The 71,032-nt window shown below is 43.8% G+C and overlaps 4 protein-coding genes across 7 annotated transcripts in view; 1 reads left to right on the top strand and 3 right to left on the bottom strand.

The window, feature by feature from the left end:
- Positions 1–18,620: 18,620 nt before the first annotated feature.
- Positions 18,621–36,016, bottom strand: trip10a (thyroid hormone receptor interactor 10a). 3 transcript variants are annotated; one of them, XM_012833776.3, is made up of 14 exons: positions 35,700–36,016; positions 31,785–31,900; positions 30,540–30,596; positions 29,671–29,818; positions 29,052–29,114; positions 28,273–28,377; positions 28,012–28,140; positions 27,594–27,740; positions 27,287–27,475; positions 22,166–22,275; positions 21,682–21,814; positions 21,471–21,559; positions 20,994–21,127; positions 18,621–20,760 (listed from the first exon to the last, which is right to left on the bottom strand). In XM_012833776.3, the coding sequence occupies exons 1-14, from the start codon at positions 35,721–35,723 to the stop codon at positions 20,609–20,611; spliced, it is 1,596 nt and encodes a 531-aa protein (XP_012689230.1). In that variant the 5' UTR covers positions 35,724–36,016; the 3' UTR covers positions 18,621–20,608. The 3 variants fall into 3 exon arrangements, 1 of the variants encoding a protein (XP_012689230.1); XR_004164576.2 differs by lacking the exon at positions 18,621–20,760 and having other exon boundaries at positions 21,038–21,127; positions 21,322–21,559; positions 35,700–36,015; XR_004164577.2 differs by lacking the exon at positions 18,621–20,760 and having other exon boundaries at positions 21,086–21,175; positions 21,322–21,559; positions 35,700–36,015.
- A 962-nt stretch (positions 36,017–36,978) lies between these two features.
- Positions 36,979–46,811, bottom strand: icam5 (intercellular adhesion molecule 5). Of its 2 annotated transcripts, XM_031575682.2 has the most exons (8): positions 46,536–46,811; positions 45,470–45,574; positions 43,935–44,039; positions 43,179–43,307; positions 39,920–40,255; positions 39,570–39,827; positions 39,145–39,465; positions 37,054–37,410 (listed from the first exon to the last, which is right to left on the bottom strand). In XM_031575682.2, exons 1-8 carry the CDS (start codon positions 46,585–46,587, stop codon positions 37,247–37,249), a joined length of 1,470 nt encoding a protein of 489 aa, XP_031431542.1. In that variant the 5' UTR covers positions 46,588–46,811; the 3' UTR covers positions 37,054–37,246. The 2 variants fall into 2 exon arrangements, with proteins under 2 accessions (XP_031431552.1, XP_031431542.1); XM_031575692.2 differs by lacking the exon at positions 43,935–44,039 and having other exon boundaries at positions 36,979–37,410.
- Positions 46,812–55,428: 8,617 nt separating this feature from the next.
- On the bottom strand, positions 55,429–61,219 carry angptl6 (angiopoietin-like 6). Its single transcript, XM_012833732.3, has 7 exons — positions 60,895–61,219; positions 59,673–60,178; positions 59,318–59,458; positions 59,019–59,223; positions 57,428–57,621; positions 56,832–57,102; positions 55,429–56,484 (listed from the first exon to the last, which is right to left on the bottom strand). The coding sequence occupies exons 2-7, from the start codon at positions 60,165–60,167 to the stop codon at positions 56,300–56,302; spliced, it is 1,491 nt and encodes a 496-aa protein (XP_012689186.2). The 5' UTR covers positions 60,168–60,178; positions 60,895–61,219; the 3' UTR covers positions 55,429–56,299.
- Positions 61,220–63,113: 1,894 nt separating this feature from the next.
- The window catches only part of LOC105905697 (suppressor of SWI4 1 homolog), an 8,389-nt gene continuing 470 nt past the window's right edge, over positions 63,114–71,032 (top strand). Inside the window, exons 1-13 of the mRNA XM_042708957.1 lie at positions 63,114–63,321; positions 63,792–63,962; positions 64,111–64,212; positions 64,426–64,476; positions 64,747–64,917; positions 65,105–65,181; positions 65,766–65,873; positions 66,022–66,145; positions 66,502–66,580; positions 66,689–66,818; positions 67,028–67,197; positions 67,316–67,734; positions 70,033–71,032. The exon at positions 70,033–71,032 is cut by the window's right edge and continues 470 nt beyond it. Coding sequence (XP_042564891.1) covers positions 63,307–63,321; positions 63,792–63,962; positions 64,111–64,212; positions 64,426–64,476; positions 64,747–64,917; positions 65,105–65,181; positions 65,766–65,873; positions 66,022–66,145; positions 66,502–66,580; positions 66,689–66,818; positions 67,028–67,197; positions 67,316–67,734; positions 70,033–70,953 — 2,538 coding nt within the window. The 5' untranslated portion in view covers positions 63,114–63,306 and the 3' untranslated portion in view covers positions 70,954–71,032. The remainder of the gene's footprint in view (positions 63,322–63,791; positions 63,963–64,110; positions 64,213–64,425; positions 64,477–64,746; positions 64,918–65,104; positions 65,182–65,765; positions 65,874–66,021; positions 66,146–66,501; positions 66,581–66,688; positions 66,819–67,027; positions 67,198–67,315; positions 67,735–70,032) is intronic.

Here is a 71,032-nt window from a genome sequence, read left to right as displayed (position 1 = left end):
AAGTACATAGTACACTGTTTATTTCTCGGTAACTTTTTAAAAAAATTACCAAAAAACGATTTCATCCGCCATCTTTTTTTTAATTTGTCTCTGGTTAGGGAATGGCGCAGAGAGTTATGGGTAATACCTGCCGCCATGAGACATCAAGGCAGCTCATATGCTCTCTTGAAAAATGACCGTTATGTGACGTATTTCAAGGTATCAAAGCGGAAGAGAAGGTTTAAGACATTTCGAACAGTCCCTGCTCTTTTAATGGGAAGGAAGGAAGGAGGCATTTTAAGACATTACGAACAAGGCCTATGTAATCATAACCCAGTGTGATTATAATCTGCCATCAAACACCCATTACCTAATCACTGACAGAATTTGCAATAGACAAAGCACAAGATTGCTTTCGTTTTGTCCGCATATATTAAGTTAGCTGCACTACACCACTTCAAGCGCACTGGACGAAACTAAATATTTATACCAAAATCATAACGATATCTTAGCATGTAGGGTAATTGTCTTGTGACTGGAGTTGGCGAGCAAACCATGTTAGCATTGCTAGCTAACAGTTAGCTAATTAGACCTGTTGCTGGCGCCAAAGTTGAGCTATATTTTACCACAAAGTTAATGTTACTCACTTTAGTGTCCATGCCATCTGACGCGGAAAAAAAATAAAGCAAGTTCGGTTTCCAAGAGCAATGGAGTCCCTTTTTGACTGGACTTTGGCCGCTTCCATTGGTGATAGTTGACATCGTGAGAGAGATGGCTCAGCTACATTCTGAGCTGTCTTGTGGTGTGAAATACATAGAGCAAAACTGTATCAGGGGCCTCCTTGACAGTGAGAGGTTTCGTTGCTGTGGGAAGTCCAACAATGGCACAAGGAATTTAACAACTTTTTCTGTGTATAACTAAAATTACATCATCAAACGTCTGGACCTGTGTTTGTGTGTGAAGGCAGGGTGATGGGCTACAGGGGGTGTAAATAAACATTTACTAGCCTGCCTGCGCTATCTGAACAAACACATGCACATTAAAATACCAACACACCGGAGCACATGGTCACGGGCCAGGTGTGAGCCATTCCTCTCCCGCAGAAATTACAGTGACTAATTACCTTCCCAGCTGGCTGATTCTCCACTCACACATCAGCATACGAACATAATAAAAACACACAAACACCCCACGCACGCACACACACACGCACACACACACACAAACGTACCCTCCTGATCTAAAGCACGAAGCTACCACACATGACAAGCACACAAATAATCTTTATGCCTCTCATATACTATTCCTCTCAGCTGCTGATAACGCATATAGTGAAATAAACTGTTCAAAACTGTAATAAATAAAAGCAGCATCCATCCTGGGCTTTCTCATTGTGGCCACCACCTCTCCCCAGCACCTTGCCATGAATCTTGTGCCATAAAAAAAGTACCTGAGAATTTTCTTTTTTTTTAAAGTAGAAAGGTGCGCATTCTTACTTTCAGACGAACAGGAACAAAGGGAAAAGAAAAACTGCCAGCATATGGAGGTATGGAGCATATGACAAAACACCAACATCAGAAGCTAAAGCAATCTCAGTGTGGACTATCAGGCCGTATAACCATTCTCCTCAATCACCAACCTGTTATTGATGGTCCCCATTTTTCTGTTTTATTTTGGGTTGCGTTTACAGTGTGCTTGCACACAGGCAAGTTACACTCTAATTACAGGAGGACATAAATTATGGATGGGTTCCTGCCGTTTAATGCTGCTAGTTTCTGTTTTGTATTTGAATGCAGTTAAAGTGTATGGAAAAGACGAGGCCATCAATAACAAAAAAGGAGCGCAGCAAATGTCTGCTTGTGAGAAAAAGGTAAACAGAGAGAGAGAGACAGAGATGGAGGACATGGGAATAGCATGGAAACGAGCGTCCTTGCAAATAAGGCTGTGCATTGTAAAGGCAAAAATGAATTTACCTCGGTGATGAGAATTCACTCATCCTGCCAAGTCATTTGGGTACATCATGAACAAAATGATTCGAGACCCCCCCCCCCCCCCCCAATGACAAAAGCATGTATGCTATAGACACCGTGCATGCACAGGAAGCCTGGGTTGAACATGCAGTTATTTCCCCTGAGTCTGCACAGCTCTCGTGGTATTTATAATGCATTACCTGTAACTACTTTCCACCTCTACCCACCACCTAAACGGAAATGGGAAATAGAGTTTAATCTGAGTGCCCTTGCAGGAGGAGAAAGAGGGAGCATTCATAAGGTAGACTGGAGGGACGACTGCATCGTCAGTGAATGGTGGTAATGATGTTGTGCAATTAAATGGTTTACAACTCTGTTTCTTGTCTCAAAAATGGCAACACTGTGCTGTTTATTGTCCTGCCAATACAACTCATTTGAACAGGAGAGGAAATAGGAAGGAGGGCAGGGGGGAGAGGGAGAAAGAGAGAGAGAGAGAGAGAGAAAGGTAGAGAGAGAGAGAGCAAGAGAAAAGGCACTGGCAAGCACAATCAGTCACAGATGAGAGTCATTTGTCTCAGTCTGCAAGGCACTCATTCAATTATTCTCTAACTGTTTACTTTGGTGAGAACAGGGACGTGCCAGCAAAAGTATTGATTTGGTTATTTTTATATCACGCCATTAAACAGGCACACTAAGACGAAATAGGATTGAATTAAGTGCTTTTACTCCAACTATTACCAAGGCGAGCATGGAATATAGCCTATTTTGTGTGTGTGTGTGTGTGTGTGTACAACCAGCAAAGCTGGTTTTGAGTAAACATGTAGGTGGATTATGGATGTACTATAAGGTGTGAGATCTCATCAATGCAGAAGGCTTCATGAATTTACCGTTCACAAATATTTCAAGGGGTTCCTCATTAAATATTATCATACATTTGGTTATAAAAAGTATTTAAACTGCTGTGCTTTTGGCTTGTCTTATTGCATGAATAGGTTGAACATGTGGGTTAGGTAAGTTTAACCATGGCATCTCAAAGATAAATACTACAACTGATCTCCCTGCCTTCAACTCATTACCCTTGGAACAGCAAAATACTAATCTGGAAGCATATTGGATGAGCTTAAAAGTCCTGTTTTTTGACAAATCGACATACTTTTGACTAAAATGCCCACAGGACCCTAACCCACATATACTCACTCCTTCAGCAAATCCCACTCACCTCTGCACTCAATTAAATATGCCCATGCCTACCCCAGTTATCGAGCCTGCATGTGTGTGGGTAGCAGTGTTGGGTGGTAAGGAAGCAAAAAGAGTTGTGAGAAAATAAGTGCTGACTCATGAAAAGCGCCGGAGCCCAATTACACCCTCGGAATGCCTGCCTGCCCGCCAAGAGACTGGGCCGCTGTGTGAACTCCTCACAGCAATTTGTCACATCAAGTGTTTTAAGAAATGTAGACAGACCCAGTGCAAACAGCATGGCAGAGACACAGAAATTAGTTTGGTGACGAGGCACATTTGCTGCCCAAATGAAGTCCTAGCTGGTGTTGCCAGAGCAGTGGGTGCCCTCACACTGCACATTTTTGGAGAAGTGTTATCAGTGTGATGAGGGACGTTTCTATACAATGGCATCACAGTGCAATTTAAATGTTGTCTTTAATTGTCAGGAAAGGCCATGAAAATATTTACATAAATCAAGGAACAGCTGTATGACAAAAAGTATAACAATATACAGCAAATTTAAATTCAACATACTTTAGATATGTCAGGACTATTATAGAATAATTTTAGCTTATGGCCAATTTTATGTCAGTATTTGCTGAACCTCAAAAAGAAATCATCCAAGGGATCGTACAGAGGCACAGGAGACATGCTGTGAGATGAAATAACTCGCCTCAGTCCGAGTCAGTGTGTGTGAGTGCTAAGGGTGTGAAAGATGGCTCAGTCCACCGCCTGAGCAGCAGGAGCAAGGAGTTATTTATTTGCCAACACTGATTACCTCTCCCGACAAGGCTGAACCCGAGGTAAAACACCAATTTCCAATTTACAGACGCCAAGCCGTGAATCTTGCAGCGAAATTGGGCTACACTGCGCGAGATGCTAGCAAGGATGTAGATAAGCGTGCAAAGGCGCAGTAATTCAAAAGCGAGGGCTGGCCTAATCTGTTGAATGTGACAAAGCCTTAACCCAAAACTCATTTCTGCTTCAGGGGCACTGTGCTTTGTCTGCAGAAAAGGAGATTTGTAGGAAGTTTTTCTTTTCCTTTTTTTTCTTTTTTTCAAAAACTTGAGGCACTAAAAGCCTGGCCCCACAAAAAGAAGCACGTTATAATTCACATCACACCAGATGGGCAGTCGATGCTTGTAATGGGACGAATACGTTTCCACTCGCTCGTCACGCCATTCTATCGCTCTTTCCCATCAGCCCCTGTGTGACTTCTTCGAGTCTGCACTTGGGCAGCAGAACCATGGAGGGGTGGGGGGGGGGGGGGGGGGTTGCAGGAGAGAGAGGCTGCGCCAGAACGCATCAGCAGACCTCATTAGCGGCCCACTCAAATTCACAAACAGGGCCTCGGCTCTAATTGGGTGGCGAACTGGGGACTGGAAATAGACAACAGCTTTCAAAACAAACATTAGTGCACCATCTAAGTCTCCTAAAGGCATGGCACAGACGCACGAGCACGAGTGTCCCTGTCAACTGCCTAGCCAGCAGCGAGGCCACAGAGGCTCTGCACGCTGCTTGCAGTTCAGAGGGGTTTCAAAATAGAGTGATATTGTGGACGGCTGCACTTGCATTCTTTTTCGTCTGGAGGTGCATTTAAATGCAACACCAGTATCCTATTCACAAGATCATATTTTGATAAGAAAGAGACCCATTTTGAGGGATCAAGCCTGAAGAAAAGGCTGGCTATTTTCATTAAATACCAGGTAATTCCCTGCTCTTTCTGTGACATTAATAATAATATTAATAATAATATATGGTATGTTTGCCCTCTTTCCCACCCAAGGGTATAGATGAAACCAAAGATTTCAATCAAGTGTGTGTGTGTGCATGTGTGGGAAAGAGCAGGTTTTGAGGCCATGAATGAGATGAAAAACTGAATAAAAAGCAGAGAATGGAAGCCTTAGGAGGGAGAGAGTCTTCTGATCACAAATGAGGAAACGATGGTCCAATCGTGGTTTGAATTATAAATGCCAAAAAGTCAAAGACATTTTCTTTTGAATTGTGATTAGTGCTAAAAATCTCTGCCATTATAGTACGTAAGGAAATGCAATATTCATGTTTTCCCTATGCATCTAATAAGAAGCATGCCACTAATTCATGTCTGTGTCATTTTGCTCTGCCTGCGCAAGTAATTACTTGCATCGGAGATTACCTCGTTAATCCAGCAGTTTTAGGATGAGGCGAAGGCATTCCAGAGGAGATTACGCTTCAACTGGAGTATGAGAGCACTGCAGAAGCCAGAGGACAAAAGATTCCAACTACCAGCACCTCAGTTAATACACACAAACTGCCTCTCCAATGCCCACATGTTGTAATTGAAACAGTGGCAATGCCATTACTAGCAGGGACAATATACCTTGTTTGCAGCATGCATGTGTGTGTGTGTGTGTGTGTGTGTGTGTGTGTGTGTGTGTGTGTGTGTGTGTGTGTGTGTGTGTGTGTGTGTGTGTGTGTGTGTGTGTGTGTGTGTGTGTGTGTGTGTGTGTGTGTGTGTGTGTGTGTGATTTCTGTTTTCATAACTGGTATCTCAAGTACAAAACCCCTTTTTCAGCAAGTCTTGTTTTTTTTACTGGCTATTCCACAGAAAGGCTGATTCATTTTATTGACTGATGGAGACAGGAAGTAAAGAGAGCTGAGGAATGGACAGGAAATGCTTATGCAAAGAGACAAACACAGCCTGAGTGTGTGTGCGTGTGTGTGTGTGAAGGTGCGTGTTTGTGTGTGTGAAGGTGCATGTGTGTGTGTGTGTGTGTGTGTACACGTCTTTCTGCACAGGCGTGCCCCTGCATGCATCTCTCCTCTCCAGCTCTCTCCGCTCAATATGTGATGGACCTCATTGGAAAGGCAAACTGACAGCCATGTTTAATTTCCCCGCAATAACAGAAAATTGAACACACCATGTGGATGGGAGGCGAAAAAAGGCTTTTCATCAAGCGCGAGAGCTCTCTAGACAAACACTGCAACTGTAGATCTATAATTCAACCGCCAGCCTCTGGCGCAAACAGCCTGCACACACTTTTTTGTCACAAATCATAACGAAAGAACAAATAACCTTGAATTTATACTCCACAAACTCTGGGCGTGAGTTAGAAATGACCAAACTCGGTAGATTACGTGAGCGAGCGAGAGAGAGAGAGAAAACACAAACCTGAATATGATCATGAACTCAGTCTCCTTTCCTGACCCCTAGTCCCTTTTTACACACACACACACACGCACACACACACCTTTCAAGGCACCTGTATACACTGAGGTCATTACACCACCACTGTTCTGCATAAAGTAGAACCATAGTGATACTCACAACTGTGCAGGCTCTCTTAGCATCTTTTCAATTTGACCAGAGCCAACACTCACGCACGCACACACATCCTCCAGCCCTTGGGGCAAGACCATGCCCTTGGCCATGGTTACATCATCACTGGAGACCCCGGTGATGAACATGTATATATGAGTCACGCCAGCAGGAGGGGGTAGCAACCCTATGGTAGTGTTCACACATTAATCACATTTCTGAGGCATAGCACCCAATCTGTGCCCTATACCCAACAGCGGCTAAGACTATTTTCTGAACATTTTTCCCGTTGCCGAGATGAAAGTGTTTGAGCGGAGATGAATATTCATACATGTTTATATATAACAGCACACATGGGACCCTTCTCTTCCACCAAGCTGATGGGAACTCAAGCTGCAACTATCAACCAATCCTTCTCCAGCGCCCTCATCCCAGGCCTGGGCAACAACCAACTCTGAGCCAGAAAACACAAAACATGCGCATTCCTCTTTCTCTCTCGACTTTTCCTCTGTCTGATGTTAGAGTTCCTCCAGTCTTCTTCAGTTGTGTCAGTCCATTCCAGACCAATTGCGGTCAACTATTTCTGAGGTGGTGCATTTCAGAGAAGCATTTCTTCACGATCTTCAGTATCTAAAACTAGTGCTAAGGCATCTTCCTGCCACTGCTCGTCCTCACAGAGAGTATTTTCACTGTAGAGGCTCCATATCTCAGATGGAGTTTGTCCCTGAGAGACAAAAGCACACTATGTCCAGCTCTGGCGAGGCCTCTCTTACTCTCCTACTCCAAAATGATAATGGTGTCACTATGCTACCCACTTCGTGATGCCCATAACCGCAGGCCCACCAATTTAATCCATTTCTGGCGATTGTGCACTAACGAGGGCTGCTGGGAGATTGAGAGAAATACTGAGACGGAGAGTGCACTGTCTGGTCACACTCTATGCTTGCTAGGAGGAAACTCCTCCAAAATTCTTCACTCTCTTCTTGCGGGGAAAAAAAGAAGACAAAGTGCTCTACATTAGGAAAAACATCATCACAACATTGAACTCACATTTAAAAATATTCCTTATATCCATTATCATATTCCATTATATGGACTTATGTTCATCGTAATATTTTATGAAACCATGCAACTCTCAACACTCTTGTGTCTATTAAGGGGTCCTTAATTTGGAATCTTTAATCTGCTGGTACATGGTAGCAATCACCGTAATTATCCTAGAATCCATGCACTTTATATTGCCTGTCATGGCATGTATACAATCCCAGTAGTTATTTTGTGTGCATATTATGCCGGTGTGCAATGAGGAACTAAAGCTGAAAAGCCCTCGTATGCATGCGTGGAATATGACTGATCCAGCCAATTTGTAGCAAGTAAATGAGCAGCCACAGCCATGTGTGAAAGTGAGGCTGTTAATACAGTGTGCCAAGCGTGGGCTCTTCTACGGTTCCTCTCTGTTCATTAAAAACATATCAATGGAAATGGTCCCATACGTTTTAAAACGCCAGCCCAACACTCCTACAGCGCTTTCCCCTTCAAACAGGAGAGAGCTGAGCAGCCCTTAATTCACTCAATGTCTCAATGTCAGACACACACACACACACACACACGGACTGACACTTACACACTTACACACATACACACTCTTCTCTCTTTCTCTCTCTCTCTCTCTCTCAGCACTCCAGTAATCATCCATCCTCTGCCTGGCCTCACCTTCCCCACTTTGCTGTGTGACACACTGACGGTCCCCTAGGTGAACGCTGGCCTGCCTGCCTGCCTGCCTTCTCCAGGCCAGCAATTGCATCTGAAACCGCTCAGAGCTGGAGTGTGTGTGTGTCCTCTTTTCCGTCCCGCTGCACAGCCGCCAGCTGCATCTGCATAAGGCAAATTTGTCACTGCAGCAACCCCTCAGACAAGGGCTTGTCTAGAGATATTAACCACATGGTTTGAAAAGATGCAAAAATATTTGTAGATCGTGCGTCACTTAAATGATGGATGGCTTTCTCTCACAGGCGTTTAAGAGAGGAAGAGGAGAGAGAGGGAGACACTATCATTATCAGGGCTCTCAAGTTTTGAAGACAGGCAAGAGTGACATACCCCCCCCCCCCCCCTCCCGGCCACGCCCCCATTCCGCCCGCCCCTCCCCTGCCGTATGCCCACAGACCAGCCCTGCCCCCCTCCCCCCATATTATTATTAGTGTTTTGTTGTTGTTAATAATTGATCAGACTTGCAGAAAAGATTTGACACATGGCACTGACAATTCAACCAATTACTAAGTATTAATTCAATTTGGGAGAGAGAGAGAGAATTATGACTTGTGTTGTTTATTATAGGTGTTTGTTGCCTTTTTGGACTCTTATCATTTTTGGTGTTGGTTCCCATTATATATGCCATAGTCATAGAATTGGATGTATTAATTAGGAAAAATGGTATTCATGAACATTGTAGTCAACCTTATGCATTTAAATGTACCTTGACCTCTTGCACACTCATCTCTGCAGTCACTGGCAAGTAAAAGTTTTTGACTGCGCTGGTTGACTTCAGTGCCTGCTGTTTGGCCTGATGCCCCTTACTGCCTATGTGCTTTGTCACATCCCGCACACCTGGATGGGCACAGAAGTTCTCTTGGCGGCAGATAGAGCACCAGTAATATGAGCTGGTGCTTCCTACAGTAATAAATGGCCATTTAGAGGTCCATTCACTATTAAAAGAGGTCTTGTAGGTGGCTGCTCCTGGGACTATTCTCCCTTTTGTTCTAGCCATCTCCTCCACTGTTTCTTCCACCATCTCTTCCACCGTCTCCTCCTCCTCCACCTGTACTGTCTCTTCTTCTTCCACCTGTACTGTCTCTTCCTCTTCCACCATCTCCTCCTCTAATGTGTTTACGTTCTCTGGGCCTAATCTGGCCTTTTTAGGGGGCTTTCCTCTTTGGGCGAAGGACAGGATGCTTATTTGTTTTTTACCAGACATCTTTGAAAGACAGATGCAATGATTAATGCATCCATGGCCAGGATATTTATAACATGCTAGTATGCCTAATGAGCTCGAGATTCACAACTTCACGTGAAGAAGCCTCGGAATCTGAATAGAATGTTCAAGCAAACACATTTACAAAAAATAATGCCCATAACATCATTGAATATTAAGGGCTGCCTAATATTCGTTCGAATTATAGGCTATATATATTTTAAATAGGCCTACTCGAATTTATTATAGCCTATTAACGAAGTTCGGAGTCAAAGCTATAGCCTAGTGAAAAGGCAAACTGTGTTGGCTACAAACACTCATTAAAAACTGATGCTAATTATCTGGGAAATATTCTCTAACTGCAGTCAAGTTGTCATTGCTTTTGTCAAACCATTGTGAATATGTTGTAACATTAAAACATGAGACGACTTGCTCTTTGTAGAAGACTGATTCTCGGAGCTCCAGTGGTTTCCTCAGGTTAACGAAACTTTCGGAAGATCAGTCGCGCGCAATTCCAGGATGCTTTATTTTCATTGGTTGCTGGATTAAATCTTACCCAGATACAACAGATACAAAAGACACTTTTTTTCTGATTGGCTATTTTTTTTTTTTTTGATTGGCTGATAATTGGCACCTCACGGCAGAACTCCAGGGGATTCGGGGAGACGTGCTTGATTCCTCCATGGTGAGGGCAGCGCGGCCAGGTCATGTTAGCGCGCTGCGGCACATTAAATAGCCTAGAGTTTTTTTTTCAGCGTGAGAAATACGATGTGTGGCGGGAGTGCGTGATTAAAGACCGAAATGAGTGACTGTCACGCTCAATGCGTGACACTTGAGAGCCCTGCATTATTTCCACAGGGAGAGCAGCAGTCGCTCCTGACACCGGAAGCCTGCTGATGATCTTCTCGCATTCATGGCGCATGTGACCATGGGCAACAAGCACACCAAGCACACATCTCTGCACTCATCCAAGGACAGGAGTGAACATGCTAGTGGAAAACTGGAACTGATGGAATGGAGGCGTAACATGGTCCCATAGCTCCTCTAGCTTAACCGCTAAGCCAACGTGCTAACAACAAAAATACCACAGGTTTCCTTCCCAATGAGCACACATGCAGACGCAGACATGCATTTTTACTATGCGAGTCAAGTCACTGCAAGTTGCTTTGGATGAAAGCATCTGCCAGATGAATAAATAAGAATAAATATGTTATATTGCAGTCGGCTCCCATTAGGAACCAATGGCCCGAAGCTACTGCAGTGAGCTAAGCACACCGTCTAGGGGTGTGCAAATGGAGGGTAGCTGGAGGCCTCCTCACGGTAACTTAAATTCAGATAAACTTTATCCAAACATATAGGCTGCACATGATGTAAATTCAAATGAAGTGGGGCTTGGGCCTCATGGCGAAGCCTTTGTTATGATCTACAAGGGTTTGCCAATGGCGACCAAAGAGGGAAGTCATATCGCACCAGAGGGAGTTGGGGTTTGGGGGTGGGGGACATCTGAGCCAGTGAAGAGCTCAGAAAGATCAAGAAGTGAGTCTAGTGAGAGTGGTGCCTCCTGAGACAGCCGCTAGCCTGCAGACACATGAAGCCAGGCTTGACTTCAGCCCTCAGAGCAAATCCTTTATGTTTCATCTCCTCACCAGGGAGATTCGTTTGATTGGTCATCGTCCCAAAGGACACGCGGCTCACCTCCGGGCATGTAAAAGGAAGAGCAGGGAAAAAGGGATGTTCCTTCAATGGAGCAGGAGACAAACAAACAGATTTGTTCTGATTTGTTCTACACTTCTGGCTGTGCATGGAGGAAATTATTGTAATGCTGGAATGTCAGTTCATCTTTTGTCAGGAGCAGAATTTCCATCTGTCACAGGCAGAAATAACAAACTAAGCCATTTTGAATGCTTGCACGTATATGTGTGTGCGTGTTTGACCGTCATCATTATTTATTTCCTCTAACATTTGTACATGGAAGCACAAACATAATACAGCATAAACAAAATCAGTTAACAAACGACAAAATGAGTGCATCTCTGAACGACCTCCCGACATCTGTTTTGGCTCGAGCACTGAACACTAGCCAGATGCTGGGACAAAGGCTCGCTCACAGGGCAGCAGTTTCCAGGACAAGAGAAGAGCGCTATTAAAATCTCCTTTAAAACAAAAAAAAAGAGAACTGATCCTGAGGCTAACCACGATTAGTGCCTCAGACATCTCAGAGTATTTCTCTCTGCGTTAATCTGGGCGGCGAGCGGCCTCTCTACTCTGCACCATGGAGATTAAGGCAGGTGATGATGCATACCACTGCCCTGGTCGAGGGTCTGTCTTCTGTGTGCTGACATTTAATCCATGTTCATTCATCTTCACTCTGACTTGCTGGCAGACAGGAGCTACTGCGCTGAAGTACCGCACAGAATGGTGGACGCATACAATAACTTATACACACACAAACACACACACACACAAACACAAAAGCATTAGTGTGCATTGAGATTAGACATATAAAATGTCTGTTTCAAAAGGATATAATTATTTGTGGGATACTTGAAAAGGGACGTTTTTATGACAGCGATTTGCCGGAGCCATAAATCTTTGTAAATTGATTAGCCATGGGGAGTGAAGCGCACAAACCTTCTGTCAGACTTTCATTTGCATATTTGCTGCATTGAGAAAATTGAGTTGGGGATTGCCTGGGCTTCATAAATAGTGCAGTGGGTCAATGGAGAGACATCCATTATGTGTTTATAAAATGAACCGTCAGCTTTTAACTGGCTCGCTGGAAGGGGCCCAGTCTTCATCCCCAGTGGGGCTCAAGTCATCGTGGAGGGGATGTTTTCACACCAAAGTCTACACGAAAGCACTGCTGGTCCGTGATCCATCTGCACAATGGTAATAAAAACACAAATTATATTAATTTCACATCACTTCACACACAGACACTGTACGCATCTCAGGGCGTGACTGATTTGCCTTACACACTTACACACACACACACACACACTTTACACAGAACATTATTAAGGGTGTGTCTGCTTTGCACCATGGGTGGTGTGCTCTTTCCGGAGTGTCACGTGTGCATTGGCTGGTTAAGAGTGTGAAGAGGTGCTGAGTGTATGCTGTTGTGGCAGGGTAGAAGTGTGGGGGGCGTGGACTCAGCTAACACTTTCAGCAGCATCCACGCAGAAACTGCAACACCTCCCCGAAAGCGTCAGCTGCTCACTACTCAAACACAGGCACAGAAATATATCCAAACGTTCATTTGTATGCAGCGTTTCCATGAGAAGCTTTTCATAGTCTCACACGTACACAAAGACACACACAGCACACCCAAACACATACACACACACACACACACACACACACATACACACAAACAAACCCACAAAAAAACTTTAGCAGAAAAATGTTGCATTGATGTTTCAAGAGAAGAGGAAAGGTTGTGGGAAATGCTAGATGAACAGATATAGCACAAGACCATTTTGAAAAGAAAACATCACCCAACCCGTCACAAATCACGAGATGCCTTCACTTATGCGCCACGGATGACTGAACCAACTGGTTTTAAGAGTCATTGCTTATTAGGCAACTAACAGGCAAAGGCTGTATCCAGGGGCTTTCAGTCAGTCTCCAGAGCCCTTGTTCCGCTTTGCCGCACCAAGACACAGAATGACAGGGTCAGAGTGAAATTTGACAGCACAAATATGCACCTGCTTGGTCTGTCTCTTCCTCTCTCTGACGCTCTGCCTCAGCCTCTCCTTCTGCATGACCCTTTAAGATAAGTTCAAACATTGAAACATTAACTGATCGAAATCCAGAAGCCAATTTTATGACTTGGCATACAAATATCATGTAATGATCTAGTTTAGGCTAACCCTTGGAGTAGCCTAGGCCTGACAACAAATGCCTATACATTTCTACCACAGTAGAAGAAAATAAAAAAAACTCCACTCATTTCCTTCTAGACCTGTAGACCACTAACCTCCATCACACCGGCTCCTTCAGCCCTGTCAATCTCCTGCTTCTCTCTCTCATCTGACTGGGCGGAGCTGCCACCTCTCCTAAAGAATGTTCTCATATCCATCTGGTCAATGAATTGGATGATATACCGGTACAATAGCGTTATGAGGGACACTATGACATTTAGTTTTCACTAGCATTAACTGATTATAAATAACAACATTCTATAGGGACTGATAATATTGTTTTGAAATAATAGAGAGATATATCAATGCAAAGAATAGAGAGATGTCGATAGTTATTTCTTGTATTTCGAATTCACTCGTTCACACTCTTGCTAACTGGTGACAGTTTCTAACAAAGTAGCAAGCTAGCTTAGTTTTAACATAGCCCACTACAATATTCGCTTTCATTTGCCTCATATCAAGTAAACCTAAAGCAGGTAACACTCGTTAACAACTACAGATAGCCACATTCTGTAACTTCTTGTACTTACAATTTCACTCCGTGCATCATTTACTTTGAACTCCTTGTCTATAATACTGGCTGTCGTTGACGAGAGACGGTACTAGTGCCCGGGGTTTATATCGTAAAGTATGATGAAAGGCTATTGGATTATAAATTGAAGGGGGAGTAAACATACAAACCAGAACGCACGCACATAAGTAGCATGTTAGAGTTATAAATAACTTGTCCGTGTGAGAAACAATAGTTTAATTTTTTTTTAAGCCAATAATGCCAAATGATTTGGGGGGGCTGAAGAACATTTTAGGGGGGCTTCAGCCTAACGACGCCCCTGGTGGAGAGTATCATTTCACCATTTTTTCCACTCCTCCCTTTCCCACACCTACCACAAGCCCGGTGGGCAGGGCCTGGCCAGTGTGACCCATCAGTCCGGCACAGACCTCCGAGGAATCATCCATCACCGGGCCCTCGCCTGCAGCCTGGGGATAGATTTCCGCTCCCCCGGCCGACTCATCAATCAGGGAGGACGCCACTGAATACCCAAGCAGGCTGTGCAAAGAGAGGGAAGGGAGAGGGAGGCAGAGGCAAAGTCACACCTTTCCCAACCTGCCAAGAGTGGCTGAGTAGGGTGGCTACAGGCCGGGAGATGAGTGACCAGACCTCTGCTTCTGTTTGTTATGCCATGCAGTGCATTTTAAAATACTACTCTCACACGGTAAGCGTGGGTTTTGCTCAAACTTTACTGGAGCGACTTTCAACATGTATCCATAACGTCTACAGCCCGTATGCCTAGTGCATTCTGGATAATGCCGTTCACTTAATCTGCACATAACAACACACTGTTCAAACCAGTGAAAGCAAAAGAAAACAAACAACATGGGGTAAAGTCTTGGTGTAGAGGAATAACTCAAGCTTAGTTGGGAAGTCAGAAACGCTTCTCTAGTCCTTAGCAACTGTTGAAGGGCAAACAGTGTGGCTGTTATAAAACTCTATAAAAGCCTGTTGCCTTCGCCGGTTTCCATGAAATTACCAATGACGGATTCAAACTGAACGTGGACTCGACGGGTGGCCGCTGTTTACTGATGCAAACCGGAGCAAGGAACAAAAAAGTGCCGTGCGAAGCAGCAGTCTACAGATGATGGTAATCAGGACTGCTGTGGAGACACACAAAAGGGCACTGATGCAACAGCACTGAAAGAACGAGCGCGGGGCGTGAACGCAGACAAAGGAGCCGGTGTGAATGCAATCACACTGCCTGGCGGGCCAACGGCAGCTTTAATGAGACAGTGGAGGAATCAGAAGTGCTCTCCGGGGCTAATGAAGAGGGCCAAGCTCCTCCATCTGCAAGGCTAAACCAGGGGCACAAGGGTTTAAAGGTGCTGCGAGTGGTGTTTGCATTTCTTGTTAACTCACACCAGAATAAGGCACCCACTTACTTCACTATGCAGTGTATGCACAAAATACTTGGCAGGGTTTAAGATATGTTGCCAGCGGTGTTAGTATTTCTTGTTTACTTCCAACAAACTTGAGCACCGAAGACTTTTATTAGTATGCAGTGTATATGCAAAGTGATTGGCAGGCAAGGAGGTTTCATTGGAAGTTCCTTGACTGGTTAACACAAGGGGACCAAGTAGCGTCCCAGACACATTTTTCTCTCTCCTCTCTCTTATTTGCCAGACAGTTACCAAAATGTAAAGCCAGAGTATTCCAACAATAAGGTATACAGGCTGAGGAGGAGGCGTGTCACAGCGGCAACAGAGTGGGATGTCAGTTGAAAAAACTCAAGGCGAGGGCCCGCAGGTGTCCCCCTGACTGTGGCGGCCCCACCCCACCAAATAAGTGACAGGGACGGGGGAGGAAGCTAACGCTGAAGCCTCCAACGACGAGCTGGCAATTAAAACCTCTAATTAATCAGAGCTATTTAAAGAAGGCCATTCATCCGCTTCGGCAGCAGCTCAGACGGGGGGGGGGGGGGTGAGATAAACTGTGAACTGTTCTCCCTGATTTACCTCTCCCCCTCTTCCCATCTCTTCTCCCTCCCTGGCTCCATCCTCGGTTGGTTCCTCACTGGTCTGGTTCCACTCAGACGCATGGCGTAAAGAATGGCAGGCAAGGGAGAGGTGGTCAGCAGGACTGCTGAGCTCAGCAGAAATCAGAGGCAGTGTTCATGGGCCATTGAGGTTATTGAGGGCTAGAGAACAGGTGCATATTTTATAGCTCTATAGGGCAAGCTGTTTGCGGTTGTAAACGAAGAAATGGGAAGGCTAAAAGAGCCAAAATCATGCAAAGAACGACTGTCTTACACCTAAGCGAAAAATATATTTACCGTTAACTGCACTAGCAAGATATCATTTTGACCTATTGATCACCACCTGTGGATGATCAATAGTGAATATAAACACTGCCTATGGTTAAGTACACACAATGCATTTCAACAGCATACTAACGAGGGCATTCTTTTTTCTTTTTTTTTTAATAATAAAAATAAAATTTACCAGAAGAAACAACTGCATCTCCATTCATACAGCTGAGCCTCCATTGCCTCCATTCCTCTAGGGTAGTTAGCACAACCCCACATAAAATACACCCAGGCATTTCCTTTTTTTTCTGTGGACACAGACTTGGTAGTTGGTCTTGTTTTAAAATCTTTAATTGCCTTCCTTCTGCTAGGCAGTGAAATAATTACTTGTTATTTTGGAACAGCGCTGCAATGAAATGAGTGCGATACATCAGAAACAGCCTGACTGAGGTTGATGGAGGCAAGCAGCTGCATAATCTAGCCGTAGAACCACTAGAGGGGAATAACCCAATCAATAATCACCAAACTGTTTGCACTCTTGACATGCATGGGCTACAATTTAAACTGACACATTGATCAAATTAGTGGATTTTTTGTGCATTTAGTCGTGCTATTGTTTTAAATGTGGGGAAACATTATGGACTTAAGGGAAAGGGAAGAGGTTTTCTCATCCTGTTCAGCTGCACTACCTGCAGTTGTGCGTACCTTTATGCTATTGTTTAATTTTCAGTTCATGTTCACAGTTTACATCGTCCTGTATATAGGTTTATGAGATTAAAGCTGCGGTTCAAACAATAATGACACTTCTGCCATTATCTAATGCAAGAAATGGCCTGTATTACTTTTGCGTGTCTGTTCTGCAATTGCACAGGAAAAGGGGGTTATTCTTTAAATTCTGCTGGCTAACTCCTTTTACATTATACAGAGAAGTCCTAATGTGGGTTATTACTTTATTGAGGTTGAGTAGATAATGACAGGGGTTTTCTTTATGGGTCAACGATCCTTTTAAGCTGAGAAGTAGGCTATTTCACCGCAGATGCTTCGAATTAAGAGGTATGAAGAAAAATGATACTGGAATATGCAAAAAGAATAATGTAACACTAGCCAAGGAATGCAATATCTAAGATTTCCCACTTACCTGGCCCTTAATATCTCTGAATAGAGTGTGAACATGAGATTACTTTTTTAAAAAAAATCAATACGGGCTTCATTTGCACATCGCCCAAGGCCAATGTATTTAACATTTTATATGTTCACATATAAAACTGTAGATACTCTACTGGGCTTCACTTGGGTACCGTAACATTTATAGCCACTGCCTGGCAGGCAAAGTCAGCTCAAGTTTTAGCAAACAATCTGACAGAAGTGCCCCTTCGGTCTTTTAATAATTTCCAATGAAGACTCGACAGCAGTGGGCTTCCTGTGTATGCCATGATTCCGCCTGTGGGAGTTTCAGACGATCCGCTTATCTTAAAAAAGGTGGCTACCTCACAGAAACGGTAAGCTATCAGTTAGTGACAGGCAAGTATGGTAAAACTGACCTTTTATGTTTCCTAGAGAACAATGATGCGCATACAGATTTCCTGAGACCACCTCAACTCAATATTACGACAGTGGATTAGGGCCACAGGGGAAAAGGCAGTTTTTTTTTTTTTTTTGCATTTCGAGAACACAGTGGAAATGTAGAGAATAAAGTCGCAAAATTGAGAACAGAGTCAAAATAGCTGGCTAGGTTGACGACTTCAATTCTTCTAGGCTGGTAACGTGAAGGTTAAGCATAAGTGAATAGGTTTTACGCTATTGATATGACACAGCTTTCAGTTAAGAATACAGTTGCACCTCTTGAGAAACGGATGTATACACTGGCAACCGGCATGGCGGTCAGTCGGTCTCCTCACTTGATTTGTTGGACCAGAGGAGTTGACTTGATTCTGTAAAAAGTATTACAGTATTTGTTTTACCTTAATACAATACGTCATACAATATAGCCTATTGATAATGGCTTGTAATTTGTCATACCTCGGCAAATAGTGAATTGCGTTACTTTCTATCCCAATTTCTGCTCAGTGCAAGATATTCTGCAGCTCTATTTAGCTTTTATTTTAATAACCCCTGGTTGGCAAACCCTCGTATTATGTCTGTGCTCCTAGCCCTTACCTTTTTAATTTGAAGGCACATGCCAAAAACAAAACAAAACTCCTCGTGCATGTGCATGTGTTTGCCTAATTGGACGCAATATTTCCACTTGCAACTACTTTGTTTCATCCTCAAAATGAGCCATAAATGCCAGTGGAGCGGAATGAACACTTGCCTCGCTACCTGAGATTCCCCAATACCGCCACCTGCTGGAAATGTTGTTTTCTTTCTTGATTCTCTCCCGTTATTATGCACCGATTCAAAATAGAGCGATATTGCCATGAAACGCCCACCAGCCACCGCCCATTCAAAAATACCATGCCTCCCATCTTCTGTGAATGATGTCCTGTATTCACATAATAATAAATCATGAGTGCTGCATTTCATTTGACAGACCCATTCATGCAGAGGTGCTTTAAGCTTTAAGTACTTGGTAAGCTGACACCCTGCCGCGCTAATCACAGCAAATGGGAATGAGGCTAACGCTGAATGTTGAAAAAGCATTCGACTGAATTGGACAGCCTTTACATCCAAGGCAGAGTAACACCAGGCACAGCAGTTATGGTCATGAAAACAACATGCAGGCTATTTATGAAGTGAAGCACTGTATGAAAAAGAAAGAAAAAAACAGTAACGGGCTGCTATGGTGATGAAATGTTTTCACGCCGTAAACAAATTGATAAATACAAATAAAATATAAAAAAACGGGACACGGTTTAAATTTGAAAATGTGCTTTACATATATGAAGTTCTATAAACAATTTTTTAACACTTTATGTATGTAAATATGGTTTATATACAAATGGCTGCAAACTAAGAAGGCACCTGGACATCAGAGACAGTTTTGCATTGAAAATGTAAACCATCTGGCTCAAAGAAGACCAATCACATCGAACAACTCCAGACTTTACCAACACATCCCTCTTTAAAACTTACCTTAAAAAAAAAAAAAAAAACTCTCTAACTAAATCTTTATTTATGTGGAGTAAAATGCTAGTAAGACAATAGTGGTGTTGTGATCGCTAAAATATATTATTTCTTAATTAAATATGATAGTCCTAACCTTGCACATTTTAATGTCTGTACTCGCATCTGTGGGTACAGACAAGCCACTGCAGGCTGGCGTGCAAGTATTGTGGAGAACTGTGTAAAAACCACATCCAATATATATATAATTGTTTATATATCACTATATCGGTGCCATAGAGATACTAACAAAAACTTAATAAATTATCTACTTTTATGACTCGCAAACAAAAAACAAGAGATAAAAAAAAAAATGTGAAAAAAAAACCTCCTTAACATTTAGTGCTGGACACTGCAGAGGGACAGATATGGAACATCACACTGCTGTCTCCAGAGCAGTTATCTTACGAGGCTATGGCTGTGTGGGAGTGTCTGAGCGAGAGTCTTTGTTTTCAGGTGAGGTGACTGCGATGACGTCCCATAGAAGTGGGTCTTTGGCCCGCCGATGCCTCGCATCAGAATACGACTTAATAAAAATGTGAGTGCGCGCGCACACACGCACACACACACACACACCAGTACTAATGCACAAAAAAGGCATAAGTGGTGTTATAAGCATGTCACCTCATGCCCCATGGGTGCTCAGACTCACCGAGTTGGTTTACTATGTGATCAGAGTTGAATTAGCAAGCCAAGACGTGTGCAGTTACTAATGTGTTAAGAAGCCCACGCACCCAACGCGGTCCCTGCATCGTCACAAACACGGGTCCCCTTTGCCTCATCATCAGAGCGAACATGAGGATGCCGCCACTCGAAGGCTGTGTCGTCATGTGTCCCCACCTCTCTGTGTGGCTCCAGGGTACCCGCCAGCACGTATGGGTTACCCTTTCATAGAAATAGAAAAACGAACATAACCACAAAGAGAGGAAGCGGTGGCACCACAAAAGACGAATGAGGAAATAGCGCATGGACGGCCAACGCTCCCATGGAAACGGAGCTTCGGATTCGACTGTGGCTGCGGCTGCGGCTGCACATTCATCATCCCTTCAAGTGCGGGCAGCCAGAATGTATCACTCGTCCCCAGCCTGCTGCCCAGGGCTTAACTCTGAACGAGGACGCCCAGGGGACCTGAGTATCCGCTGGGCTTTGTCTTTGGTCCGTCTGTAACAGACTTTTTGGTCGCATCTCAGCCTGGTCCCATTGAGAAATCTGGAATGCAGTGCTTAGCAGGTAACAAGCTGTGGTTTTATTGGAGTGTCAGTTTGGCATGTCACATAGGGTGACATGGGGTGGGGGAGGGCTGTGGGGCAACGCAGCGCTGCGGCCTGCCTGTGGGGGGCGGGCGCCAGAGGTCACTTGTTAAGGGCGAGGCTGACGTAGGAGGTGGGGATGTAGCCCTCGTCTCCGTTGGAGCGGCGCACGCGGGTCCAGCCATCGCCCTTGTCCTCCTCCACCACGGACAGCACCTCACCCTCCTGCATGGCAATGGTGCCTTCACTGGAGCCTGCAGGGGGGAGGTCACAAATAAACAAACACAATAGACTAACCAATGATGGCAATGGGGCCGAGTCCAGAAAATCATTCTAGAACTAGAGTATTTAACAAGTCTACGTTTTCAATTCATCAGAAAAAATGGTTTACACGTGCCATCAAAAACATGCACTGCACTAGATATTTGCTTTCAAAAAGACACAAAGCCTGTCAGAAATGGAACAAGAGATTTCCATCTGTGCATACCTGGGAAGTTATAGAGGGCGGTGCATTGGCCAATGGGAGCGGCTAGCTCCTCCTCCTCAAAGTCGTCATCAAACTCTGCATAGATGGCATGCGAGGGGTCCGGGGTGCCTTCATCTGAGTGGGCACCGTCCGGGCTGTAATGATAAACACTAATTCTAGACCCATACCTACAGCTATTTCTACTGCAAATACGACACATACGGCATCCATTTTAAGATGTAATACAGCAGGTGGCATCACTAAAGCAAGTCAACTATGTTTAAATATTCATGGGGTTATGAAAAATAATCTATGAGAAAATGACAACTGTTTGCAAAATAGAACCTACCTGTTCCTGTAGCCTAATCGCTAGTGCCAGGTGCTAACACCACCAAGGTCATGGGCTTAACACCCGGAAGGAAAGCACACTAATAAAATGTGCATCCGCACTCCAAGTCACGCTGGGTAAAACTGTTTGCATTTAAATTTAAAACCAACCTGTATGTATCATGAGCTCCGTTATTGTTAAAGGATTGTGACGAGTAACGCAGTGTGTCACCTCGACCTCCTGCCTCCGTGAGCCAATTCTGCCAGACGACAACATCAGAGAGGTTTATAGGATTGAGCATGACCGAGCTAATACTGATTCCACTCATGCCAAGAAAGCCCATGTCATTTCAGTGTGCCACCACCAGAGGGCGAGCCCCACCTCATACTTGCTGAGCTCTCCCCGCAGCCTCTCCATGTTCTGGGTTGTCTGGTTGATCTGAGGTGCCAGGCTGGCCGGGTCGCCCATCTGAGGGTTCTTCTCATAAACGTCCTTCATCTTACCCAGGGCCTCGCTGCACAAGAGAGGGAGAGGAAGAAGGGAGACAGGGGAAAGGAAAGGAGAGAGAGAGAGAGAGAGATAGAGAGTGAAAGAGAGATAGATAAAGGAAAAGGGAGAGAAAGAGTGAGAAAGAAAAAAGAAAGAAAGAGGAGGAGGAGGAGGAGGAGGAGGGGAGACATGGTTGAAGTCTGGGCCTACAGAACTGCATTCCCTGGTGACCTGAGAGGCTCAGTAAACAAAGCTCACTAAATCCCTGTGACCTCAGGGGAGGGGCGCAAGGGCTGGGCTGGGCTGTGCCGCCAGACGCCAGGGAGTTGCCACAGAAATGGTTGCCGTGGGCACGGCGGCGCTTCTGTGCGCTCACCTTTGATCCATCTCCTTCTGCAGTTCCTTGCCCAGCTCCTCGATCTTCTGCTGCAGCCTCTTGCGCCGCTGCTCAGGGGGCAGGTGGCCAAAGTCTTCTGTGGCCGTGGGCTAGGAGGACGCACAGGGGGGCTTATCAGTGAACACGGTACATGGACACACACACACACACACACACACACACACACACACACTTCCTCCAAGGGTCCCTCAACCATTAGACTTGGGTAACGAGACACATAATTACGTACTCACACACATACACACAAACTAACACACACTTTTAAACTACTATAACAAACTTTAAAAAAAATAAATGGGATTGATTTGGATAGCTAGTATACTGCTATATGACCAAATTTGATCTAATCTATGGTGTGTGTTACTCTGTGGAGTTATAAATAAAAGAACTGTGTTTTCTACTGAGCCAAGACCAGAACGCCTTCATATTCACCACCAGACACCTCCCATGAACCATTACACGCCCTTAGAGCCACCCTGTGTTTAGGCCTAACTCGCAGATCATCAGGACTCCTTCTGGCATCTGTGTCCGAGATTAAGAACTCAGGCCTGGCAATCCAATGAGTACACTTTACTCAGAAGAGTAAATCCATCAGAACCTGCCTTTGATTAAACGGTTTTTGTTTTGTTTAAAAAAAAAAAAAATCGAAAAATCTTCCATATAATGGCCACCTCCTCAACACATTTCCCCAATAATTCACGGGCCAATGGTGTTTGGGTTCAGTGCTGAAAGCATCTGCCACTTTTCTCTTCTGACAATGCAGGGGCCTGGCCTCCCTTTCTGTTCGACAGTGATGGAGAGGTGGTCATTTAAGCCTGAGGCGTTCCCAAGCAACAAAGTGCAAAATGCTACCACCCTTAACACACCCCCACACCACAACTGAAGAATTTGTTTGTTTTTTTACCATGATTCTCTCAGGGTTATTCCTCTGGGGAGAACAGACACAACAAAGCAAGGTCCATTTAATGAGTACCTGAGACTTTAGGGTCCCACTCAAGAGGGGGTTTAGTGACAGTGTGCTCACAGCAGGGTTGAAGGTCATGCACATGGGTGTGACGTTTACAGTGTGATGAGAGAAGAAATAACAAAAACAAAAACAAAAGGTGCTCTGACTTTTTTTGCCCGTGTTCATCTGGTCAGATGCCATCCTCTTAAGTTTTGGCCTGAATGACCAAACACTAGATCCACCACACACGTTGACGGCGATGCCAGACCTGTGCCCTGGGCTTTTCGTGAAGGGGTGGGGGGGTGGGGGGGCGCTGCGACTCACCGTTCTCCTGAGGGTCCGGAAGGACGAGATTCGGGGTTTGACTGTCTTATTGATCTCCTTCAAACAGTACGACAGTGGGTCCCGGCCGAACTTGGGGGAGGGGGGTCCGTTAGCAGGCGAGGGGGCGGGGGTGTGGAGAAGGGCGTAAGTGGGGATGAGAACTGGTTTGGAGGAGAGGGATGAGGAAGGGAGAAGGGATGGGGGAAGGGTTGTTGGAGGGAGGATCAGAGGGCAAGACCAGGCAGAGACCCACATGAGCGAAGATAGTGGTTTGGCAGAGAGAGGGAGAGAAGAGGTCAAGGAGGGAAAAGGGACAAAAAGAAAATAAAAAAACAAAAAGAAAACAAACACACAAGACACACAAACAAATGACAAGGGAAAAAGATAGAAACACTGTCAACACCTTAAAAAGCACATCAAAGGGGGGCAAGGAGGACAACAGTGGACCACCCTCAGCAGAAGCCCCACACACCAACCACAGCACTGAAGCTCCACCGCCACCACAGTCACAATCACAAACTCCAACACCAGCCAATGGGGTACAAGCCAGAGCCGAGAGCAGAGCAGGGCTTCCATTTCAGAGAAGGTAGCCAGCTTCTCAAAAAACAATAAATACATAAAATAACTGATGTTTAGGGGAAAGTCATTCCATTGGTCTCAAGTGAGACCTGCAATTTTACATGAAAGGGTTCACCAGCGGGCGAATTTCAAATTTGGCCATACCTCCATGAAGCCCCACTTTGCCCTCTAATCATGCATTTTTATGGCCTGCCATCCAGCATAGAAAAAAAACTGCCTGGACACACAACAGTATAAAGAATGATCTGTACTGTGCATGCAGAGATGACACATGGATGGATACTGAGTCAGATAGCCTAAGCTCGGGTCCCAAATAGGCAGTGAAATTTAATTTAAAAAAAAAAAATGTAAATGGCATGGCCGACTGATATGTTTCATAAAGGACCAGCTGAACCCAAAACTGCCCAGAGACAAGTGTGCAAGTTGGCAAACAGAAACAAGACTTAGAGTGAACCGCTCCTTGAAGAATCCAAAGCGTAGGATGGTGTTTTGATAGGCTTCTTACACAAAGGGGTGAAATAAATTCTCATCCTCAGTCAGCGATGCGGAACTACTCTTAACTGCCCACTGAGGTAAAATAAAATGGGAAAGAAGAAAATAAAATCCTCACTGCACCACAAACTTCATCCTCCCACCTCTCCCAGATGACCCGGCCCATTATGGGGCCCAAACTCTCCTTGGCCCTAAATGACTGCAGGGTCCAAAATTAACTTTTTTACTTATGGGCCAAGGTGGCTGGTAGGAGAAAACAATCCACAGGCCAAGCATTTTTTTTACCGGCCAAAACAATAAACTGCCTTTTTGTGTCCCATATACATTAGTTTCAGTATTTTAATTCATTGAGATAATACGGTATTACGTTGAATATGAACTTGAGTATCTTCATCTTAGTGCTGGTCTGCTCAGTCATTGCTGTTAGCGAGCGCCGCGCGCCACAGAGGGGGTTGAGAGGAGGCTCCAATTGAGCCGGGACACAGACTTGGAGGCGATGTGACACTTGTTCGTGGCCATGGATGTGCCCCAGTTTCATTTGTTTTTATTTCTGACGACAAGGGAGCTGTTTCTGTTATTGTCTTTGGTATACAGGCAACACAGAACAACTCATCACTATAGCCTCCGCATTATACTGTACACATTAAACTGATCAACTCTGATCTCCAAACCGCCATTTCTCTCAGAACTGTCTTTTTGCAGGAGCTTTGTCCTGTTTTTTCCTCGGTGGGTTTTCGTTTTAAAGATCGACATATTCCTCGCAAATATCGCCACATCGCTTCTATTTAGCCTGACGACAGCTAGCATCAGACCAGTGGCAAGACATATAGTTACCCGTATTCTGCGAAGGCTGCCCCTCTGCTCTGCCTCTGATTGGATATTGTCCGTCGTTTGGTTACGGTTATGGTCAGATGGTTAGATTGAGCCTGACATTTTTTGTCTAAGCCTGAGAGCCAATCAGAGGCAAAGTAGGGGCAGGTCTTCATGGAATATGTGTGTGTGTGTGTGTGTGTGTGTGTGTGTGTGTGTGTGTGTGTGTGTCTCCAACACAGAGGACTGAAGCAGAACGCCCGTAAATCAAAATGCGGTAGAGTCTCTCAGGATAGTGTTTTATTACAATACTATTTTGGTACAAACATTTAACCGCCAGTGTAGTCTTCAAAGACTTACTTGCTGAACTGAAAATCTACCCGCATTTATCGCTTGGCGGGTGTTAATTTAGGACCCTGTAAGTGCTGTTTGTTTTGGTAAGTAGGGAGTGAAAGATGTGTGTATTGCTGAGGGCTAGATGGAGTGCAGGAGAAGATTCTGGAATCAGCTGACTGATGGCAAAAAGAAAGAGGAGTGGGGTGGAGGTGGGAGATTTGTGGCATTTACATACTCAGGCTAGAGCTGGAGGCTAACTCTAAATGCTAACATTGCTACAAAATGGATGACCAATGACGCAGAGCAGTGCTTCACACAGACAAGGACATTAGAGAGCCACAGAGAAAGAGAGGACAAGACTGGACAATACGGGATACAAACATGCAGAGGAGATGGGATGGGAAGAGGAGTAGTGAGGAGAAATGGGTGCGGTGTGGTTAGTCTGAGCCCACAATCATTCTTCAGGTTCGGTCCCTGGCTCTGGACCCACTCAGGAGAACCCATAGAGGCTGACCCGGGCCACCCCCCTTAAAAAGGTACAGCAGAGCAGACTTGGGGAATCTGAGATGGACCATTTCAATTGACTAGGATATAACGCCACAATAGCCAACTAATGGCATATACAGTGAGATTATTTCTTGTTGTTGTTGTTGTTTACACCCGATTGTCCAAACTATTCGGTGCAACATGGCGTCCAGATGCCACTCCCAGCAGTTTTGTCAACGGTGGCTGACATTTTCACAAAGGTATCATTGTGATGCATCCGAGAGAGACAGATTATGCTCAGCATAATGGCTGCAGTGTGTGTGCCTGACGCCCGTGGCAGAGAAGTCAGTGTTTGTGCCCCGAGTCCATAAAAGCAGACACAGCATAATAATGCTAAACCATGGTCACACGCTGCAGAGGAGAGGGGCGATAGGGCAGGAGGGGGGGGGGGGGGGGGGGGTGGTTGGCTGCTCCTCTCACAGCCAGAAAGACAGCCATGCAAAGATGGGTTCTAGAAAGGTACAGTCTGTGTGTGTGTGTGTGTGTGTGTGTGTGTGTGTGTGTGTGTGTGTGTGTGTGTGTGTGTGTGTGTGTGTGTGTGTGTGTGTGTTTGCACACATGTGACTGGGAGAGAGAGTGAGTCATGCAGTCTCTTTTGCATGGGTGGAAAGGTAGGGTCAGACAGGAGCATGTGTGAGACCACAGCATCTGGACAGAGACCATTCTAGAGACTTCTTGAGAGATGTCAATCAGACACACCTCCAGTCCCTTGCCTAACCCCACCCCCCTTTCTACGTCAAACACCAGCTCAGCCCTCTGGCTTGGCCGCCCTAGCTCACAATGAACTACTTTCTTGCCGATATCCACTTTGGACCATCTGGTAGACACAATTTCAAAATCCTAATCTAATTAGCTCCGCTGAATAAATAAAACCCCTGTTGCTCACGGTACTGCCTCTTGGCAGGGGCACTGCGGGGCGGTGACCTTTTTGTGGTTCAAACACATGCAGCACACTGCACACAGTGGCCCAATAAACACACACTAAGAGAGATGCAGTGACATTAGGCCTGAGACTATACGCTGGTCACATCCTGCTTGAGCATCACTTCAACCACATGCAGGCCTACCTTGCTCTTCTTACTGAACAGCCAGAAGGGCTTGCTTTTGTTTTTGCCCAGCAGGTCCAATGGGCCTTTAGGCGTGCCCAGGCTGCTCTCGGAGGAGGTGCGGTTGATGCCCTGGCTGTAGTCCTCGAACTCCAGGTCGCTCGGCCTCTCAAAGCCAGACTTGTGCTGCTCTATGAGAGCCAGGGAGTCCTGTGGACACAAACGCAAGGCACCGTCTTTAGCAGCTGCTGTTGCTGCAGTTTAACACGTTTATCTAAGTAGCATGACAGACTGAATGTTACTAAACCCGCTTTGGAGATACACTCACGTTACGTTCGTTCACGTTGCTGCCTGCCCTTGAGATGCCATCCAGGCACTTCCCGATGATGGGCATCACATGCTTCTCCGTGTCTGAAAACAGGACGTAACCCTGCGCCAGCTTTTGTACGCGCCTCTCATCCATGTCCTGAAGCCTCTGTGAGGGTGAGAGCACACATGAAAAAAAAAAAAAAAAAGGGTTACCAGTCTATATTTAGAGGCTGTGGCTGGACATGACAGAGGACAGAACCACATGGCTCTGGTCTGGGAAACAGGTCTGGCTTGTTGAGAAATCATCTCACCATCTTAGAACAACAGCAAGATAAAAACCTAAAGACCCACTCAAGCAGAGAGAGAAAGAGCTGAGATAAGGAGTGTCAGGTTTATCAGCATGTCATCGGTGGTATGCGGTGGTTGAGGGGCCTTACGTTGAAGATGAGGGGCATGTCGGTGAAGTAGAACTGGCCCTGCTCCTTGTTGTACTTCTGCAGCTGGGCGGCGTAGTCGTTCTTGCATTCCTCGGCTACGTGCGAGCGCATGTGCGCCTGTTGTTTGGCCTTGAGCACAGCAATAAAAACAACAGCAACAACACAAACACAGGTGAACGTTCAGTCTACCCCATACACGTCACAAGGGACTGAAGAGACGGGAGACTTAGTTGATAAGCGTCTGATGGATTGTGACTGCACCTTCTCAACGTCGGCCTTCGTTGCGTTAATGTCCAGGTCTGTTTTCTCCGCGTGCTGGGTCGCCTTCTCCGCTTCTCTCCACTCTCTCTCAAATCGCTTCTTACTCTGACAAAGGCAGACAGTTCCAGTTCAGTCAGCTACATCTACACAAGACAAACAGCACCAAGACAAATGTCCCCCCCCTCCCACAGGGGAGGTGGGAGGGGGGGACATTTGAAGAGCAGCGTTCTGAAACGGGGAAACAGAAACACTTCTTCTGACCCACCTCTCTTCTGGGGAATTCTACAAGCAACCATTTAAATCATTATCAAGAAACTCTCATCTTAGCCTAGAGCACATAATCCAGCCTTGATCTCCTTGTTTGCTCTACTGCATACATACCACCTGCCCAAACACTATTCATCGAAATAAAATTAAAAACAGCTTCACAAAGCTTCCCACTGCACCTTCAAAACAACACAATAGACATAAAGAAACAGGGGCCCAGACAAAAGTGAAGTGCAGCCAGACAAAAGCTCCCCTCTGTTTCCCAGTCATCGCTTAGGCAACAAAGAGACACGGTGTGGCAGTGAAGACAGAGTGAACTCACAACACACAGATTGAGCTCTCTGTTTTCACACTGAATACAGTATTGACACAGGGGTTTGGACACACAGAGAGACATACATAGACACAGACAGACAGACAGACAGACAGACACCCCCTCCAGTGAAGCATCAGCCTCTGTAAAATCTGAGCCTCCATTCACTGGTTCTGGAGTGGACTCAAGGGTGACTTACACAGTCCAGCTGTTTGTAGGTGCTTTCCAGAGACTGCTGCGCTTTTTTGGCCTCTGAAAGATGCTGTGAGGTTTGAGAGACAGAAAAGAATAAGGGGGAGGGGGAGCAGTACGAGAGAGAAAGAGGGAGAGGGTGAGTAGAGGAAGATTTATAAACAACAAAAACATTAGCTTCAACAAATGCAAAACAATCCTGCTAATGTTCACTGCATAGTACCCACAGTGTTGTGAATGTGTGTACTCTGAGACTTGATGTTCAACATGGGACCACATACCAGTGGGAACAGACTGAGGAATCCTACTTGGGAGTGTGACACAACAATAACATAACACCCCCCCATGAGACACTAATGTGTCCTCACAGACACCACAGACAGAATGTTCTCCCCCTCACAGCCCCTCCTCCTCCTCCTCTTCTTCCCTCTTCTCTTTGCCCACAGCAGCATATCTCTTTCTTTCTTTCTTTCCATCTGTCTTTATGGGTGTCTACATCTCTGTCCTTCTGTCTATCAAGTTTGCCTGCCTTTTTTTTTTTTTTTGTAAATCCCATTGAGATCAAAAACCTCTTTTACGAGAGAGACCTGGTCAAAATCTGTCTCTCTCCTCCCCCTCCTTCTCACCGTCTTGCGTTCCTGCTTCAGATCTTGAAGGTACTTTGTGAGCTCAATGCAGATGTTCATCATCATGTTCTCAGCAATCAGCTCCCTCTGGCCCGCGTAGTCATTCATCTCGTTCAGGGCGTCCAGGAAGGACTGGTGGTTCGAGAACCTGCAGGGCAAGCGAGAGGAGAGGGGGGAGGAGAAGGCCAGAATGAGCAGGGTGTAACAGGAATCCTGAGATCCACCCTCACCCTCAAACATTAAGAGAGGGACTATAAAAGGCTACAAAGAGGCCTCTGGCCTCGACAGACAACCCAACACCAAAGCAGGACTCAGTAGGAAGTAATTTCCATCGACGACTTCCTTATTCCTGCTGCCCTGGGCTGATGTTATTAGATGTATTTGCATTGCTCTGCCGTGTGGATGAAGCCATTGTTCGGCAGGGCCTCCAAGTTGCCCTCGACAATAATGACTTGATCAGGGTGGCTTCTGTGGTGCTCCACACTGCTGTTGAGTCAATAGGGTGTCTATGCGCCTTAAAGGCGAAGTCCTTAATCCTTGCAAAATGTTGTTGATGTCTGAGTTCAACAGCCAATCAAATTATACCCCTCCCTTCCATGCTCCAGAAGCAACGTTGTTGATTGGCTGGAATAGTGTATAGCTTGATTCCTATTCACAAAGTAAGGACTGACAGGTTTTTTTTTTTTTTTTTAGAGCGCACACACAGCTAGCGGAACATGAGAGTTTTGTTTAAGTAGACGAATAGTGTAATGGGTAATAAGCAAGGAGTACACCCTTAACTACAAAGTGTTTTGAGGTCTCATGGGATGGCTCCCTCCATCCCTCCCTCCCTCCTCTGAAGGAGAGTGAAGGAGCTTCAAGTGACTTACCTGCATTCCTGTTCCTCCTTGCTGCCTCTTTTGGGGCTGTATTTTTTTGTAAGGTTCCTGTGAGGAAATACAAAACAGAGCCCATCTTCAATTATAACAGGGGAGGAAGGGTTACACACAATTACACTGAAGAGGAAACAGCTCGCGACAGGCTTTCACTATCACGATGACATAACTGACTTGCGTTTATTGCTGTGTACAAAAAAAAGCATGAGTTATCTCCGGTCAGAACTAACGAGAGTTTCCTTCTCAGATTAGTGCAATCACAATTAACTTCCAAGAGTCATCCAAGGAAGGACAGACCCCACAGTTGGAGGTGGAACAGTTCCCATTACGCTATGCTGCCAAAATCCTTCATATTTCAGGGAATTTTTTAAAGCAAGATAAAGTAGATTTGTGCATGGATTCAATGATAATTAAGGGGCTGGCTCCCAAATGCCATATCAAATACAGGATTTCAAGGTAGTCCGTTTCCAAACACGGGTGTCCTAAATAAACTTTAAGGATGGTTCCTGGTAAAAGAAAAGTCCATCCTAAGGAATTTTTAGGACTATATCTTTCCTAGTAAGAGCTCAGACTTTTCCTGCTCCTTTTTTTCTCTCGTTTTCTCTCTGTCCACTTCCTCTCAGTCATATGTCAGTCTGCTTCCACTTCCCCTCCTCCTAGACACAGCAAAACTTATGAACATCCGTGCAAAGAAGGAGATGGAAAGAACAAGAGCAAAAACGTGGTGAAGAAAGGAGTGTAAGCAGAGAGAGAGAGAGAGAGAGAAAGAGAAAGAGAAAGAGAGAGTTGTGTGTGAGAATGAGAGCACTGTCTCCAAGATTGGCTGGGCAGCAGCCAGGGAAGAAGCTCAGGGGAAAAGACAAGTTCAGTTCTGCCCCAAACCAGTCATGGGACCCAACATATATTTCACAACTCACCACACTGCAGCACAAACCCACCCCAGGTACTGCAGGCATCTCAATATACATACACAGGCAGAGACACACACACACACACACACACACACACACACAAAGACACACACAAAGACACACACAATGCTGGCATACACACACTTGACAACCTCAGAAAACACACTGCTGACACAAACTCAAACACATTGACAAACTGAGAAAAACACAATGCAAGATAGAACACACACACACACACATATATTGCTGACAGACACAGACACACACAAAAAACAAACAGAGCTGAATGTGCAAGTACTGAGGGACACAGGCAGGAAAACAGGCCTACCTCAACTGCTTGGCATAGTTCTGCTCAATCTCTGTCCGCTCCTTGACAAACTTCACATACTTCTCCACCAGATCCAGACCTGACTGTGTGTGCTTCTCAATGATCTCATACTGGTCCTGTGGAAAGGTCAAACCAGGATTAAATATGGAAATAAAAACAGGAGGACAGTGTAAAATATGGACTGAACATGGGGAAACGTTTCATTAAGACACTACTGGACTGACTAACACATTGGGGGATCCAAAGGGCAATAATGTGTTGACATTTGGACAGCGCTGCAGTGGCTGCTGCCGATTCTCACTATGCCTGCCCACACACTGGGCATTCCACAGATTCCTTGCATGTTCGTAACCCTTGACCCCAGCGGTGTTATCTGTGGGAAGGCTGCCCCACCACTGTAAATCATGTTGTACTCTGATAGAGCCAAAGGAAGGGGATGGAGTTCCAGCACCACCATCTCCACAGCCCTCAGACAGGAAGCAGGAAGTGCAGTTCCATCCCACTTCCTGCCATGTTTCAGCACAAACATTTCAGGGGTGAAAACAGTTCATAATGCGAATGCCATAACACTCACACATTCATAGCTCAGAATCCACTTCATCACAGAGGGGTGGTTTTATTGTACATTAGTCCAAACAAAATGTGTTCAGCATACAAACACAGACTTTCCCATCAGGCCTCGCAGGCCTATGGTTGTCCTGTTCTCTCTGTTCCTTTTTTTGGCTGTGATCTTTTCAACCACATGCCTCAAGCACAGGCATGCTGACACGTGAAGAACGATATCTAGAGACAGCCCCTCAGCTGCCCCCCAGCACACCTTCCTCCTCCTCCTCCTCCTCCTCCTCCAGTAATAGGCTTTACAGTAGGGGGGGGGGGGGGGGCACTTCAGCAGTGGATTCCTAACAAGCTGAGCCACGTCCCTGCCCTCTGTTCTCAACAAAAACCATCCCAAAAAACTAACCTGCAGCAGTTGTATCAAGTTGTGGATAGAGACACCTATTTAAGTCAGCCTACAGTGCCACTTCGGCACTCTATATAGCCTAAAGGTGGAGACAGGATCCAACCAAAAAGAAAGGGCAGTTTTACCAACCTGTTTGAGGGACAATAAAAGTATCTATTAAAAACAAACATGACTGTCACTTCAGAAGCAGAAGCACAACTTAGAGAGCCTAGGGGTGGAGAGAGTGTTTAACGCGGTGGCTGTTATGAAGAGCGACGGCAGGTAAAGAGAGGAGAATGTTTTAGAATGCTTTAATGAAGCGAGCCATAGTATTTACAAATCAACAACAACAATGAATGGCTTCTCCATTGAGTCACAGAGACAGAGACCGCAGGGTTTCAACTCTTCATTCACATACTCACTGCAGGGGGAGTGCGGACCCCAGTACAGGAAACCAGGCCTAATTTGACGCGCAGGACACAACTGATCGATTGAAACGGTCAGCTTTATATAGGCTATTTACAGTGTTTACTGCACAGCACTTCCCCTCGCTCTCATTTAAGTGGGACTGTGTTGAGCAGGGCCTGCCCACCCCCTGTGCACTGTAAACACACACTCCAACACCCACACTGGTGTGAATAGAGAACAACTTATGAGGGCCTCGCTGGAAGGAAAATGATAGCAGTCAGAGTCCTTGGCAAATATTTCTTTCCTTAGTCATCAACATAAAGACTTAATAGGAAGCCTGCTGCACTACATGTTTCAAAGTCCTGTAGAATACACACTCCCAGAGAGAGAGAGATGCAAAAGCTCATCACATTCACAGAACAGGCACACTTAACACTAGAGGCTCCAAAAATAGACACGGGATTAACCATAAAGCAGGAAACATATGCCATAGCAAAGGCTTGTCCGTGGCACTTAACAACAATACAAAACACTACTTGAACCAAAGTTTCAAAGAGACGCAAAGAAACATGCATAGTTAGTATGGCCTACTCTCTCTTCCAAGTAGAAGTACAGCATTTAGCATTCAACAGATATGGTTGTGTAACTATAAAGAGCATTTGACTGTGAGGACAAATCAAAACTTCGCCACTTTTCTTCAGTGAATGATAGATCGCCTGGATATATTTAGGGACATGGACTACATGTTGTTGTGGCTTCATTAAATTAGGGCAAAACTAATTAGGTTGGTGTTCCAGCTCTGAAGATGGAAAGGGGACAGAGGAAAGGGGCCCAGGGGGAGCTGCAGAATGAGGTCGGGACCTAGCCACGCTTTTCCCCCCTTGATGCTTCATGAGCAGCACACTGCATGTGTGTGCTGGAACAGTAGAGGCTAACAACAAACATGACTGGCACAGGTATGAGGTCCCAAACAGGGATATGCAGCTTTGTAGTGACAGTATTGTGTGCAAATTGCTACTCAGTTATCTCTGCTTTGAGAATGAGAGAATGAGTGAGTGAGTGAGTAAGTAAGTAAGTAAGTGTGTGTGCGTGTGCGTGTGTGTGTGTGTGTGTAAAGTTACCAGTTGACAATCTGAAAACGATGGCCTATCCTCTGTAAGTTTTGTAAGTTTATGGAGGGCTCCAACTAGCGCGGTCTTATCCACCCAAATCCTCACGACAGGATGAAAAAGTAGCAAAAACAGGAGGCTTTTCTTTTCACAGACACATTACGAGCTTCAGAATGTTCAAGAGTAACGTGGAAAAAAACGGTGTTCTGTCCTTGACATAAATTCGTGTCACCAGCCCTCCGCATCGAGGAGTCGTGGGAGGCGAGAATGCCCTATTTCTAGAGCTTAACCCAGCTCCAGTGTGGCAGAAAAGGAACGGTCGGTGATATGATAGTTTCTTCTGTTGTATAACGAAAACAAGCTAACGACTGTAAGGATATAACATCCAACAGCAATGTCCGTCAAAGCAATATCATTTTGCCCATTGTTTTAAAAATCGGAGCCAATACCCAACTGTGCAAATGAACGCTACATTAGCTGTCTAGATTAATGTTGGTTGATGGCTAACGTTACAGCTGGATAACATTTCAGATCAAGCAGAATAGCGTTCATAATTTACTGCAATAACCTTAGCAAAAACATATGTTCTTTTCTTAACTACGGTAAGCACTTTTACGGAGAAAAGCCTGATAATTCTGGGAATTTACATTGAGTTAACTTAGTTTACGAACTAGCTTACCAAGGTAACGTTGCAAACAAGTTGAGGAAAACTTAATTGCAAAGACTCTTAACGTTAGCCGCATAGTTGCCTAGCATTAATTGCTACTCTACGCGAAATTGACTATTGTTTGGCATACAGTTAAGTTAACATTCATCAGCAAACTGTCTCACTCAAATCGAAGAGAGCATCTCGGTTTACTCTCTAACGTTACACCTAGTCACAAAAAACTGAGTTAGCTTAAGTTACATATCTCATCCAACTCAAAGACTCCGGGCTAAAATAAATAATTTTCAATCACTGCAAGTCTGTCGTTGGCTTACGTTCCTCTCTTAGAAATCGCTAACGCTAACGTTAAGTACCAGGGTACCGGTGCGCCGTTGGTTGTAACGTTAACCTGGCGAGGCACGACAGTGAGCCAAACTAACGGCGATACAACGCGTCTTCCATGTCAAAAATGAACGGGAGGTAATGGCATGCTACTGGCATATTCATGTTGAAACGTTACGTTACTCGCGATTTCTTATGGTCATAGGTACGTCAATAATAAACCGTATACACAGTTACACACCGATGTCTCTCAAACGCCATGTTTATCACTTCTTATGACAAATCAGTTGCTTGCTAAATTACCAGCTAGCAAAAGTTTACTTGAAGTTTGAACTTAAAATGTTCACAACATTTACGTTCGTGTAACGTTAAATCAAATAATGTTATGCAATCCAATGTACAGGCAACTCTGTTTGATGTGTTTGATCTGGTTTCTTAATGTAAATTACCGATGTATCTGTCCAACTCACCCAAAGATCTGTGCCCCAATCCATGTTCAGCCTTGGTCTTGTCAGCGTTACGTTAGCTATCCTTGTATACAAAGAAGTTATCCCAAAACTCCACAGTCGGTCAGCCGCGTCATGGACAAAATCTTTTTATGGACTCGAGATAAAATGACTGCACATTCGAAAACCTGACAATTCAATTGCGAAGAGAAGACCTATGATGCATTCATGCGGATTGCTTAATAGTCCTGTAGATAAACTCACGTTACCGTTGAATTTTTCGTGGCAAAGCCAAGAGGGATCAAGTAACGTTAGCTTTCATATCCGCGTCACTCCCAAATCCTAATTCTTAAAGGAGCCGCCGGAATGAAGTATGGAGTGTGGTATTGGGCTGGAGTTGCAGGCAGAGCCTATACTAACCATTCCCCATATTTTCGTCACAAAAACAGAGGTAGATGATTATAATAAGCAGTAGGCCTATATGGACAGGTAGGCATAGGCTATGGGCTGCATTTTGAGTGCCAGCAGGGAGCAGAAATCCTATTTCAAATACATTTTACATGCTTGAGCGCGACACAAAGATGTTGTTTATAATACAGCAACAAAGTAAAATAGATTGCAACAAAGTAAAAAGATTAGATAGACACATAGTTCAAATAACTTGCATTACTTTATCAAGCTTGTGGCACACGCATACAACATTAAGCGAAATGCACAACTGAAAAAAATAACAGCAAAAAATCATCCTGCTAAATAATAATAATAATAATAATAATAATAAACTTTATTTATATAGCACCTTTCATGCAAAAGAATGCAGCTCAAAGTGCTTAACAGCAAATACATTACGTGCACAAAGAAATGACATGCACAGTGATCCACATAAAAATAGACATCAAATAAACATAAAAACTAGGATATAGTGCAAAGAAATTAAAATAATAATAATGACGATAATAATAATTATTAAATTTAGCATAAAAACAGTGATAGAGTGCATAAAGATGAGGGGAAAAAATGAATACATGATAAAATACATAACATAAGATAGAAAATAATAATAATATTTCATCAAACCCCTTAATATCACGTAAGTGAACAAATGAACAAAACTTACATAAAATGTTGTCTTATTATTTCAGGCTGCAACTTGAAACACAGAGGCTGGTTCCACAATAACGTTAGTGGTACGATCTGTATGATCACAGCATTTCACAGAGCAAGCACAAACACAGAAACACACAAATAAAATTACTCCAAAACAGCCCTGTAATGTTTGTGAGTTGTTTTTGTAATGTTTGTGAGTAGTTTATTAACACACACACATTCACAATTGAATCGCTACTTTGCATATTAAATAAAAAGATATATTTTGCCACAAAGCACAGATGAATTGAGCTTTCTGCACCACAGCGCCATCTGGATCTGGAGTGGGGCAGTGGCCCACGTGCCCCTAATGTAGAAACGCCACTGCACAGGGGCCCTCTCCCTCTGCGTAGGAGAACATTTGTATGCCATGGGCCCCTCATGATTGTAGGCAGCTGCACTGCCTATACTTATGCCCCTGGTGTTCATGCCTGTCCATTTGCCATTTCATTCAGTGGAATGCTCGTTTGTACTACGTTGTAGTTCCCCTGTCTACGGCGTTTTATGTAAAGGATTACAAATATCAGAGCGAAAAAAAGAAACAGAATGACAAAGATTATTGTAAAGGTTGCAGACCCAGTCCAACTGCCTGCAAGACAGAAAAATAAAGGTGTGTCATTGCATTGTATGCCCTGGAGTGAGACATTCCAAAAGGCTTAAAGAGGAAAAAAGGTGGCATCATTTTTGTGCCAGACTGTGAGCAGAACATTAGTTTGAGAAGAAACAGCCGCCTATGATGATACAGTGGAATTCATTACACGTATGCCTGAATCCCTGGAGAATGGCTCAGCTGAGTTTAACTGTAAATGTCAGGCCAACTTACTGTACACAGTGATGCTGAAGGGGTCTGATATCTGTTTAGGAGGTCCTCCTGGTCCTAAATCCAGCTCTGCTGTGCACTTGTATTGTGCTCCATCATCCGATATATAGGGAACAATCGGGAGGTCACTGGTAACATTTTGTGGACCCACACTGCTGCTATGGTGTCCACGGTCTTCCTTCAACAGCGTGTCTCCTTTGAACCACTTAACAGTCAGGTTCTGAACAGGAGCAATGTTTACAATGTGGCAGGTAAGGGTGTAATTTTTGCCCTCAGCCATTGCTTCAGCAGTATTCGCTGTTATGGAGATTACACCTGAAACATCTGAAAATAAAAATGTGGATGAATTATATCTGTTTTAGGTAAACATTTTTTATTTTACTGATAGATGATTTAGGACTTACAGTAAACATAAACACTGAGCTCTTTTTTCCACTGCATATCATATGTGTCAATGAAACACTTAGGCTTCAGTGTCCACTCTGTCAGGTTCGTCACACTCCAGACGACATTTTGGACACCCTTTTCTGCGCGTACAGGTCCCAGAGTAGAATTCCAGCCCATCCCATTGTGTGGTACGACTGTGCTGCAGTCAGCTGAGGCTGAACCTCCATGCCTCACTACCAGTGTAGAAGGACTGATGACAATCGGGCAGCCACCTATGATGATACAGCGGAATTCATTACACGTATGCCTGAATCCCTGGAGAATGGCTCAGGTGAGTTTAACTGTAAATATCAGGCCAACTTACTGTACACAGTGATGTTGAAGGGGTCTGATATCTGTTTAGGAGGTCCTCCTGGTCCTAAGTCCAGCTCTGCCATGCACTTGTATTGTGCTCCATCATCCGATATATAGGGAACAATTGGGAGGTCACTGGTAACATTTTGTGGACCCAGACTGCTACTATGGTGTCCATGGTCTTCCTTAAACAGCCTGCCTCCTTTGAACCACTTAACAGTCAGTTTCTGAACCGGAGCGATGTTTTCAATGTGGCAGGTAAGGGTGTAGTTCCTGCCCTCAGCCATTGCTCCAGCAGTATTTGCTGTTATAGAGATTACACCTGAAACATCTGAAAAGAAAAATGTGGATGAATTATATCTGGTTTAGCTAAAAAATAAATATTTTACCGATTGCTGATTTGGGACTTACAGTAAACATAAACACTGAGCTCTTTTTCACACTGCATATCATATGTGTCAATGAAACACTTAGACTTCAGTGTCCAGTCTGTCAGGTTCGTCACACTCCAGACGACATTTTGGACACGCTTTTCTGCGCGTACAGGTCCCAGAGTAGAATTCCAGCCCATCCCATTGTGTGGTACGAATGTGCTGCAGTCAGCTGAGGCTGAACCTCCATGCCTCACTACCAGTGTGGAAGGACTGATGTCAATCGGGCAGCCACCTATGATGACACAGCGGAATTCATTACACGTATGCCTAAATCCCTGGAGGATGGCTCAGGTGAGTAAAAGTAAAAAAAAATATCAGGCCAACTTACTGTACACAGTGATGTTGAAGGGGTCTGATGTCTGTTTAGGAGGTCCTCCTGGTCCTAAGTCCAGCTCTGCCGTGCACTTGTATTGTGCTCCATCATCTGATATATCGGGGACAATCCGGAGGTCACTAGTAACATTTTGTGGACCCTCACTGCTGCTATGGTGTCCACGGTCTTCCTTCAACAGCGTGTCTCCTTTGAACCACTTAACAGTCAGATTCTGAACCGGAGCGATATTTTCAATGTGGCAAGTAAGGGTGTAATTTTTGCCCTCTGCCATTGGACCATGACGATTTGCAGTAACTGACATACTGTCTGGAGTCTCTGTGAAGAACACATTGAAGAATGAGAGTTCAATATTTTTGTTTGGTTAGCCAGCACCATCGTAATATTTTTTGAACTAACTAGTCAGTGGGAATGGAACTCACTGTAAATGATGACAGGGAGTTCTTTCTGGCACTGGTCACCATCCTCTGGGTTGATGTAGCATTGTGGCCTCACTGTCCACTCTCTCAGCTCCTTCACAGTCCAGTTGAGCTCAGTAACACCCTCCTCCAAACCCACAGCCCCCACAGTAGACTCCCAGCCCATACCACCGATGGGTACGAGTGTACGACAAGTGGCAGAAGCAGAATCTCCATACCTCACCACCAGAGAGGGGGGACTGATCTCAACAGGACAGCCACCTATGGAGACACAAGGGGACGATTAAAGTTGGAGCACATCTCACTGGACTCTGATGAGTTTCACAAATGCATTGTATACAAATTAAACTTACTGTACACATAAATGTTGAGTGCATTTGATCTGTTTTGAAGAGGAGACGTCTCTCCTGGTGGCTGGAACTGTACCACACACTTGTATTGTGCCCCATTATGAGCTAAGAGGGGCGTGTAGAGGAAAGAGTAGGTCGCATTTATAGCCTCCATGGTGCTATTGACTGTTTCTGTGTTCAACCGATCCTGTCCTATAAACCACTCTACAGTGACATTGTCAACATTAGGTATGGAGATTTCAGTGTGGCATGAAAGGCTGTAATTTTTGCCCTCAGCCATCGGCCCAGGGGGAACCGCCTTAATGCTGAATGGGAATTGGGATATCACTCGAAGGTCTTCTGTAAAAAAAGAGAGAAAAAGACATAAATATGTATGCATATGTGTATTAACTTTGAACTGGTATGTTTTTTTATATTTGTTTTTCTCACATTTAAGCAATATTAGAGGTAGTTCTGTGAAAAGGGATCATATTTTAGAGGATTATTACGGGTTTTCAGTAGTTTTGGTAACATTTTTGCCTGTTAGATGATAGGTACTAGTACAATCCTTTCCATTAGTTCATACATCCTAACCAAATAGTCATACATTTCTGTGCTTGTTGTCATCACTAAAGGCTTACCAGTATGTAGGCTGTTTTTTTCTTTTTTTTTAAAGCAACAAATCAACATATCACACAAAGAGACCTGGGTCCTCATTTATAAAGGTTGATACGCACACAAAAGTTGCGTAAACTGGGTGAAATGTGCACACAAATCTTTCACCGCTAAAAATTCTATGGGGAAAAAGGTCTGCATTTCTACGCATCCTTTTTTTCACCCATGCCTAGAGCTGAAACAAAGTTTTTGAGACACGTGAATCAGCGACGCCCGATGGTGAGATCACGAAAATAAAGCTCAGTTCTCAGATGAGAAAACTCCAATGAAATATAAAACGCACATCACGGCATATCACTACTTTTCTTAATGTATATGCCTACCTCTAATCGTGGATACACATGAGCCAAATTATTTTGATAAAATACAAACAAGACAAACTTTTGATTGCATCAAATTGGAATAATTTTGTTTCAATGTAATTGCAATTGTAGCCTACACTAAATCAGAAGGGTAGTTTTTAAACGTCATATGATCTTAATCGACACAGCCCCCTGTTTGCCCCCCACCCAAAGACAAACACCTTCATACGCCACTGAATTTGTGTAATTCGAAATAATAATAATAATGAATATATTACAGAATACATTCTGAACACGAAGGCAAAAGCCGCTTGAGCTATAGTAGACTCTGACCAAAGCTCTTTCCAGCACATACTTTAACAGATAGTAGACTCTGACCAAAGCTCTTTCCAGCACATACTTTAACAGATAGTAGACTCTGACCAAAGCTCTTTCCAGCACATTCTTTAACAGACAGCAAACTGACCGGATCCGCCCCTCGGGGATCATAGACTCCGGCAGAGATCCGCAAAACGGGTCCGGTTCGGAGTGCACTTGCACGGCGGGACGGATCCGGAACAGATGAGGATCACGAATCCAGACCAGATCCGGCCCGGACCTACTCGTATCCGCCCCATTAACTTATCAGTTAATTATGCTATTGTCACTACCACTTTTCCTAAAAAACTTTGCATGGTTATCCCAATATGTAGGCTCATTGGGCCTCATTCCTAAACGCAGTTAAGAAGAATTTAAGAAGGAATTTCTTCTGAACTCCACTTACGATGTTTTTTGGCATTCATGAAAGTTTTCTCATCTGAGATTTGTTCTGAACTTCAGAAGACTTTCAGAACACAAAATAGCAGTCGTAAATCGGCCAGAGTTTTCTCAAATGCGATTCCTCAAAAAACCACAAGATGCCGCACTTGGCCGCTCCGTGTTAGAAGTGTTAAGGGCTGAATGAATTTGTGAGAAATCGTTGGTGATTGCGTTCACGTCAATTTTACAGACATCCTTGGATTAAAATAATTATAATAATAATAAATACGAGAATATTTGTATCATTAACAATTACATTTCACATTTATAGTCATGATTCTACGAGGCATTGTGATTTCCTAAAATAAATAAAGGGACTACACGAACAGTGCAAATGTAAGTGAATAAATAAATAAGCGTTGATATAGCCATTGTGGAATAGAATGGACAAATCTACATCCTGCAACAGTACCTCCACCTCTGCACCGGTGAAGTTAGATCTGCGTTTACTCAACCGGTGCTCACTTTCCGCTTTGACATGACTCGCTTACGAGTTGCTTGTGTAGATTTGGTCGATTCCGACTGCACACGTCACTACGGTTGCGTGCCCTTATAAGGAGCTGGAGGGGCGTTTATGTATGCAAATCCAGGTGCACGAGAACGCGCTTTCAGAAGAAACCTCTTCCGGGGGAGCACAGCTCAGAACACTTCTGCTGCGTAAGAACACATTGTCGCTACACGATGGTAGTCCTCTACCCGATGGTAGTCCGCATGCGCACTACCCGATCAGTCGCCACTTTGCGACACTGTAGACAGCGGAATACAATCGCTGGCTAAAGCTGATGGAAGTTCGCGAAAGACGGTATACTTTAAGAAGTTTGGTCATTGTATACAGCTGTAAGTTCTTAACGTTTGTATAATAAAGAAGTAAAGAAGTTAAAGATATACTGGATATCCTCTTTTGTTCTCCCTGTCAAGTTCTATTGGCTAGCACATCAATGCTTTATTTGTTTTACCTACTGCTATATTTTCTCACTTCTTCATTATACAAACTATTTGCCTTTTACCCTTACTCCGTCTCCACACTTTTAATAATTAAATATTACATTAAATATACCCACATTATGCGTTAAGACAGCCCCATACGTTGAGCCTTCTGCCGTAAACCGTTTGTGTCTGAGCATGCGCAATGTGCGGGACTACTATCGGGTAGAGGACTACCATCGTGTAGCAAAACACATTTTCAGGCGTGCATGAATCTGGCGGATATGTTTTTCTTAAGTTGGTTTTCCGAATTCCGTAAGAAACATTTCAGAAGAAACTTCAGAAAATGTTCGAGAATGAGGCCCATTGTTTACATTTGACTATAAGTCTACTTGCTAATATGTGGATCACTTCAAACGTTTTGTAGATTAAAATATGACAAACAAGGGTAATTAGATTGAAACTGTAATTAGCACTTAGACCAAAACACATACAAAGTGTCAACAGTTGGACCTCATCATCTCCCTTGTAATGGCTGAAAGTGTAGTATGTTGTCCAGTGTGTTTTCAACTTGACTGGCTTACTGTGGGATGGAGGAACTGATGTTAGGACCTCGGTCACATTTGTGGTAACAGGGACAGTTGTTGTATTATCTGACGTGGGCGTTGCTGTCTCATTGCTTGGGAGAAAAGCATTTGAGGAAGCTGTTGAACCTGCAAAGATGGAACATAGGTGCACAGTTAAAAAGCACAAGGGACATTTTCAGAATGTCTGTGTCCGTTAGCAGTTCATTGAGAAAAGGGAAAGCCTGCGAAGGCAAAAACAAACACTTGTGATCACCGTGATGCATAGCTGATCAGATCAGTACTTTAATACTCCAGTACTTTAATGTTAAATGCCCAGTGTTATTTTTCTTCAGTTCCAGAACCAGAGCCAAAGCCAACAGTGCTGATGCTGTTGTGTGGTATAATTACATGCTTATGAGTGATTATAGAAGGACAGACCACACGCAGGCAACCCTGATGCCACAGTTCACTCAACTCTAATAAATTGCATTACCACATAGTTAATTATGTGATTGTCACTAACACTTTTCATGAAAAAATGAATGGTTATCCCAATATGTAGGCCCATGGTTTACATTTGACTATAAGTCTACTCGCTAATATGTGGATCACTTCAAACTTTTGGGACAGTCAAATTTGACAAACGAGGTTAATGAGAGTGAAACTGAAATCAGCACTTTAGCACAAAAACAAGAACAAAGTGTCAACAGTTTGACCTCATCATCTCCCTTGTAATGGATGAAAGTTAAAGTGTTTTCAGCTTGACTGGCTTACTGTGGAGTGGAGGAGCTGACGTTCGGACATCGGCCACACCTGTTGGCATGGTTATCACTGCTCTCTCAGGGCTTGGAGAAGAAACATTTGAGGATGCTGTTGAGCCTGCAAAGAGGAATCATATACAGGGTATGCACAGTCAAAAAGGCAAATATTCTGTGTCTGTTAGCAGTGCATTAAGAAAGCCTGAGAAGGCAAAAAAAAAAAACACTTGTGATCACCGTGATGCATAGCTGATCAGATCAGTACTTTAATACTCCAGTACTCTAATGTTAACTGCCCAGTGTTATTTTTCTTCAGTTCCAGAACCAGAGCCAAAGCCAACAGTGCTGATGCTGTTGTGTGGTATAATTACATGCTTATGAGTGATTATAGAAGGGCAGACCACACGCAGGCAACCCTGATGCCACAGTTTACTCAGTTCTAATAAATTGCATTACCACATAGTTAATTATGTGATTGTCACTAACACTTTTCATGAAAAAAATTGAATGGTTATGCCAATATGTAGGCCCATGGTTTACATTTGACTATAAGTCTACTCGCTAATATGTGGATCACTTCAAACTTTTGGGACAGTCAAATTTGACAAACGAGGTTAATGAGAGTGAAACTGAAATCAGCACTTTAGCACAAAAACAAGAACAAAGTGTCAACAGTTTGACCTCATCATCTCCCTTGTGTGTGGGGAACAATATGAGCTACCTCCACGTGGTGTTCCCCGGATAACGTCTCTGACGGCTAACTGCTCATAAACCAGTCCCTTTCGACATCTCTTACTGCAATGACTAAGCAACCCAGCCATAGAATCCTTCAAGAGTCTACAGGCCCCTGTATCCTACAGCTCAACGTTGAAGGACTTACACGTTCCAAATGTGAAGTGATTGAACGACTTGCTACAAAGCACTCAGCCCAAGTCCTCCTCCTACAAGAAACCCATACCAAGGAGGACAAAGAGATTAAGATCTACGGCTACCACCTTGCAGCTTCAATTCACTCCCAACACCATGGAATAGCCACGCTAGTGAAAAATGGACACACTTACTCCATACTGGATTCCTCGCATAGTAGTGATCAACAATGGATTGCTGTATCAATCGGAGATACCACAGTGGTAAATGTATACAAACCACCAAAAACAAGTTTCTCCAACCTGCCGATCTATGACCATCCTGTCATCTACTCTGGCGACTTTAACTGCCAAAACGAACAATGGGGTTACAAAAACACAACACCAGACGGAGAAGCACTTGCAAACTGGGCATCTACCACCAACCTAACACTCCTCTATGACAGCAAACAACCATGCTCATTTACCTCTGGTCGATGGCAAACCGGCACCAACCCTGACCTGGCTTTCTGCAGCTCCCGAGATCGCGCTACAGCACAGTGTACTGTTATCAGTAAGTTCCCACGCTCACAGCATAGACCTTCTCTCATCACCCACCCAGCTCTTGTTACTCCAACTACATCAATGCCACAGTCTAGATGGAATTTCAAAAAAGCAAACTGGGTTTTCAGCTTGACTGGCTTACTGTGGAGTGGAGGAGCTGACGTTAGGACCTCGGCCACACCTGTTGGCATGGTTATCACTGCTCTCTCAGGGCTTGGAGAAGAAACATTTGAGGATGCTGTTGAGCCTGCAAAGAGGAATCATATACAGGGTATGCACAGTCAAAAAGGCCCATTTTCTGTGTCTGTCAGCAGTGCATTGAGAAAGCCTGAGAAGGCAAAAAAAAAAACCACTTGCGATCACCGTGATGCATAGCTGATCAGATCAGTACTTTAATACTCCAGTACTCTAATGTTAAATACCCAGTGTTATTTTTCTTCAGTTCCAGAACCAGAGCCAAAGCCAACAGTGCTGATGCTGTTGTGTGGTATAATAACATGTTTATGGGTGATTATAGAAGGGCAGACCACACGCAAGCAACCCTGATGCCACAGTTCACTCAACTCTAATAAAATACGTTACCACCATTTATCCATCTGTTAATAAAATGACAACACTAAGATGTGCAGTAGTTCTGTCTGTCTTCTTTTGCAATCCTGTGTTAACCACTCGCCACCACACCCATTGGACAGTGCAACATGACTAGCAGAGAGTATGCGACCTTGATCCTCACCCCGGAGGTGTTGTGGTCAGCTGAACATGTAGAATGCAACACATCAGAACATTCTGTCCTGGCTTGTTTGCAATGCATGTCCATAATCAAGCGTATATTTCATATTTTAAAATCGAATACCCTAAGTCCTTGATTCGACAGATCAGCTTTTAAATAAAACTATGCCACTTCTGGCAAGATCACAGGTTTAAGATTTAATATAATTTCGTGACATACATGAATCAAACTAATTAAGTCACACACTAACTTTGTCATTGTGAAGCAGTGGTTCATTTAAAAACTAACTGGAACAAACTGGAACAAACTCATTCAATTACACTTGTGAACCTACAGATCAGTGCTCACTGCTCACCATGGCAGCAAGACCCAAAGCAAGTGATTTGAGTTTCATTTGATTCATCGACAGCAGACAAAAGCCAAAAAGCATTTCATGTTCCCAACATGTGACTTTTCTAGGAATGCATAGGGGACTCACCACGACTGAACAGAAGGATGATCCAAAAGGCCAGCATGTGCTGCTGTGACATGCTGAAGCTCAGGGATGCTCCCTGGTGAAGGGCCTAGGTAGGTGGATCAGGGACTCTTAGCCCCGGCAATCTCTGTGGTAGCTTCGGCCCTAACCAAGTTGTATTCAGGATCCAAATATTCTTATATGATTTCTCAGCGATGGTGAAAAGATGACTGGTTTAGGCGGCTACGGAAACATGAAGAAAGGAGGAAGTCCTGAGTGTGCTGCACAGAGTAACCGTCAACGTGGTGCTGTGACAGGAAACCTTGTGTGCCTGTTGCCTGAGAGTTTTCACTTTTAGAATGACACATCAGTGCAAGAGGGGAAGGGTGTACGTAAATGAGAAAATATATAGAGGGCGGTATTACAGGGCGGTTTAGCAGACAGCTTGACAGAACAGAGTCTAGACAAAAGTGCACAGGTGGATGGACAGACTAAAACAGGAAGTTTCCTTTCACCTCTCACACAGATGCAGAAATGGTGGTTTACAATAGCTCGATGTGAATTTCGCTGAAGCTTATCCCAAGTCTTAGGCTATAGGTTTTGTGGGTTTTTGTCTCCCTGATGCTGCCTGATGATGAAGTTGGGATTTTATTCCTTGAAATGATATTTGTGTCAGTCGGTGATTGGCTGCTGCCTGCACAGGATGCCTCGGCTCAGAAGTGTTCGTCAGCGTTCTATTCCACTTGTCAAACACATGTTACACGGTGAAAGGCTAACACTAAGGCTTTCATATGATCACTTGCAATGTGGGGAGAGTCCTACCCCAGGTACAGCGGGGAACACAGGGCATTGTTCCCCTCTCTTGTCTGAAGAATAAAGCCACTTTTCACCCTGGTAGTCTGATGTAGATATGATGCAACAGAGTGTGGCAGCATCGGTGCATCTGTGCCATCCCTCCTGGCCAATGCTGAGGTTAGTGGTTGTGTGCTGCACACTTCCGCAACATCTTTTGTCTTACACACTCCTGGAAACCCAGTTGTTCTCACAGCTCTGCTACTCTACTCCAAGTCAGACTAATGTGTTTTATGGAGAAGATATTATTCTGTCAGTCAGTCACATAGTGTTGAGGTGATCAGCACTGTATGACTACCTAGACAGATTCTCTGGCTTTGTTGGATTCTAATCATAAGGAATTGTTCTATTAGGTGGGCAAATGGACACCTCTGACCAAGTAGGGCACACCTTACTGGGCACACCTTACTGGGCACACCATACTGGGCACACCTTACTGGGCACACCTTACTGGGCACACCATACTGGGCACACCTTACTGGGTACACCTTACTGGGCACACCTTACTGGGCACACCATACTGGGCACACCTTACTGGGCACACCTTACTGGGCACACCATACTGGGCACACCATACTGGGCACACCTTACTGGGCACACCTTACTGGGCATAACTTACACACAGCTGTCATCCTGAATCAGACTGACAAAGAGCAGTTAAGGGATGTTAACCTTCAGAACCTGCAGGCATTGTGACATGTACTTCTACCTATCCTCAGTGTGTGGTGGAAGAAATGCTGTACCAAAGAGATTTGAATCACTGACCCTGTGTATTTAACCCTGTGTATTTAACCCTGTGTATTTGACCCTGTGTATTTTACCCTGTGTATTTAACCCTGTGTATTTGACCCTGTGTATTTGACCCTGTGTATTTAACCCTGTGTATTTGACCCTGTGTATTTAACCCTGTGTATTTGACCCTGTGTATTTAACCCTATGTATTTGACCCTGTGTATTTAACCCTGTGTATTTGACCCTGTGTATTTAACCCTGTGTATTTAACCCTATGTATTTGACCCTGTGTATTTGACCCTGTGTATTTAACCCTGTGTATTTGACCCTGTGTATTTAACCCTGTGTATTTGACCCTGTGTATTTAACCCTATGTATTTTCCAAAACATTTGTACTCGCTGCTACTGCCCCACGAGCGTCTCATGCATCACAGTTAGGATGTGGCCATGAGACACGTATCACCACAGAAGAACACATAAACGACATGGAGACTCACAGGACTGCTGTGTTATGTTGAGTTTGTTTCTTGCACCCAACCACAGCTGCCTAGCAACAGCTCAAGCTTACCACTAATAACTCATCACCCATCTCATCAGACACTCCAGGAGCTTGTCTGAATAGCCACTATTCTCTGTAATCACTACCATTCTTTGATATGAATTGAGCAGCGTTTTTTTTTTTTTTTGCTGTAGCCTAATAAAGTCTCACCAGAACTCCAGCCCAAGTCTTGATTATTTTTATGTTTTTAAGGGCATATAGATACTCTACAACACGGCCCATTTGAACTTTGTTTCTATTTATAAAAATGAAGTTTCTATGCAAGTGCTCAATCAGGTTCCATTGATCCATTTAGTTGAATAATGAGTAATGGTTTCAGACCTTTAGAGGCTCGGTGTCACTCTCTAGTTAATAGCAACTCCTCTGCAAACCCCTCTTGCTGCTGTATTTACTTCACTACCTATCTTCAGTGTCCTTCCACCCTCTCTGGTGGACTTCTGTGGCTTGTTAGGTTGCAGTGTTTCTCTTCACCAACAGGTGGCAGCACAAAACCCCGGACATGTCTTGTTTCTTGAGTATGTCTAGGCCTCCACTGGGCTGAGCACATCATTGTATAGTTGATTTCAATGTAAAAGACAGTATATTATTGATAGAGAATTAGCAATAACTAATAGAAAATCATGATACAATGTTACTTAAGTGTTGGCGTGTGACAAATGGCTTGCTTGCATGTCTAACCATACTGGTGCTTTGTGATAGGAAGTGGTATCGGTGTCTAAATCTAAATTTGGAATCTCGTTTCCTGCCATTCTAAAATATTTAACAATTTACTATGTCAATAATTTCTAAATCTATGTTGTATGTCTTTTCTTGTTTCATCGTATGTAATGGCATAGATTAGGGATTAATAAAGTACAACCATAACCATAATATAAACAGAAATCTAGGCATTGTTACATGAAGATAAATCCAGATATTGTGGCTAGGGTTTAGTAAACTTTTTTTTTTTCCATTTACATATTTAAAAGTAAACTTGGATAAACTTTGGGCAGCTGTCCTCTCCTCTGATCCTATACTCTCCTCTCTAGTCATCTCTTTACCTCTTGCCTGCTCTCTCTCTCCTCTCCTCTCCTCTCCTCTCCTCTCCTCTCCTTTCCTTGGTTTTCTTCTCCAGGGGCCTCAATTATAAAACTGAGAATATATATTCCATCTTAAAACATTGCGTATGCACTGACCTTAGACTATATGTTTGCATGAAAATATTCTGATTTCTAAAACCGTGCAGCAGACACCGGTACACAGTCGTCTCCTGCATTGAATTGTGCGAGCCTCATACTCCTCCCAGTGTCGTCCTACAATCATCCATAAATGGTCAATGTAAAATGGCTCAGGAACATACTGACGTGTATAACAAGCCTTGTTGGGTAATCCTTGTGGGCAAGATGGAGACGTCAACTTGCAGAAAGTTGAAGTTTGCAGGGTGTGAGAAGGTACACCAAGTAAAAAAAGTATGAGTGAAATGTGTTCTGTATTTAAAAAAACGTATTATAGACCACACAGCATATGGGGCAACAGGCCTTTTCATTTTGTGGACAAAAGTTTATATGCATTTCTCACTTTGTGGATAGAAGGAAACTCATTTTGTAAGCAAAAGTATTTGCAAACCTGATCAAATAATTTTAAGGAATGGGCATATTTGATATTCTCTGGCTTTTCTGCTGACCTCGGAAGGAACTCCTTGTAACTAGTAAAAGGTATAGCCTATGAGGGTAAAGTGTTCAGGTGAGTGTCAAGTGTCTTGAAATGCTTGAAAGATGTGTGTTTTAATGGTTAAAGGGGAAGGCTCCTCTGGACCTATGAAGATATTACCTCACTTTTCTTATTTTTTTATCCACAGATTTTTGGTAGACAATATACTTAGACTTCACCATTCCACATGAAACTTGGCATGATTGTTGCCCCACATGGCTGATACAGAATAGAAGGTTTGTGTTCCTAGGTGGGCGGCGGTCCCTTTTTGCTGGCGCCCCCTGAAGTGGGGCAGTGGCAAGATTTTGTCCATAGGGGGCACTGCAACTGACACATCTCAAGGAACTGCTTACAGTAAGCTCAAATTCTGAAATTTGGTATGCTTATAGTTGGCTACATTTGCTACTCCTAAAGTTGTAACTGTTGCCACTATATTACTTTAATATTTTGTATAGGTTTTCCAGAAGAGTATATTTTGTATTTGTATGTAGCATTACTGTATAATAATAGATAAGACTTTTATTTTAACGCCTCCGCTCAGCTGCTGGTTAGAGCGTGAGACCAGAGAAGAACACTGATGTCATTGCACACACACGTTAGTTAGTTCGTTAGTTAAGAGAAATATTAATGCCGTTAAAAGGTGAAAAGGAATAATTTTAAGTGTTATAAAAGAAGATCAGAAGACTTTCCTTCAGAGCATGCAGCCAACGAGGTATTTTGTCTGTTTGTTATTTACTTTAACTTTATGTTATATTTGATGCTGTGTTTGCTAACCAGCTAACGTTATGTCTTATGTGTTTGATACCGTGTATTATTTAGTTTTCACGGTTTGATGTGGAGACTTCATTAAAACCCGTAAAAGGAAACCATTGCTGTCTGACTGTGCTTGGGAGGGAGTCACAGTGAAAACTCGGACTGTCGTCGACGCAAATGGGCGAAGCAGCAAGAAGTCTCAAGACTAGCGAGCTAATCTCAACGGTGGATACGGTGCTTGGAACGTTCGTCAAAGGACTGGCAGATGAGTCGAAATCACGCACTTTCACACAAGTTGAAGACGCACACACACACACTGATTGAGCAATCATTTCAAAGCAAAGCCATAAGAACTTGGACACTAATAAGAGTAAGCTAAGAAGAGGGCTTTACAAAAGTTTGCTTAAAGGTTTATGTGTAGGCTCAAATTGAAGGACTGTTGTGTGAGTGATGAATGCAACTTATTTGCTCAGCAAGTTTAACTGAATCTTGCCATTTACTGTATAGCCAGTTTTAAGAAGCTAAAGGCTTTAAAGTTGTAGGCGTTACTGACTAGGGTCCACCCATTTCCAACAATGGACCAAAGCCGACCCAAGGCAGAGGAGAGTCATGGTCCAAGCAGAGATCCGGCAGCTAGAGGAGGAGGGGAGATGGTCTAGGGCTGTGGAGCTTGGTTTACAAGGAGCCTGGACGAAGTGGGAACTACCAAAGCGTAAGATCACCTGGCCCGAACTCTGGAGACTGGAGCCTTTCCGAATCTCGTTCCTGCTCCGCTCAGTGTACGACACCCTTCCAACACCAACAAACCTGTACAGGTGGGGAATGAGGGAGGACCCACAGTGCAGGTTATGTGGGGAGAGAGGAACAATGGCGCATATACTGGCAGGATGCAGGACTGCTCTTAGCCAGGGGAGATACCGGTGCCGCCACGACAAGGTCCTCAGAGCACTAGCCGACATCTTGGAGCAGGAGAGACGGAAAAAGCACCAGCCTCAATCAAGACCAACACCATCCATCCAGTTCATCAGGGAGGGGGAGAAACCATCATCCTCCAAGAAGACCAAGAAGGGCCTACTGCAGACAGCACCATCATGGGAGATGAGGGTAGACCTGGGAAGGAAACTACACTTTCCCCAGGTCGTCCAAACTTCCCTGAGGCCTGACATGGTCATTTGGTCAGAAGAGGCCAAGAAGATCATCCTGATTGAACTGACCGTCCCGTGGGAAGAAGGATGCGGTGAAGCCTACGAGAGGAAAGCCACCAAGTACCAGGACCTTGTCCAACAATGCAGGGACAAGGGATGGCAGGCCTGGCTATTCCCAGTGGAGGTCGGATGCAGGGGCTTCCCGGCACAGTCTGTGTGGAATACACTCACAGCTCTGGGAATAAAAGGAAGGGAGAGGAAGACAGCTGTCCGTAGGTTGGGGGAAGCCGCAGAGAGAGCCTCTTGCTGGCTCTGGAATAGGAGGGAGGAGAGAAGCTGGGGACCAGGAGAAGATGGGCAGTGACTGGCCATCACTGCCGGCCCGCCAACTCGAGGGCGTTGTGGTTCAGGGTCGAAACGTCCAATGAAAGTTGGTCACCACCTGATGACATCTTCTCCTGGTCGAAAGCTACAGTCACTTCCTAAGTGACTGAAGGAGTAAGCACTTCATTGTGTATTTAATAACTGCTGTTGATAATCATAGCTAATGATAATATTTTCAGTTTAAATATTAAGACACTGCAGATACACACATTTAATACACACATTTGAGTAAGCTTTAGCAATTCATCCAGACATTTATTATACTTCAGAGTTCTAGTTTTATTTAAAATTTACATGTAAGCTATTCAAGACCTTTTGATAATGGCAGAGCCTAGTCAGTCTCCAACCCAGGTTAGGGATAGTGAAAATGAGCTGGCTGAAGATCAAGTCAGGGACACTGAAGCCCAACCAGAGGAAGTGCCTCAGCCAAAACGTGGTGATCGAATCCGTAAACAAACAGAGAAAGGCAAAGAAATGCAAGACAAGAAAATTAAACCACTGCAACAAAGATTTAACTACATTTACCAAAAATGGAGAACACAAGTTAAATCCGCTAAGCAGCCATTATCACAATCATCAGAGCCATTAGCAGACAGTCTGCTTCATGATATCATTGGCGACACCAGAGGCCTTTGTGCAGACGTCCAGCGTGTTTATGAAGAGCTGCGCGGAGTCACAACACCAGACCATGACATGCGTCGAAGAGTGGATCGGTGTGTAGAGATTTCCAGCTTAATCGTGTCCAAAGCCTCGTCTGAGTGGGAAGACGCCAGAGGGAGAAGAACAAGATTGGCCAGATGCAAGCTCTCTTTGGAACTCAAGTGTGAGTGAATTCGGAACTGTCGCCTCTATCTTAAAGGGCGCCTCAGAGCATTCAAACAGGTGTTCTGTGAAACATCGGTGCATAGGGATCTTTCGTATTTAGAGCTGTATCTTAGTTTATTGATTCAGGAGATTGGTAGGGTCTGGAATATATGGGAATCAAAATGTGGGAAAGGTAAGTATCTGCACTTTAAAACGTCTCACAGACTACAGAAATATGGTGTAACATCTTCAGGGTCAGAACATTTTACAATTCTTTGGGCTACTTATATCGGTTTTGCCTATACAGCGGCCACTTTTGACCTCTTTTGACACTTAGCAGTTCATGTTGGTGTCAGTGCCCTCATATCGGTTTAACAAATATCACTGTAAATGCTCCCTCTTCTGTTTACCCCACATATGGCATGTTTGTTTTACTCAACCTCACAGCACCTGTTGTACCATATCTCCTACACAGGTTTTTGAGACGTCTATGCCATGCAAAATAACAGAACACATGTCCACCCTTGACCAAAGATGGACAGTTCACTTCACTTGGTCCCCGGGCGCTACAAGCTGCCCACTGCTCCTGGGGGGTCCTTGAGGAAGGACGGTCCAGGATGGGAAAAAGCAGAAAATAAATTCACCGCGACCTCAGGCCTACCTGCGTGTGTGTGTGTGTCCTGTGTCGCCTCCATATATGCACGTGTGTGTTCCAGTGTGTCGTGTGTGCCATTAAAAACCTGACAAAGGTCTTAATTATTATTATTATTATCATGGTCAATACTTTCCTGAAAAGACCTGTTGCATGCAATCTGACATGTCTTCTGCCCTCTGGTGGATTATCCGTGCACTGTAGGCAGTAGTGGGCCTTTGAATGCTGTATCCAAAATGGCTGCCTTCAAGTCACAAGTAAGCTTTTTGGCAGGGAAAGTTACTGTAAGACTAACATTCATATTGTTACTAAGATTTCAGTATAAAAATGTACTTATAATAGCAGCTTATAATTACTTAATATTATATACTTTATTTTATATTCAAATCTTGTTGAAAATGTATCAAATATATCAAGTATGAAATATGATACAGCAAGTATTTAAGGTCATTTATCTGTAAATCTCTCCATTGTCTTTGTATTGCAATTCATGGTGCTGACAGAAATATCTTCTGTCAGCAACTCTTTGATGATACGGATACGCTGAATGGAAAAAAAGTTGGAAAAAATGGTTCCTGTTTAAAAAAAAAGAGGAACCATCCCCCGTGAAATATTCACTCCTTTGTCTTTGTATTGCAATCCATGATGCTGACAAAAAGATAATCAAACTACAGTCTGTTCATCTCATGTTTCAGACAGCAAAACCAACATAACCGCCTCTGCTACTACAATCACATTGCTCAGTCTGGACAGTAGCTTTACTTACCAACACCTTTGATTACCATATGCAAATACATAAACACATTCCCCAAGACATTTCCTCACAACATAATGCAAAACATGTTATTTCACTGAATTCTTGCTTATTCTCTCACTTTATGCGGCGGTCTAGTTCATTCCGTGGGTGGCACTGTTGAATCCCAGGCTGACAAGTGGAAGAGCCTACATTCTCAGCTAAATTAGTGAGTAATTCAAATAACGTTTTAATTAATGGGGAATAAGGAGTAATCGTCACACAAAAATGAAAGCAGCTGGCTAAATGTTTCAAGAGCAGCAACAGTGCAGCCCAACTCCCAGTACTATAGCATAAAGATGAACACATTTCCCCTCCCCTGCTTTTTAGGCCTGCACCACAAAATATGATGTTTCTTTAATCTCTAAAATTCCACGCTAACGGAATTATATTATATACAGTATGTGTCTGCCTGGACCCTGCTCCATTTTTGTAAATAGCGCATAATGTCTGCATTGACAACACAGAATCCTCTCAAAGTTCTTCTGGAGTCGACTGATCTGTGGTGGTTGACCGCTATCCTGAGGTGTAAAAAGTCCTTCAGAGAAAATCCAGACCGGTATCTGTACTATATTTTAATAAAAACATTGGTAGTGTTGTTAATAATAAAATTAAAATTAAATGGAATTTTCTTAGTAGACGCAATTATTTTCATTGAAATGTATTTCATTTTGTACATACCCTTGCATTCACCCTTCAGCATATAGACGTGCAAATGTACAAAATACAGTAACACTTCTCCACAAGCACCCCCCACACCCACCACCCGCCACTTAGGCAAAGTATAGGTAAGTAACTATAGGTCGTCTTGTCATTACGAGGAATATACAACATCTGCTGAAGTTTTTCTGAGAATTTTATGTAAATATGGAGCTTTATCGTAAGAAACAATTTAAGTATCAGTGGTAACATGGATCACTACTTTCAGGCAAAGAGTCCTCTTCTTGTTATTGAAGAAACACACATTTGTGGTGAAAGGTTTTGCACAGCAGCAAAATCTACTAAGGTCCCTAATACTGTCAAAATATCAGCTCTTCACCACTCACTTGAAATAAAGGCACTTGTCATTCTACCAAAGATTCCACTCTTCCACTCATAGTGTACTTCTCTGAATGTGTGTTAGCTCAAGAACTCATAAATTGTCCATGAATGTACAAACACAAAGCAATATATAACCCATGATATTTCTTTGTGCTTTTCCATATATATTCAAAATCACACATCAGGAACAAAATGTCTTTGAAGCTGATAACTTTCTTTTGTCTCTCAGACACGTGGACAAAAAGTGTGTCTGTTAATTTGTGACCATGCATTGCCGAGTGACAGTCCACACCTAAAAATCTCAGGAAACCAGACACAGCTGGTCCGCAGTAGATCCATCTTGTGAGAGCCGGGTGTCTTTGGTCTCCATCTGCTGGTCTCGATTTAAGTGGGTTTGATCATCATGGTGACCCTCTTGAGAGAGTATGAGCCTCCGTGGAACTCGGTCCAGTAGACTCCATCTTGGTAGCGGCTCCGGTAGTGCCCTCCCCTATACCACACGCCATTCAGGTTGGAGTGGGCGCACATGTGGTACCACCAGCCCCCCTTTTGGAAGTGGGCACAGTTGCCTGGGACAGAAATTAGAGGAACAGATTGCCTAAGATACTGCACACTGATCCCGTGTTACCACAGTGACTTACAAGTGAGGTAGTCTCCAGCCTATATCCAAAGTGACTTACAGTACAATACATATAAACATTTGCATTAGCATATGCGCTCCTTGAGTATCAGTGTAGCTAGCACCTTGCAATACCAGTTGAGGTATAGAAGCATATAGGGAAACATTCTGTTAAAGACAACCTGTGTGTCAATATACTTGTCAAATACATGTCACATATAGTTAAACTACAAATACAGACAGCCCGATAAGAATAAAGAGAACATAAGAAACTAGTGTGCTGAGGAAGTGTACTACCTGAATAAGCATCTTTGTCACGGTCCAGCGTGGTGAAAGCTTTGTTACTGTGCCACGAGAGAGAGTCTCCAGCATTGCCGCTGTAACTGCCCAGGCGTAGCCGGTACCCGTCGCTCTCAGGCTCCAGGCGAAAGTCGTTGTACTCGGCGAACACCTGGCGTCCCTGCCAGTCCTCCATGGCCACCCTGAGTTTGTACTGGGCCTGTGCAGTGAGCCAGTAGAGGTGCTCCAGGCCCAGCCAATACTCCCCATCCAGATTCCCAAAGCCTTGCTGAGCATCGGGAAAATAACAGATAGGATTCAGTCACATTCAGGGATTGGACACGGATGTGAGAGGTGGCTCTACTGAGGCTCTACTGAGACATTTTCTCATGCTGCTCTTTTCTGTTTATATCAGTTCTGTCACTCCAACAAGTAACACTTTTGCACAATATTCATTTCAGTTATTTCCATTCAAGGCTAACATGAATTTACATTAGTGTGCATTTACTGATCATCACACTACATTAGTCGCATCATGACTGCTAGATAGACCTCTTCAGCCATATTTTCTTTGATGTTTCGAACGGACCATGACACCAGAGAAACCAGCCCACCTTGTACTGCTCCCAGGTGCGGAAGAAGTTGACGGAGCCATCCACCCTCCTCTGGATGACGGTCCAGCCTCCCTCGGCTCGGCTCTGCTCACACCAGGCCTGCACCAGACGGTTGGTGCCCTGTGGCTTCAGCAGGTAAATGCCGCTGGTGACCTCACCTGACTCCAGCACGTGCTTGCAGTCCCGCCATGGCCCTGAAAACGAAGAACGTTGGATTTACTGTGAAATTCACGCATATTTCTCTGACCTCAAGTACAACTCCCTGTGCATCATCAGAATGTGTATGCTGTTGCTCAGATTAATGGATACATTCCATGGCAGGTTCCCATAGCAACCAAAATGAACCGTTTTTAACTAAAATGTATACTGTAGGTACATTCCACAATAGGTAACTCTGGCACCGTATTCAGTTAGCATAGATTTATTTCATTCATTCGTTGGCGGTACTATCCAACAATAAACTCTGCAGTTTTTCTGAGATTAACAATAGTTGTAGAATATATTTTTATTTTACACCCCATAATACAAGTTTAATCAAGTCTGACACTACATAAAAATCAAATACAAACAAACAAACAGTCCTTTCCAGTCTACTAGTACAAATCAGTGTCCGGGTTAAAAGATGTCTACATTCATCTGTAAATTATTGTGGAAAATGGTCCAACTTGAGTCCAACTGGCAATAAATGACACACCAACAAATATAAGCATATGGGAACTGTACAACTCTGTTGTACACAAAGCACACATACATATGTGGGAAGCCCTGTACCAACCTCTGGGATGTGCGGGGGGGGGGGGCAATTGATAAGGGCTGAAATCCCAGAATGCAATAAGGTCACACACTATAAACACACTTATCACTTAGTTTAGGAGATCTGTTTACTTCTGAGAAACGCACACATGCATTCCCTAACATAGCCGTTAAGACCAAAGTCAATTGTCACAGAATACATGTTACATCAACATGACACATTCTTAGGCACACACACACACACACACACACAAATGTACCACAACATTGTCATTTGTAATTTGGGTGCTGCTGTTTCACTGTAATTTTGATGAAACATCATATTCCCATTCACAAGTTGCCCTGTAATCTCTTGTGCCAATTGCACAAGGGGGGCACTTCTTGACAATTCAGGGTTGAAACGAGCTGCTTTTAGGCAGCTTGTTATTACCCTTTTGTGTGAGTGGGTGGGTATGTGTTTCTGTGTGTACATCACACATGCAGACACACACACACACAAAGTGTGTCTATCTCTCTCATTCTGTGTGTGAATGTGTATCTGTCTCTGTGTGTCTATGTATGCATGTGTGTGTGATTGTGAGTACACACACACACACTGGCTCTCACATTGGTCTCAGTGTATCTGGAGCGCTAATGAGAACATCTGGCACTGTTTACACATTGTTTAGGCATTCCCAGAGAGATAAAGCTCAACACACAGGGTCACTGACTCTCCAGGCCTGTGCCGGCTTCATGCGAGAGACTCTGACACAGTTCTGCATTCCTGAAGACCGATGTAACTCATTAACTCACGCTCCTACACCACCCAGTCAGGCTAATTAGGACGCTAGGGTTTTACCTGGGGTCTTGGTGACGGGGTAGCTGATGAATGGGGAGTCCGTGGAAGGGAGAGGTGAGGCTGTGAAGAGTTCCTGGACGCCCAGCAGAGATTTGTCTGGTGGCGGGGCGCTCTGGTCTCGTTGAACGTCGTTAGCTCTTTCCTTGGATTTATCACTGTCGTTCAGAAGCAGACTGGACTGGAAATCGGAGGATGGTGCTTTCTCCTGTGCAAAAACATGGAAAGAGTTCATCTTTAATGGAATAGACACATTTGCATGAGTTCATCTTTTATGCAGTAGATTGGCTCTTCAATCTCACATGTTCTGCCTGCGAGGGCTTGCCACAGAGCTGACACTGTTTCTCCAAATGTGTTATCAGATGAGTCTGGTTGCTCATTATAGAGGTTAGGGCCTCGTACTTCTTCTCCAACTCTCTGTAGCTGTTGGTCACCTGCAGCACCTAAGGACATTTAAAGAGGCAAGATCAGTAAGATGGCCAAGAAAGGCCAACAAGATTTCTACAAAAGCAATACATAGACTCTATTTCCTCTTTTCAAGTCCTGTTTACTTATGCAACATGCTTTAAAACAACAAATACACTTAAAGACTACTCTGCTCTCAGGGTATACTCAGGAAGAATTCCTCTGTTTTTAGCATGGGCAGACCCAGATTACCTGAGAGGTGGCATTGAGGAGCAGGTTCTCCAGTCTTCGTTGCTCTTGTACCTGGTCCTTCTTGTGGATGATCTCGTGCAGCAGCTGGGCGTAGAGCTGGGTGATGCGGGCGTTCATGGCACTGCTCTCCCGCCTGAGTGCCCGTACATCGCTGGCCGTGGCGCCCTCCTGCTCCAGCTGCACACGCACCCTCTCTAGCTGCTCCTGCTGTTGGCTCAGCTCCCGGCGGAGCGACGCCACCTCCGAGTGGTTGGCAGCGGCTCCAACGGACTCCCGGCTCACGCACAGGGCGCCCTTCAGTTTCTGCTGGGGCACTATGAAGGTGTAGGAGCAGCGGCCCGCCTTCGGGTCTGACGAGCGAGACGAGCGTTTCTGAGCTGCGCCGTCTTTCAGGGTGCGGTCGCTGCGAGATCCCTCCTTACGCCCCTCAGCACTGGACATGAGTACACCAAGGGCCAGCAGGAGCATCAGGGCAAAGCACATCGGGCATTCCATGAGTTAGGCCACTGTTCAGCATGTGAAGGGAGAAGGTATATTAGGAAATATGTTGCACAGTTTATCAACAGCACATAGAAATGTGGATTGTGGTGGCATAACAAAATTTTGTATCACACATAACAACACTACTTATAATTTTATTTAGAAGTGTTTGGAAAGTAAATGGTCCCACGGCAACTTTGGGAGTTGAAAACAGAGCACATCCTCTATGCAAACAGCTAATTAGCAGGTCAACATTGGCAGCCAATGGTAAACATAGTTCTAAAGTCAATTTACTTGCCTGGTCTAATATAGCCACTTGCAAAATTACTACAAAGGACACATAACAAACTTCGTAACAGCTGCCTGGTTTATAAATGTATTGCACAGGATCAGGAAAATATAAGAAGTTATTCAAGCAATTATGAATAAGGAGACTATTGGACATTGTACTCCATTCTTACTATCCAACTGCCCACTGGTATTAAGAGAAAGTCACAAACTCATTTTTCTCCTTCATTTTACTAATGGAAAAGTATCTCAACTACTGTAAACACTGAAAATCTTTTAACTTCTGTAGAATACTGCAAACTGTACACGCAAAATCTTCAAATTAACCAGGTGCATGTTTTCTCATTAAATTAACATTATTCAAAATGTCACAAAATAATTTTAAACTATCTAAAACATTTTAAAACAACATTTTTAGTAAATGCATGAAATGTTACAAAAATCAATGTCTTACCAAAATCTTGCTACAAGTGAACAGCTCTCCTTGGTGGCCAGACAATAACACTCAGCCAGAGTTTTCTCTCTTAATGATATCTACTATAATTGGCTAACTGTCTGATCTCTCATTTGATGTTCTCAGTATGAAATCAGCTTGCTATATCTAAATTCTTAACTGTTCAAATGGAACATTCAGAGGCGTACATGTCAATGTGACCCTTAGAAACTGCGCACCACTTACAACTGCACAGGCTCACAGAGACAAATGCACTCAGGGATTTTAAAGCAATTAGACCCCTCCTTGCTTGCAGTCCTTGTACACAAAGACCCACATAATTACAAACCATTCTGATGACACCACCTCTTAAAGTCTGGGGTGTCTCCCAATGACCACCGCCCCCCCATCCTCCCGTCAGCTTAAGCCAGCCCCCTGCAGTATCCTCCCTGTGCTCTGCTCACTGCTTACTGCTCATTCACATTATTCAAATTAAAACTGAAAACAATGATTTGTACATTCTCTTTGAGCTGTATTACATTGAAAACAAAACAGCACATTATTTGATGTTGTACCTGATGAATTGTATTGTTTTTGCAAAATAAACACTTTCAATTCAATTTTGATTCTTGCAACATATTTCAAAAAAAGTTAGGACAGTACAGTGTTTATCACTTAGTAATGATGCCATTCCTTTTCACAACACTTAAAAGACGTTTAGGGACTGAAGACACCAACTGAGGAAGCGTTTCAGGTGTAACTTTGTCCCATTCTTCCTGCAAACAAGTCTTAAGGTTTGCAACGGTACAGGGTCTTCATTGTCACATTTTGCATTTCAAAATGTGCCACACATTCTCTATTGAGGACAAGTCGGGACTGCACGCAGGCCAGTCCAGCACCCGCACACCCTTCTTCCTCAGCCATGCCTTTGAAATGTGTGCAGAATGTGGTTTTGCATTGTCTTGTTGAAATATGCATGGTCTTCCCTGGAAAGAATGTCATCTTGAAGGCAGCATATGTTGCTCCAAAATCTTTTTTCAACATTAATGGTGCCATCACAGAAGTGTAAGTTACCTTTGCCAAGGGCACTGACACAACCCCATACCATGACAGACCCTGGCTTTTGGACTTGTTGTTAACAGTCTGGATGGTCCTTTTCTTCTTTGGTCCGCTTCCATTTCTTCCAAAAAATACCTGAAATGCTGATTCGTCTGACAACAATACACGTCCCAGATGCCTCAGAGCCCAGAGAAGTCGACGGCGCTTCTGGACATGGTTAACATAAGGCTTCCTTTTGGCACAGTAAAGTTTTAACTGACATTTGTGGATGTAAATTCCTCCAGATTCCTTGAATCTTTTAATTATGGTATGCACCGGAGGGTAAAATATCCAAATCCCTATCTTTCTTTGAGAAACATTGTTTTCAAACATTTCAAGTATTTGCGCACGCATTTGTTGGCAAACTGGCGATCCTCGGGCCATATTTTCTCCTAAAGGACTAGGCCTTTCCTGGATGCTGCTTCTGTACCAAATCATGATTACAATGACCTCTTGACGTCACTTGTTTAAAAAAACATTGTTATTTAATTATTTTACCTCATTACTACCCCTAATTTGCCCCTGTCCCAACTTTTTGGGGAATCTGTTGCAGGCCTGAATGGCAGGAATGGATGTATATTTACAAATCATATGAATTTGACCAGACAAAACATGAAATATCTTGTGTTTATACGGTCTGCAATGAAATACAAGTCAAGGTACATTTACAAATCACTGCTTTCTTTTTTATTTGCATTTTCCATACCGTCCCAACTTTTTCTGATTTGGGGTTGTAGAAAAGATAATAAGTTGGATAAAAAAATTGTTTTAATTTGCTTATAAATCATTGTGTACTATTAGTTCATGAATATCTACAATAACACATCTTATACTTGTTGCATATAGGCCTAATAATAGGCCTACCAGCACAGTAATAATCTCTCACTAGTGCAATGGTCAGAACATCTCATCTGCATCCTATGGGTCTTCTGTCAGACTCCGTTCTTCCTCTTGTCTGTTCTCGAGTAAGCTGTACGATTACCGAAGTAGTTGAAGGTAAAATAAAAATAAAAATGCCTAAAGTGGAGAAATACTCAATTGATTATGTAAATGATTGATATTAATCGAGTGGGACACATTTTCATTATACATGGCAACAGGCAGAACATTACTTATGTTCCTTCTCTCTACCACGGTCCTGTTTCAATGTAACACTTGTTCAATGCACGTGGCTTAAGTTGGACAGCAGTATTTCAAGTGGAACTTGATCACCAGCTGAACTGAAAGAAATGCTGGCTGAAACATATATGGAAGAATAAATAAACTGAACATTGTAAGCTTATAGTAAGCGAAAGGGGCACTGTTCATTCTGTCTCTTCCAGCTCATGTGACAATATGGGTAAAGATAAGGTGAGTACTTCATCTTAGCAATTACTTGTGTGTTCAGCTAATGTTAGCTCTAAAAAGCGTACACGTGAAAGATGAAATTCTAGCAATGTAGATCACCATGAACTTATTTTAATGGTCTGTTTCTAGCTTCTGGTCGTGGAAACGTGTGAATACTCCATTTATTAACGTTATTAATTTGATTTCGTAGATAGTTAACGTTAAATCATCCTAACCTTAGCTAGCTGGTGTTAGCTAGCACACTTGTGATGGTTTTCGTAATATGCAGATGATGAAAAGTTACAGCTTGAATGCACAGTGATTGCTTTCAAAGTAAACGCACTGTTGTACCCTACATGCAGAATCCGTACTGTACTTGTTTTCCACTAGCTTATTTTGTTCGGTATACAGTTAGTTGAGGAAATTAACGTAATGTTATTAACTAGTAATCTTAGTTCGTAATGTTTTGCCTCTCTTGGATTGAAATTTTACAGACCAAAAACCAGAAGACCTCACGCCTTAAGGCAAATCAGTTGGCGGAGGAGACCTTCGGCTCAGTTCCCCACAGCTTTGTCTTTCACCGGGGGAGAATTGGCAAGAATGTCGGACAGCTTGTAATGGACATGCGGTGTGTCATGCAGCCATTCACAGCAGAGTCATTAAAGGTCCTACCAACTTTATGGCATTCAATACGTTGTATAAGCCCTCTCCCATTTATCTTTGTTTGTTACATGGGTTAAAATCAATGCTCGCGATATTGATAGGACTGGACATGTCAATTTCTAATCGATGCTTGGTCATTTCTTCCAGTAGGTGCGGAAAAGGAATGTCTTAAAAGATTTCGCGAATGTGGCGGGGCCACTGGGAGTTACACACTTTGCCATCTTTACCAAAACAACAAACAGTGTGAACTTGGTAAATATTCTTGTCTTGAGCACTTTCCTTAATCTCCCTTGGTTTACATGTATCTCTTTGCATCACTTGTATACAGTTCTAAGTCTAGATCAGTGTGGGTTAGTGCAGTTATTGTAATATCTTTTAAGATTTCAACATTAAAATTAAACCAACTGTTTCATTCAATTGTATGAAAGTGACAGGATTTTGACATTGTTTTTTTTCTGTCCATAGAGACTGGCTCGCATCCCTAAAGGCCCCACACTACATTTTCGTGTCAGCAAAGTAGGTCTTCTCTCATTCATGTGATTTCAGTTTAGATTGTTGACTTGAGATGGGCGGGTACAGAGGATGAAAGCTTATTGCTCTGATATCACTACATGATGTCTTTTCAAAGTAAACGCACTGATGTACCCAGGCCTGCATAAACTCCTGTCAACTATACTGTTTGTGCTTGTTTTGAGGTGTTCTAAATGTGTGTGTGTGTGTGTGTGTGTGTGTGTGTGTGTGTGTGTGTGTGTGTGTGTGTGTGTGTGTGTGTGTGTGTGTGTTCAGTATGCCCTCATCAAGGATGTGGTGTCGTCCCTGAAGAAGCACAGAATGCACGAGCAGCAGTTCACCCACCACCCACTGCTGGTGTTGAACAACTTTGGAGTGGAGGGCATGCATGTCAAACTCATGGCCACAATGTTCCAGAACATGTTCCCATCCATCAATGTGCACAAAGTAGGCCTGGTCTTCCTGTATTATTATTATTAGTATTATTAGTATTATTATTAGTAGTAGTAGTAGTAATAGTCTGCTGAGATTCAGTGAGTCTCTTCAGTACATTCTGATTGGCTGTGACCTGTACATGTGCTGTGTTTGTGTGGTGAGATTGAGATTAATGACCAGGACATATTTGCTTTTGCAGGTAAATCTTAATAACATAAAGAGATGTGTTCTTCTGAATTACGATCCAGCATCACAGGAGATAGAGTTTCGGCACTAGTAAGTATACTTTTACACATCTGCACAGATTGTTAGTCCTTGTCAGGTTGCTGTGCTCAGTACACCCTGTCCAGTGTATTTACTGCAAGGTGGTTTAATAAGAATGGTGGGTGCAGATGATGAAAAGTTACAGCTTGAATGCACAGTGATAGCTTTCAAAGTAAACGCACTGATGTACCCTACATGCAGAATCCCCTTTTGGTCTATTGGCAGACTTGATTCTGCCACTGGACAGCACTGACAAGAGAAACAACTTCTCAGTTGTCAACAATTAGTGAAAGCGGAGTTAATTACCACTGTATTCAGTGGCTATCAAGTTGGACATTAGCTAGCTGCTTGCTAGAAGTAGCTCAACCTCAAACATATCCCTGGTATCTCTTGATGCCCATTATCCACAAAGGCATAATATTACCACAGCAGCTGGTGGCCTGCAATAAAAAAAAATATATATATGTGTGTGTAAAATAGGTCAAAAATGTGATCTGATGGCTGAAAATAGTTTTGACAGTTTCTTTTTCTGGTTGTGGTGTTTAGATTTTGTGTGTGTGTGCGTTCATGTTGTTCCCCACCTCTCGTCTCTGCAGCAGCATAAAGGTGGTGCCGGTGGGCATGAGTAAAGGTGTGAAGAAACTCATGCAGGAGAGGTTCCCCAACATGAGCAAGTTTGAGGACATCAGCGAGCTGCTCCTCAAGTAAGTGACTCCTGATGCACAGGATGACCGTATAGTGAACAGTGAGCTCTCAGTAGTAACAGCGCTGATGCATCGTAAGCAAGCCCCCAAAGTGATCGCGTGGCTGAGGCTGACTCTTACTTTTACTGGCTGCTGTGTGTGTCTGCAGGGGGGCGAACCTGTCGGAAAGCGAGGCCGAGCTGGACGGCGAACACAACATCACAGAGCTGCCGCAGGCTTACGCCGGCCGCGGAAACATGACCTCCCAGCAGAGTGCAGTTCGGCTAACAGAGGTTAGTATCATGCTATCTTTTTGTTCTGTTTTCCCCCCATTCCATGATGGCCTGAATTATTCCATCAGTGAGTTTAGGCACTTTTATAATCATGCTCTAGGCACCTAGGTATAACCCAAATCACTTCACATGTATTGTAGAGGAATTAATTAAATAAAAAATAAAAAAATGTTGCTCTAATTTGGCACCTCTAAAATACCTGTCCAGAAACCCCCTACACTGTAGAGGATGTATCTCCCCACCACCAGTGTGTAGCACTAACCAGGATGTTGGCACATGTGTGCCGTTTTCAGTGAATTCTGATTCTGGAAAATGAAATCTGGAATACGAATGTGAATTGTTTTCCCCTGCTACAGATTGGTCCCAGAATGACGCTGCAGCTTGTGAAGATTGTGGAAGGCTTGGGGGAGGGCAAAGTGATGTATCACTCCATTGGTACGGTTCTCAGTCATCTTAAGGGCAACTGTCTTGGGGTAATTCATTGTGCGCGGATAAGGCAAGTGTGATGGTGTCTTGATATTGTATTGCTCCTTGCTCCTTCAGTCTCTAAGTCTGAGGAGGAGCTGCAGGAGATTCTGAAGAGGAGGGAGACACGTCTGAAGGAGAAAGCAGCGCGCAGGAAGAAGCAGGAGGAGAACATCGCCCTGAAGAAAGATTACAGAGAGGCGCACAAGTAAGGGCGAACGGAGAACTCCTTAGGAAATCCCAGCTGCACATGCACTTTAAACAGAGAGCACATGATTGGTTCCCAAAGGGAAATTGTAGCGTTGCCGCATTCACATAAATCACCAAAACGCACTTTAATCACAAAAAAATTAGCCGAGTAAAATCACAATGTATAAAATGATTTGGTCGTAGTCATTGTGGTGTTTTTGTTTGCAGAAAGAAAAGCCTGGAAGGCATCAAGAAGAAGAAGGCGGCTGATGGTGGATCTGACGATAGTGAGGTGGAAGACCCAGGGACACAGGAGCGCAGCAACGCAGCAGCGTGGGTGTCGTCTGATGATGAGGAAGAATACTACAGACAGGCTGTGGGGGAGGACCCTGATGAAGGTGATGCTTGCTTGCTTGTTGTCTTTTTGTTCTGCCCAGGGATTCGTTAAGGCTAGATTCGAGACGGGTGCAGTGCTCTTGGTTTATTTATCTTTTCTGTTTTTCTCCTTTTCGTCAGATATGTTCCCAGCTAAGAGGAAACGCGATCCCAGCAAGTCTCCCGGGCCTTTCAAAAAGAGGAAAATGTCAGCAGGAAGAGGCGCCTCTATGGGTGGCAGTGACAGGAAGAGGCAAGGCTCGAAGCCTTTCGCCAAGTCAGAATTTGGGGGAAAGGGTTCGGAATGGAAAAAGACGGGGGAAGGAGGCAAGAAGTTTGGGGGTAAAAAGATGGGGGAAGAAGGTGGAAAGTTCGGGGGCAAGAGAATGGGTAGGGGGGGCAAAAAGTTTGGAGACAGAAATGAAGGGGAAGGACGCAGAGACTTTAAGGGGAGGAACACAACGGGTGGCGGCTCTAAATTTAAAGGGTCGAGGGGAGGGGGGAGAGGAGGCAGCCGAGGAGGAAGAGGCGGCGGCAGAGGAGGAAGAGGAAGAGGCGGCGCCAGAGGAGGAGGCGGGAGAGGAGGAGGAGGAGGCGGCGGCGGCAGAGGAGGCTTCAAACAAAAAGGGAGGGGTTGACCTGGACCTGACCTGTGATCCCTGGATGGCTGCGGTACCAGAACTGAACACTTGGGCACTGTGGCTCTGCTAGGTCATTTCAGTGACATGGCATCAGAGAGTGGCGAATGCTGCTTTGCACCGAGAAGATATGGATCTCAGTGAGATCAATGTGTTTCTGTCTTTCTGTGCTTTGTAAAATGTTTGGTCTGTAAACACATTGCCATTAAATGTGTGGATCTGATTAAATTTAGCTTTTGAATTGTATTACGTGTCATCAATAATGCTGTTTCAGTTTTTCCTGCATATTTTAAGTTTACCTTGATGGTAATTTTTTTTAACCAAAAGATTGGTGGTTAAATCTTGTAAAGGCAGACAGACAGAGGTTTCAATCAGAAGCTTCACCTCTCTCATCTGGTCAGCCATTGTAACATTTGGAGATGAGTCATAAGTGAAGGTTTTAAGTGAAACGTCTGTCTCTCCCTTAATGGTATCACTGTACAAGACTAAACCACCAATCTTTCGGTACTAAAAAAAATACCATCAACCTTACTTGAAACTCTCACTAGGAAACGCGAAAGGAAGGGGAGGGTCACTTGAAAAACCTCAATTTTGACTTCAGTCTACGCGCATAGTCATCTGCTGTCGTACAACACATTGCCTAACACAGCGAGACAGGAAAGCCCTGATAGCACGTGCTCCTGCTACTTCTCGTTTAGAAGCAATTTTTGGCGGTTTTGTCTACGGAACTTCTGGTGGAAAGTAGATCTGTAAGTAGCCTAACCCATCATCACTGCCTGTACTTAGGAATAGAAGAGCCTTTTTTCATTGTAAGGTGGGCCTACATCTCATTGTAACACTTGACAGAATGTAAGCAACACCAGTTCTGGTACCAATGTGTGATATGGATTTGGACCCTGACCATGTAGTCTTTGAGTAAAAGCCATTTGGTATGTAATTGGGGTACAAAGCATGTTTGGGGGTTTAGTTTGGTCAAACAGCATAACCTCTGGCTATGGACTGCTGCAGAGTTATGTAGACTGGTTAAAGGTGTGACTATAGTTGTAGCACTTCAAAGGGTGTGATTGAGCTGCAATCCTGCACACTGAGTTTAAAATTGCACTTGCAATAGCAGTTAGTTGAAGTTCCGAGCATTTTTCCATAATACTAATTTTACACAATACAGATTTAAACAAACAGAAATCATTTTTCAGTAAAGTATTAGTATTTATTTGAAATACATTTTAGTGTTTTACATTTAAGTATATTTGTGTAATGGTGGCTGATAAAAGTTATGTTCATTTGCTGCAGATGACACGCATGTAGAATGGTGATTCCACATTATCACTCCTTCCAGCAGATAATGGACGAAATTAGACATTAAATGTTGCTTTTTTGGTGTGTTTATTATGGTTGCAGACCACAGTGATTGCATACTGCTTGATAACTGCTGCGCCGCGTTACGTTTATATGTGCTTTTGTCATTGAGCAAGTAAGTTTGTGTGTAGCTTCATTGACGAGTCGGATGCCCATACAGAATTTATTGTGCCCCACCAGGCTTTCCGTGCCAGAAACGGCACTGATAATAACCTCAGACTTTGTTGTTTTAAACTATAGTTTACCTTTTGAATGTACACATTTTATGATGGAGATAATTTCGAAATACTGTTAATGACTTAAGAATATATTAATCAAGAAGCCTTGTATTCATAATTACCTTGTATGAATCATGTGCTTATGTAAGCAGGAACATGGCTTTTCTGTGTTTCTCTGTGTGTGTAACTCTGATTATTAGGTGCTGACGCCATGTAGTCAGATTATGAGTAAACGTTAGGCGTTGTATGCGTAAGGAGAGAGACCTTCTGCATATGTTTGGGTGATCTCAGAGATAATAAGCAGGGTCGAACTGTGCTTGTTCTACCCTGCGTAAAACTGACATCCTTGCATTTCAGAAAGTGCAGTTGGGATGACACAAAAGGACTTTTAGTCGAGCGTGGCTATTCTTGCTGACGTTAGAAACATTTCGTCAGAGTTAGATACATCCTAAGTATATAAACCCTGTGCGATGTTGTTTGTGAAATGGCTTCACTTTCATCCGTGTGCTGTGTTGCAATTGTTGTTTGTAATAAATATACTGATCTACAGCTCCGGAGTCCTGAGATAACTTGAGTACATTTTTACCTAACATTTTATTTTCCAATTACTGCAGGAAAACTAATCTTACATTATTATTACAGGTGAACAACGGAAAGGATGATGAACGGCAGTGAAAGCTTTCAAATTCAGCTCTTGCCCCCACTATTTGGCATAGAATTCTTCGTGGCGCTGGTGGGAAATGTGTTTGCGCTATGTCTGCTTATCATCAAAGAGAGGAAGAACTGGCATACCGGAGTGGTGTTCTCCTTCAACCTGGCCATCAGCGATGTTCTTTACGTCCTCACACTGCCTCTTCTAATCGTCTACTACGCCAAGGGGCGGGAATGGCCCTTTGGGACCGCCGCCTGCAAAATAGAACGCTTCCTTTTCACATGCAACCTGTACGGGAGCATCTTCTTCATCATGTGTATTAGCGTGAACAGATGGGTGGCTATCGTTTACCCTTTCTTCACTCGTAACCACGTGCTACCAAAACATGCCAAAATTGCTGGTCTCCTGATCTGGGTGGTGGTGATCGCAATTTCAGTTCCTGTGCCGATGTTCGCGGACACCTGCCCGAAAGAAAGTAACCCCGGAAAGTTCTACTGCCAGGCCTACTGCAAAAACAATAATGATACAGTTGAAAAGTCCCACTTCAGTTACAAACTGTTTCTGGCCGTGGTGGGATGCATGGTCCCTCTATTAGTGACGTTTTCATCATATGCTGGTTTGATTTGGGTCATTTACAAAAATTCAAACATAACATTGTTGGAGAAGAGAAAAGTGGCGCTAATGGTTGTCTCCGTCCTAATGCTGTACGTTATTTCTTTTGTTCCCTACCATATCCTACAAATAACCTTCTTATATATGAGGATACACAATATTTCTAATTTGACGGTTTATAATTCCTATCAGGTGAGTAAAGGGTTGGTGACGATGAACATGTGCATACACCCTTTACTGTACATGGCAGTGTTTGACAGCATCAGGGTGTTCTGTTGTAGAAAGAATTCTAATAGGCCTTAGCAAACAATGTGTATTTCACCTTTGTTCTCAGGTTATTCAATGCAAGATCAAACAAGTTCAAGTTCAAGTGCTTTATTTG

The sequence above is a fragment of the Clupea harengus genome, chromosome 1 (assembly GCF_900700415.2).
Source record: "Clupea harengus chromosome 1, Ch_v2.0.2, whole genome shotgun sequence".
Lineage (NCBI taxonomy): Eukaryota > Metazoa > Chordata > Actinopteri > Clupeiformes > Clupeidae > Clupea > Clupea harengus.
The sequence above is the reverse complement of the archived record's forward strand: the minus strand, read 5'-3'. Positions and strand labels throughout refer to the sequence as shown.

Coding starts and splice junctions, on each gene's coding strand:
- trip10a (XM_012833776.3), bottom strand. CDS start 35,723: ATGGATTGGGGCACAGATCTTTGG. Junction 30,597..31,784: donor AACTATGCCAAGCAGTTGAG/GTAGGCCTGTTT, acceptor ATTTCCTCACAG/GAACCTTACAAAAAAATACA. Junction 27,476..27,593: donor GCAACGTGAACGAACGTAAC/GTGAGTGTATCT, acceptor TTGTGTCCACAG/GACTCCCTGGCTCTCATAGA.
- icam5 (XM_031575682.2), bottom strand. CDS start 46,587: ATGTCACAGCAGCACATGCTGGCCTTTTGGATCATCCTTCTGTTCAGT. Junction 39,828..39,919: donor ACTCAACATTTATGTGTACA/GTAAGTTTAATT, acceptor GTGTCTCCATAG/GTGGCTGTCCTGTTGAGATC. Junction 39,466..39,569: donor ACTCCCTGTCATCATTTACA/GTGAGTTCCATT, acceptor TGTTCTTCACAG/AGACTCCAGACAGTATGTCA.
- angptl6 (XM_012833732.3), bottom strand. CDS start 60,167: ATGGAATGCCCGATGTGCTTTGCCCTGATGCTCCTGCTGGCCCTTGGT. Junction 57,622..59,018: donor CCCCGTCACCAAGACCCCAG/GTAAAACCCTAG, acceptor CTTCGTTTTCAG/GGCCATGGCGGGACTGCAAG. Junction 57,103..57,427: donor GCACCTGGGAGCAGTACAAG/GTGGGCTGGTTT, acceptor CCCGATGCTCAG/CAAGGCTTTGGGAATCTGGA.